The sequence below is a fragment of the Ovis canadensis genome, chromosome 17, assembly GCF_042477335.2.
Source record: "Ovis canadensis isolate MfBH-ARS-UI-01 breed Bighorn chromosome 17, ARS-UI_OviCan_v2, whole genome shotgun sequence".
In the NCBI taxonomy this organism is placed as follows: domain Eukaryota; kingdom Metazoa; phylum Chordata; class Mammalia; order Artiodactyla; family Bovidae; genus Ovis; species Ovis canadensis.
In genome coordinates this window covers 12,385,189-12,457,277 of record NC_091261.1, presented here as the reverse complement: position 1 = coordinate 12,457,277, position 72,089 = coordinate 12,385,189, and the positions used below count along the sequence as shown (strand labels likewise).

Sequence of the window (72,089 nt, the reverse complement as noted above, 5' to 3'; positions counted from 1 at the left end):
TTGGTGATCCATGTGGTGATCAAATTCAAGAGCATGCGTACAGTAACCAACTTCTTTATTGCCAATCTGGCTGTGGCGGATCTTCTAGTGAACACCCTGTGCTTGCCATTTACACTTACCTACACCTTAATGGGGGAGTGGAAAATGGGTCCTGTCCTCTGCCACTTGGTGCCATATGCCCAGGGTCTGGCCGTACAAGTGTCCACCATCACCTTGACAGTGATTGCCCTGGACCGGCATCGTTGCATTGTCTACCACCTCGAGAGCAAGATTTCCAAGCAAATCAGCTTCTTGATTATTGGCTTGGCTTGGGGTGTCAGCGCCCTGCTAGCAAGCCCCCTGGCCATCTTCCGGGAGTATTCACTGATTGAGATTATTCCTGACTTTGAGATTGTGGCCTGTACTGAGAAGTGGCCTGGAGAGGAGAAGGGCATCTATGGCACTGTCTACAGTCTTTCGTCCTTACTAATCCTGTATGTTTTGCCTCTGGGCATCATCTCTTTTTCCTACGCTCGTATCTGGAGTAAACTGAAGAACCATGTCAGTCCTGGAGCTGCTCGTGACCACTACCATCAGCGGAGGCGAAAAACCACCAAAATGCTGGTGTGTGTGGTGGTGGTGTTTGCGGTCAGCTGGTTGCCCCTTCATGCCTTCCAACTTGCTGTTGACATCGACAGCCACGTCTTGGACCTGAAGGAGTACAAACTCATCTTCACTGTGTTCCACATCATTGCCATGTGCTCCACCTTTGCCAATCCCCTTCTCTACGGCTGGATGAACAGCAACTATAGAAAGGCTTTCCTCTCAGCGTTTCGCTGTGAGCAGAGGTCGGGCGCCATTCACTCTGAGGTATCTGTGACGCTCAAGGCTAAAAAGCACCTGCAAGTCGCAAAGAATAATGGCCCCAATGATTCTTTCACAGAGGCTACCAACGTCTAAGGCCACAACATGTGAAAATCCATGGGTGAATTCTGACCAGAGCTGTAAACCTGGTTTAGGAGAGCACACAGGTGCGTCCTCATTTCCCATTTTAAGGAAGCGTTTGATTGGAAGCATATGCAGTGTAATTCATGGAAAACTGGCTGGCAGAGTCTAATAAAAACATTCAAATTCAAAGACAAGGCAACATAACAGTTTGCTTATGGTAGGTTGAATCATGAGTAAAAGCAGAGAAATGGTTTTGACTGTTTCCAAGAGTGAAGGAAACATGAGCAAGGAATTGATGTTAGCAGCATTGCCAAAAGATGTGGGTAAAAAAAAAAAGCTGACTTTCAAATCACATTAGCGAATAGGTTGGGGATGATGTATAATTCACTGTTCCCCCCTCATCTGATGGAAAGTCTACCAATACCAGTTTCCCTAGAAAGGCATAGACTCTTCTCTGTTGTATTTTGGCTTTTTGTTATTCTTTCTATGGTCTAAAACCATCAGAGAACACTGCAGGTAAATGTTACCAACTATTTGGATGACTTCAAGGAAATAAACTGAAATTTTCTGTGTGATTAGCGTTTTGATAAATGATGTGGGAAATATTTACCGTTCAGTTAGCCAGTTTTTTTTTTAAACCAAATGCACTTTTAACTAAAAGTTTCTTCAACTTAGAATTGAAGGCTGAAATTCTCAGAGAAATATAAACTTTCATTCAACTTCTCATTACAAATTATCTCTGCTTTATATAGTTACTATCTGGATAACAAATAAGGATGCAATGCAATATGTTTAATCATTGCTAATTGTTATAACTCTTTGAACAAATTATTTCTGTATTGAAGCTGAGCTTGTCTTCACTGAGAATTAAATCAGATTAGGAAATAGTTTTGTGGCATTTTGTAAAAATTTTATGCTTATTTGTAAGCAGGTTTTGCACTGCTACATAGGTGTGATGTGTTCACTGCAGTGTTATTATTTTTTAAAAAATTCATCTTCCACAGACCCATTCATGATTCAAAATGAACCTATAATTTCATCAAAATGAACCTATCTGGTAAGAACAACTGAAAACATTACATGCATTCCACTTTGGAAATGTTCAATTTGGACCAATTTCAACATAAATTATCCTTCTTTTGAAATAATTAGCTATATTTTTTGATAACTTAGGAATATATACATAATACAATTTTATCTATAAACAGTGGAACATAGATGCTATAGTTCTTTTCTTTTAATGATTTTGTGAATGCAATTTTTATTTCAATATTATCCAACCAAAGATGTTAAAACACTATTATGTTTGTAAAAAATAATTGAGATGTTAAAATAACTGAACTTTGGATGGTATTAATGAAATTTCATCATAAACATATGTTTATAAGTATGACTGAATTTACTTCCTTAAATTTTAAGTAAATTCAGCATGACTGTTGCATTTAGTTATAAACAGTAACTTAGTGAACAGGAGTGATATATTTTGTGGATACATTTAAAATTCATACTATGTCTCAATTATTTTCATGCTAGAAATAAATGACTGGTCTTGAACTGTGCTTTTGAAATACTGGAAAAACAGTGGAAGTTAAATTAAGTGTAAGACTGAATAGTTCAGTTCAGTTCAGTGGCTCAGTCGTGTCCGACTCTTTGCGACCCCATGAATCACAGCACATCAGGCCTCACTGTCCATCACCAGCTCCCAGAGTTAACTCAGACTCATGTCCATCGAGTCTGTGATGCCATCCAGCCATCTCATCCTCTGTCGTCCCCTTCTCCTCCCGCCCCCAATCCCTCCCGGCATCAGAGTCTTTTCCAGTGAGTCAACTCTTCGCATGAGGTGGCCACAGTACTGGAGCTTCAGCTTTAGCATCATTCCTTCCAAAGAAATCCCAGGGCTGATCTCCTTCAGAATGGACTGGTTGGATCTCCTTGCAGTCCAAGGGACTCTCAAGAGTCTTCTCCAACACCACAGTTCAAAAGCATCAATTCTTTGGTGCTCAGCCTTCTTCACAGTCCAACTCTCACATCCATACATGACTACTGGAAAAACCATAGCATTGACTAGACAGACCTTAGTCGGCAAAGTAATGTCTCTGCTTTTGAATATGCTATCTAGGTTGGTCATAACTTTTCTTCCAAGGAATAAGCGTCTTTTAATTTCATGGCTGCAGTCACCATCTGCAGTGATTTTGGAGCCCCCAAAAATAAAGTCTGATACTGTTTCCAGTTTCCCCATCTATTTCCCATGAAGTGATGGGACCAGATGCCATGATCTTAGTTGACAAAAAATTATATCTATAATATATAATTGAAAAATTCATTTTTTTCTTAGGCCTGACATAACTGTCCACGAAGAAGCTTTTTGTCTTTTAAAAGGACGTTACTTTGCATAAAATGCTAATAGATGATTGTGGTTAGAGGCTTTTTGTTTCCTCCTGGAGAATCTTTCGCTCTAGAAAATGTGCGTGCTACTGTATCATCTGTTGTCATAGTAAATTGTTAGAATCCAGTTAATACATGTGATCCAGCTAATTAACTCATTAATGAAATGTCCTTTATGTAGTGGTTTTATCTGTTGAAATAAAAAGCATTTGAGAAATTAGAGAAACGTGTGTGGTGTCAGAGTCCCTGCCCAGCGTGAGATAGGCAGCCTTTGACACAGCTAAGGAAAGGGGAATCCCGCTGCTCCTGTGAAGTCAGTCTGTTGTTCTGTGCAGTCTGTTCCTGAGCCTGAGTCAACAGACTCGCTCCCACGGCTGCACTTGGAGTCCGTATTCCGACGAGGCCTGAGTACGCGTCTGTTCTCAGACCAGAGCTTTTGTCTGCTTGTCAGATCTGCACCTCTGTCAGCCCACTGGACATGCCCACATGGTGTCTCACCGGGAGAGCAAACCCAGCATGTGGAAGTCACAGCCTGTTAGGTTTGATTCCCACCTCACCCAGCTCCACTTTGTTTTCCTGTATTGCCTGTTATAGTCATGATACTGCTATCCACCTAGTTCCCCAAAATGTAAGCACGTTGGAGCCACTCTTGTCTCTTCTGTCTCTTTATCACACATGTCCCATAAGTTCTCACCTTTTGTGTTAATTCCTAGACATTTCTTGAATCAATTCACTTTTCTCCATCTCTATGTTCCCCACCTTAGTTTGGGCTGTGATTATTTCCCCAGGCCCCTATATCTCTCATTTGGCTTAATGTAGCAACTTCTTAATTTTTCTTTATATATCTTTTTGTTTTCCCATCCAATCCAACTTTTACCCATAAAACAAGCGATTTTTCAAAAATTCAGATTTTATCAAATCACTTTTCCCCTCATCATTCTTGTGCCAAAATCTTTCTATGACTTGAAAACCTATATAGGATCTAGTTGTACCTAATATGTCCTACCCTTTTCAGATTCTTTTTCTAATCTTTGCTGCATATGGAGCATATGAATGCAAGGGACCAGCACTATTTTAATCCTCATGATATCACAGGTATTTGTAGTTCCTGGTACCAAGTTAGTCCTCAGTAAATATACACCAAAGAAACTGAATTGATAAGTAAATACAAAAGCAGATTTGAAGATACATGCATAAGGATATAAACGATAGGCTACACGATAGGAAAATCATGTTTATCATGCCACCTATAGAAAAGTAAGGTTTTAGCTATGTAGAAATAGCTAAAACCAATAAAGATGAATATTTGTTCAAGATTGGTTTTAGTTTTTTGGAAGGTCATTAAGGTTAGACATTTTTAGAGGTGAAAAGAGCTCTATAAATAGACTACATTTGTGGCTCACTCAGAATTATCTAAAACCTTATACAATGGAAGCATGTAGCAACCAGTGAAGTCTATTAATCATGATTCAGATAGCTAAGGTATTTCCAGAAAAAAAAATCATTTAGTATAAATCAGTTCAGTCGCTCAGCTGTGTCTGACTCTTTGCAGAAGAGAATGCCCCATGAATCGCAGCACGCCAGGCCTCCCTGTCCATCACCATCTCCCGGAGTTCACTCAGACTCACGTCCATCGAGTCCGTGATGCCATCCAGCCATCTCATCCTCTGTCGTCCCCTTCTCCTCCTGCCCCCAATCCCTCCCAGCATCAGAGTCTTTTCCAATGAGTCAACTCTTCGCATGAGGTGGTCAAAGTACTGGAGTTTCAGCTTCAGCATCATTCCTTCCAAAGAAATCCCAGGACTGATCTCTTTCAGAATGGACTGGTTGGCTCTCCTTGCAGTCCAAGGGACTCTCAAGAGTCTTCTCCAACACCATAGTTCAAACGCATCAATTCTTTGGTGCTCAGCCTTCTTCACAGTCCAACTCTCACATCCATACATGACCGCAGGAAAAACCATAGCCTTGACTAGACGGACCTTAGTCGGCAAAGTAATGTCTCTGCTTTTGAATATACTATCTAGGTTGGTCATAACTTTCCTTCCAGGGAGTAAGCGTCTGTTAATTTCATGGCTGCAATCACCATCTGCAGTGATTTTGGAGCCCAAAAAATAAAGTCTGATGCTGTTTCCACTGTTTCCACATCTATTTCCCATGAAGTGATGGGACCAGATGCCATGATCTTTGTTTTCTGAATGTTGAGCTTTAAGCCAACTTTTTCACTCTCCTCTTTCACTTTCATCAAGAGGCTTTTTAGTTCCTCTTCACTTTCTGCCATAAGGGTGGTGTTATCTGCATATCTGAGGTTTTTGATACTTCTCCCGGCAATCTTGATTCCAGCCTGTGTTTCTTCCAGCCCAGTGTTTCTCATGATGTACTCTGCATAGAAGTTAAATAAGAGGGTGACAATATACAGCCTTGACGTACTCCTTTTCCTATTTGGAACCAGTCTGTTGTTCCATGTCCAGTTCTAACTGTTGCTTCTTGACCTGCATACAGATTTCTCAAGAAGCAGATTAGGTGGTCTGGTATTCCCATCTCTTTCAGAATTTTCCGCAGTTTATTTTGATCCACACAGTCAAAGGCTTTGGCACAGTCAATAAAGCAGAAATAGATGTTTTTCTGGAACTCTCTTGCTTTATCCATGATCCAGCAGATGTTGGCAATTTGATCTCTGGTTCCTCTGCCTTTTCTAAAAGCAGCTTGAACATCAGGGAGTTCATGGTTCACGTATTGCTGAAGCCTGGCTCGGAGGATTTTGACCATTACTTTACTAGCGTGTGAGATGAGTGCAATTGTGTGGTAGTTTGAGCATTCTTTGACATTGCCTTTCATTTAGTACAGGAAATTGAGATCTTGCAAAATGATTGGAGGGATTGGAAAAATGAAGGTTAGGAAAAGCTTCCTCTGGCATTGAGGAAGCAAAGAGGTGCAAAATTGCCAGGAACTGCAGCTCACATCTGCAGCAGCAATGTGGACAATACCCAGGAAAAAGCGCAGATGTATCTGTGAAAATGTTACTGCCTCCTCCTAAAGCCACCCGCTTTCTCATCTCTCCCATAGACTCAATTATGCCATTTGTTTCTCTTCTGCTTTTTGAAATTCATATGAGTTGTCTCTTATTTGTGAAATATAACTCAAGTCTTGCTGGCAGGGATTTGGGGAAACATAGTTCTTAGGTTTCTAGCTCCTAAGATTTAGGGGAAAGTTTTGAATAGAGAATATGGTGCTTAATTGCTGTCCAACAATCTGCCAATCTTAAGAACTGCCCAAATGGTGCAGTTTCTAGTTTCAACTACATTTTCTCCTTCTCTGTACCTCTGGGTTCTTCAAAGCTGCAGTGATGAAAGGTGACTATAGCATCTTTTTCCTCTTATCCAGACCAATGTGTTATAAATACTCTTTAAAACTAGCCTATTAGTACAGGTGGACTGAGGAATAAAGTATGAGTAAAGACCACTTTTTTTTTTCTCTAGGAAATTGATTGGAAAGGAGGAAGAAAGAATTATACCAAGGCTCTGAAAGCAACAGGATGAGCAAAGGAAATGATGTTTCATGGAGAAAATACTCTTTAAAATTTTCAAGTTCATGAGATGATATATTGAATTATATCACAACGAAAGATAGAGTTTACTTTTCCTTAAGAAAACAAAGACCATGTTCTCCTCTAGGAGTTTTATAGTTTCTGATCTTACATTTAGATCTTTAATCCATTTTGAGTTTATTTTTGTGTGCGGTGTTAGAAAGTGATCTAGTTTCATTCTTTTACAAGTGGTTGACCAGTTTTCCCAGCACCACTTGTTAAAGAGATTGTCTTTACTCCATTGTATATTCTTGCCTCCTTTGTCAAAGATAAGGTGTCCATATGTGTGTGGATTTATCTCTGGGCTTTCTATTTTGTTCCATTGATCTATATGTCTGTCTTTGTGCCAGTACCATACTGTCTTGATGACTGTGGCTTTGTAGTAGAGCCTGAAGTCAGGCAAGTTGATTCCTCCAGTTCCATTCTTCTTTCTCAAGATTGCTTTGGCTATTCGAGGTTTTTTGTATTTCCATACAAATCTTGAAATTATTTGTTCTAGTTCTGTGAAAAATGTGGCTGGTAGCTTGATAGGGATTGCATTGAATTTGTAAATTGCTTTGGGTAGTATACTCATTTTCACTATATTGATTCTTCCAATCCATGAACATGGTATATTTCTCCATCTATTAGTGTCCTCTTTGATTTCTCTCAGACATAAATCACAGCAGGATCCTCTATGATCCACCTCCCAGAATTCTGGAAATAAAAGCAAAAATAAACAAATGGGATCTAATTAAAATTAAAAGCTTCTGCACAACAAAGGAAACTATAAGCAAGGTGAAAAGACAGCCTTCTGAATGGGAGAAAATAATAGCAAATGAAGCAACTGACAAACAACTAATCTCAAAAATATACAAGCAACTTATGCAGCTCAATTCCAGAAAAATAAACGACCCAATCAAAAAATGGGCCAAAGAACTAAATAGACATTTCTCCAAAGAAGACATACGGATGGCTAACAAACACATGAAAAGATGCTCAACATCACTCATTATTAGAGAAATGCAAATCAAAACCACAATGAGGTACCACTTCACACCAGTCAGAATGGCTGCGATCCAAAAATCTGCAAGCAATAAATGCTGGAGAGGGTGTGGAGAAAAGGGAACCCTCCTACACTGTTGGTGGGAATGCAAACTAGTACAGCCACTATGGAGAACGGTGTGGAGATTCCTTAAAAAATTGCAAATAGAACTACCTTATGACCCAGCAATCCCACTTCTGGGCATACACACCGAGGAAACCAGAATTGAAAGAGACACCTGTACCCCAATGTTCATTGCAGCACTGTTTATAATAGCCAGGACATGGAAACAACCTAGATGTCCATCAGCAGATGAATGGATAAGAAAGCTGTGGTACATATACACAATGGAGTATTACTCAGCCGTTAAAAAGAATTCATTTGAATCAGTTCTGATGAGATGGATGAAACTGGAGCCGATTATACAGAGTGAAGTAAGCCAGAAAGAAAAACACCAATACAGTATACTAACACATATATATGGAATTTAGGAAGATGGCAATGACGACCCTGTATGCAAGACAGGGAAAGAGACACAGATGTGTATAACGGACTTTTGGACTCAGAGGGAGAGGGAGAGGGTGGGATGATTTGGGAGAATGGCATTCTAACATGTATACTATCATGTGAATTGAATCGCCAGTCTATGTCTGACGCAGGATGCAGCATGCTTGGGGCTGGTGCATGGGGATGACCCAGAAAGTTGTTATGGGAAGGGAGGTGGGAGGGGGGTTCATGTTTGGGAATGCATGTAAGAATTAAAGATTTTAAAATTAAAAAAAATAAATAAATAAATAAAAAATAAAAATTTTCAAAAAAAAAAAAAAAAAAAGAAAACAAAGACCATAAGGAAACACAAAAATAGTAGAGAATGCAAAATCTTCATGATTATGTCTTACGACATTAAACAAAGGTAGGAATTTCATTTAACAAAGGATTACTAAGGGTTGATTTGTGAAGTTTTGTAAAGGACACATGTCTGTTAGATCATTGGCCTTTTTCTGCCTTGGTACATTGATCAGATGTCCATAGAGTTTGCAAGTTTTTCTGGGTATGGAAGGCCGTGTCTTAAAACAATTCATGTGTTATCTGTAACTCCAACTCTTTCTTGTTAATCTGTAAATGTATAAGTGAATGGAAATAAACAGAAATGACTAATCCTGAATCTAATCTTCTTTATACCAAGTTTCAACACTTTAACAAATTGCTTGCAAAACATATCTGACCATGCTACAGGCATGAATTGTCACATTAAAATTTAAAAGTGCTGCATTTTCTTCCAGATAAAAAGCAAGTGAATATTTTATATATTTGTTTTTGCCCTTTTCATAGGAAAGTAACATACATTGTAAAAATACAAGTATATGTATACGCACAGATACAAACATATTTAATTACAAACAAAATCACCTTGATGTACAATATCATTCAATATTGTACATTGCCTGCTAATAAACCACCCAACTGTCTAACAGTGGTTATTAACCTTTTTCATATGACACACCATTCCCAGTAGGGCCCTGCAGATGCGTTTACCCGTGGGCTCTAGGTGGGACAGAGTGAGGAGAGTGGGGAAGTACATTCTGGAATGTGAACAAAATAATTTGACTATAAGATACTTTGCATATATTTGCATAAAAGTTTTTTAGAGAGTGTTATCAACCAGTTGATAATTGAAGATGACATACGTGAAACTGGTGTCTATCATTTTGAAAATGTCTTCTATTAGCATAGAATAAGCTACAAACAGCCTCTAAGGACACATAGATTTATTGCACAATTGTTCCTGTTCTCTGATAGAAGCATAACAGAGTCTTGTTTTGAGAATGCAATTGAAGTGAAGAGAAAAGTGGATTCAACTAACATGTTTAGAATCAGTACTGGTGAATGCACTGTGTATATTAAGTTGGAACCAAATACCACCGGTCAAAATAGATCTGCAATAATACTTTTCATTATTGTAGTATGATCTTTTCATACTTGACCATATTGAGGGATTCAACAACAGGATCTAGGGGAACAGAGATAATGTAATTTTAGATTCACTGAAGTAATAATGTGACACTGAAGGATTTCTTCTGCCTTTCTGTTCCAGGAAAAATAATTTGCTGGAAGTAAAAGCTTCCTACTTACTACTACAAGGACAACCCTCATATAAATAGTTTTTGTCAAAGGCACAAAAAGCCTCACAAATGGACAGATACAGTATGCTTAATAGCTTATGACCTCTAAAGCTCCACAGGCGATAAACAAATCTCATTTATTTCCATGATAAGGGTTTTATATTTATTTTCTGGTTTTCAGTTTAAAAGTTTAAAATTAGATATAGGCATTCCTTATCTAGAATGACTCTTGTGGAAATTGCTTATAACAGCCATTACATTCCAAGACAACATGAAGCAGATGATTATAGTCATGAGTATTTATTTAAATACAGGTTTCAGCAGCTTTTTTTTCGTGGATATAAAGTATACTAATGGAATTTTGGAACGATTGATATCGTGATGCGGTGCTTTATGCAAAAACATACTTGAGCATATAACTTGAGCAGTTTTGTTATTAGTGCTAATCACTTGTACTGATATATTATTCAGCACCTCTTACTAATTACACTTTGCCCACCAGCACATTCTTATAGGTATGACTGTGCAACAGAGTTATGTTGTCCTTGCAGAAAACTCGGAGCATTCAACAAATTAACAGCATTCATTACAAGGCCTTCTGTTATTCCCAGATTTAAGTCTCTCTCATAAGTTTTCTCTTGTTCTCCTCTCCAGTTCTGTATTCCACTGGAAGGACAGGTGACATGAACAGGGTTCCAAGGTTCAGGTAATATACTCCAAAATGCAAGGAAGATCAGAGGGTGAATCTGCATAAGGAAAGGCTTGAAGCTGGAGAATCCAGAACAACAGCCAAGTTCAAGGGAGCCATCTTAAAGAAGTCACGGGACTATGTGTCACTATCTGGGTGGGGCCTGGACCAAAACGAGAAAGTAGAGACAGTGAGAAGAGAGGAAAACAGGCAGGAGCAAAGTAATAGCTGCCCCACTACGGATAGCAATGCTAAGTGAAGGGTCCTGGACCAAGGTGGAAAAACTTAGATAAGCATTTCCTTATGTCATGAGTTCATAGACACTCATGACAGCAACACTCACTCCTTTTAGTTAAAATTGTCTGCAAGCTCTCATAAGTCTCTAGAAGACAACATTTTAATTGAATTGTAGGTTTGTGGGTTTTTTTTGTAATATCTGGGAGTTCATTCATTTAACACATGATAAGTTTATTGAGCCTTAAAACAGTAAATTCTTGTGATAATTACTTCCTGCTTTTCACCCTATTGACAATGAGGGTATATGGAGAGTGGTCTCTGTGGAGAGGGGGGGAGACATGAAGGCAAAAGAGCAGATAAAGGCAAATGGGAAGAAGACCTCCCCAGTACTTTCCTATTTGCCTACATTGTGTAGATCAAATGGGTGCAAACTTACTGGAAGATTCAATGAATCTTGCTACAACATTGTTGAACTTCCAGACAGCTCCAGCACTCAGTCAATCCCCATTTTAAATTTTAATGAAGTAAAATTTATAGTCAAATGCACAGATTTAGGTACATAATCCCATGTGTTTTGACAAGAGTACACATGTATGTGGGCTTCCCATGTGTCAGTAGTGGTAAAATATCTGACTGCCAATGCCAGAGCCACAGGAGACACAGGTTCAATGCATGGATCAGAGAGATCCTCCAAAGGAGGGCATGGCAATCCACTCCAGTATTCTTGCCTGGAGAATCCCATGGACAGAGGAGCCCGGCGTGCTGCAGTTCATAGGGCTGCAGAGTCGGACACGACTGAGACAACTTAGCATGCACTTGGGCATACACATGTGTGACCATTTACCTCAATCAAAATAAAGATGATTCTCCAATATTGTGAAAACAACTGTAGTATCTAAAGCAATTTACAGATACAATGCAACTTATCGTAACAAAAACTTTATAATGTGTATAAAAACACAAAGATCCCAAGTAGCCAAAGCAATCTTGAGAAAGAAAAACAGAGCTGGAGGAATCAATCTCCCTGACTTCAGATTATACTGCAAAGCTACTGTAAATAAGACAGTATAGTACTGGCACAAATACAGAAATATCAATGGAACATGATAAAAGCCCAGAGATAAATCCATAAATCTATAGGCAACTAATGTATGACAAAGGAAGCAAGAATATAAAATGGCAATAAGTGGTGCCGGGGAAATTGAACAATTACATGTAAAATAATGAAGTTAGAACATTTCCTAACACCATACACAAAAGTAAACTCAAAATGGATTAAAAGACCTAAATGTAAGGCCAGACATTATAAAACTCTTAGAGAAAAACGTAAGTCATAGCAAGATCCTCTATGACCCATCTCCTAGAATACTGGAAATAAACATATAAAATGAGACCTAATTAAATTTAAAAGTTTTGGCATAGCAAAGAAATCTATAAACAAGAGAAAAAGACAACCCTCAGAATGGAAGAAAATAATTTCAAGTGAAGCAACTGACAAAGAATTAAGCTTGAAAATACACAAGCTTTTCATGAAGCTCAATATCAGAAAAGCAAACAACTCAATCAAAAAGTGGGCAGAAAACCTAAACAGAATTTCTCCAGAGCAGATATACCAATGGCCAACAAACACATGAAAAGATGTACAACACGTCTCATTATTAGAAAATGAAAATCAAAACTATAGTCTAGATATCATCTCACACAGGTCAGAATGGCCATCATCAAAAAAAATCTACAAATAGTAAATGCTGGAGAGGGTGTGGAGAAAAGGAAAGTCTCTTACACTGGTGGTGGGAATGTAAATCGATAGAGCCACTATGGAAAACAGTGTGGAGATTCCTTTAAAAACTAGAAATAAAGCTACTATATGACCCAGCAATCCCACTATTGGGCATCTACCCTGAGAAAACCATAATTCAAAAAGAAACATATACCCCAATATTCATTGCAGGTCTATTACAGTAGCTTAGACATGGAAGAAACCTAGATGTCCATCACAGATGAGTGGATAAAGAAGTTGTGGTATAATACATATATATAGTATAATAGTACTCAGGTATAAAAATGAACAAAATTAGGTCATCTGTAGTGATGTGGGTGAACCTAGAGATGCTGTACAGAATGAAGCAAGTTAGAAAAAACTAATATTGTATATTAATGTATATATGTGGAATCTAGAAAAATGGTACCGATGAGTCTAGTTGCAGGGCAGGAATAGAGAAACAGACATAGAGAACAGAGTTTTGGACACAGAGGGGAAGGAAAAGTTGAGATGAATTGAGGCAGTAGCACTATCATGTATACACTACCGTGTGTAAAGAAGATAGCTAGTGGGAAGCTTCTTTATAACACAAGTAGCTCAGCTCAGTGCTCTGTAATGACCTAGAAGAGTGGGGTGGAGTAGAGGGTGGGAGGGAGGCTCAAGATGAAGGGGATATAGCTACATTTATAGCTGATTCATGTTGTTGTACAGAAGAAATTAACACAACATTGTAAAACAATTATACACCAATTTTAAAAAAAAGATGACAGTTCTCATCACTTCTTAAAGATCCTTCCTGTTCATTTCCAGTCATTTCCACCCTATCCCAATACAAGTCATAGATCAATATTTTCTTTTCTTCAACATCATATAAATGGAAACATAAACTATGTATTGTTTATATTTGTTTTGCAAAACTTTTACTTTTGTCAAATTGGAAAGATTTGTTAAGAAAAGCTGTGGTACATATACACAATGGAGTATTACTCAGCCATAAAAAAGAATTCATTTGAATCAGTTCTGATGAGATGGATGAAACTGGAGCCGATTATACAGAGTGAAGTAAGCCAGAAAGAAAAACACCAATACAGTATACTAACACATATATATGGAATTTAGGAAGATGGCAATGATGACCCTGTATGCAAGACAGGAAAAAAGACACAGATGTGTATAACGGACTTTTGGACTCAGAGGGAGAGGGAGAGGGTGGGATGATTTGGGAGAATGGCATTCTAACATGTATACTATCATGTAAGAATTAAATCGCCAGCCTATGTCTGACGCAGGATACAGCATGCTTGGGGCTGGTGCATGGGGATGACCCAGAGAGATGTTATGGGGAGGGAGGTGGGAGGGGGGTTCATGTTTGGGAACGCATATAAGAATTAAAGATTTTAAAATTTAAAAAATAAAAAACTAAAGGAAAAAAAAAAGAAAAACCACTCTCTACACACAAATAAACAATTTTAGTTTTGAATAGAGGACTATTTAACATAGTTTCAAATACAATCAATAAAAGAACAGAGAAATAGAAACGCTAGAGAAGAGTAAGCACATACATCACCAAATTGGGCCAGCCAACATCCAGACTTAAACAGCATGCTTGGAAGTTCCTCATGAACAGCTATCTGAAGACCCCATTGGGAAAAAGTCCTGGGCGGGGTGTCCACTCCACAGGTGAGACTTCAAATTGCAATTTGGGGGGTTCGCGCTGATAATCCCCCCAAACTGCAATTTGAAGTCTCACCTGTGGAGTGGACAATCCGCCCAGGACTTTTTCCCAATGGGGCCTTCAGATAGCTGTTCATGAGGAACTTCAAAGCATGCTGTAATCCCTGGAAAAGGCAATGGCAACCCACTCCAGTACTCTTGCCTGGAAAATCCCGTGGATGGAGGAGCCTGATGGGCTGCAGTCCATGGGGTTGCTAAGAGTTGGACACGACTGAGAGACTTCATTTTCAGTTTTCACTTTCATGCATTGGAGAAGGAAATGGCAACCCACTCCAGTGTCCTTGCCTGGAGAATCCCAGGGGCGGCAGAGCCTGGTGAGCTCCCATCTCTGGGGTCGCACAGAGTCGGCCACGACTGAAGCAATTTAGCAGCAGCTGATAATCCCAGGCTGCAAACTGGTATCAATTTGCACACAAAAATGCAGCTCTGATTTTACTTTAGTCTTTTTATTTATGCTGCCTGTTTAATCTTGTGAGTCATAGGATTTTGTTAAATCCCGAGCAGTTGGCCAGACTTCCAGGAGCTCAAGCATTCCCACTCCTTTTCTCATCTAAAGTGCCACCTGACTAGCTATGCTTGTGGGCAGGCATGGATTCTGGGCAGTATCCAGGCAGGTCAGAAGTAAAGTCAGAGGCCTGCTCTCCTGCTTCTGAAGCCTGAACAAGACTCCCTCCATTTTAATTTCCCTAACAATATCTAGGGCTTCTCTGATAGTTCAGTTGATAAAGAATCCGGCTGCAATGCAGGAGTTAGTGCAGGAGACCCCAGTTCAATCCCTGGGTTGGGAAGATCCCCTGGAGAAGGGAAAGGCTACCCACTCCAGTATTCTGGCCTGGAGAATTCCATGGACAGTCCATGGGGTTGCAAAGTGCCAGACAAGACTGAACAACTTTCACTTTCAACAATATCTACTTAAGTTATGGAGTAGATATTAATTAATATATAATGAACTTTATATAAGAAATTGCCAAAGTAGATTTTTAAAGGGGGTTTACACTCTCTCTTGAAACAGAGAGATCTAGCTGTTCCATTTTTTTTGAAACATTGATGTCAGATATTTAATTTTTTCCATTGTAATGGAAATCTCATTGTTTTTTTTTATTTTGAATTGGAAGATAATTGCTTTACAATATCGTGTTAGTTTCTGCCATACATCAACATGAATCAACCATGGGTATACATATGTCCCCTGCCTCTTAAACCTCCCTCGCACCTCCCTCCCACCCCACCCTTCTAGGTTGTCACACAACATCAGCTTTGAGCTCCCTGGGTCATACAGCAATTCTCACTGGTTACCTATTAATATATTACATATGTTAATGTATATGCATCAATGGTGCTCTTTCAATTCATCCTTCCCTCTTCTTCCCCCACTGTATCCACAAATCTGTTTTCTATGTCTGTGTTTTCTTTGCTAACCTCAAATAGGTTCATCAGTACCATCTTTCTAGATTCCATTTATATACGGAAATATATTTTTCTTTCTGACTTACTTCATTCTGAATAATAGGATCCAGGTTATCCACCTTATTAGAACTGCCTCAAATGTATTCCTCTTATGGCTGAGTAATATTCCATTTTATATATGTACCACAACTTCTTAATCCATTCACCTGTTGTTGGACATCTAGATTGCTTTCACATCCTAGCTATTGTAAATACAGCTGAAATGAACTTTGGAGGACATGTGTCTATTTCAATTATGGTTTTCTCAGAGTACATGCCCAATAGTAAGATTCTTGGGTCATATGGTAGTTTTATTTCTAGTTTTTTAAGGAATCTCCACACTGTTCTCCATAGTAGCTGTATCAATTTACATTCCCACCAATAGTGTAAGAGACTTCCCTTTTCTCCACACCCTTTCCAGCATTTATTGTTTGTAGATTTTTCAAAGATCGCCATTCTGATAAGTGTGAGGTGACACTTCACTGTATATTTGATTTTCATATCTCCAATATTTAGTAATCTTTTCATGTATTTATTAGCCATTTGTATGTATTCTTTGGAGAAATGACTAAACAGGTCCTCTACCCACTGCTTGGTTGGGTTGTTTGATCTTCTGGTATCAAGCTATATGAGCTGTTGTATATTTTGGAGATCATTCTTTTGTAAATTGTTTCATTTGCAATTATTTTCTCCCATTCTGAGGATTGTCTTTTCATCTTGTTTATAGATTCCTTTGATATGCAAAAGCTTTTAAGTTTAATTAGGTCCCACTTGCTTATTTTTATTTTTATTTTCTTTATTCTAGGAAGTGGGTCATAGAGGATCTTGTAATGTGCTGCCTATGGTAATCTCTAGGAGCTTTATAATTTCTGGCCTTACATTTAATTCTTTAATCCATTTTGAGTTTACGTTTGTGGTTGCATTAGTGATAAAGAACCTGCCTGCCAATGCAGGAGACATAAGAGATATGGGTTCAACCCTTGGATTGGGAAGATCCCCTAGAGTAGGGCATGGCAAACCCACTCCAGTATTCTTGCCTGGAGAAGTCCATGGACAGAGGAGCCTGGTGGGAAACAGCTCATAAGGTGACGAAGAGTTGGACATGACTGAAGTCACTTAGCTCATGGGCACACATATGGTGTTGGGAGCTGTTCTAGTTTCTTTTACAAGTAGCTGTCCAGTTTTCCCAGCACCACTTATTAAGGAGGCTCTCTTTACTCTACTGTATAATCTTGCCTCTTTTTTCAAAGGTAAATTGCCAATAGGTGTGTTGGTTTAATCTCTGGGCTTTCTATGTTGTTCCGTTGGTCTATATTTCTGTTTCTGTGCCTGTGCCATCCTGTCTTGATGACTGTAGCTTTGTACCACTCCAGCTTTGTTTTTCTTTCTCAAGGAGGCTTTGACTATTCAGGGTCTTTTGTGTTTCCATACAAGTTGTGAAGTTTTCTTGTCTAGTTCTGTGAAAAATACCATTGGTGGTTTGATAAGGATTGTATTGATTCAGTAGATTGCTTTGAGTATTACAGTGATTTTCACAGTATTAATTCTTCTAATCCAAGAACATGGAATATCTGTTATCTGTTTTTGTCATCTTCCATTTCTGTCACCAGTGTCATGGTTTTCTGCATACAGACAAGGTCTCTTGTCTCTTTAGGAAGATTTATTGCTAAGTGTTTTATTCTTTTTATTACAATGGTGAGTGGGATTGTTTCCTTAATTTCTCTTTCTGATTTTTCATTGTTAGTGTCTGGGAATGCAAGGGATTTCTGTGTAAATTTTATATCCTGCAAGTTTGCTATATTCATTGATTATCTCTAGTAATTTTCTGGTGGCATCTTTAGGGTTTTCTCTGTATAGAGTCATATCATCTGCAAGCAGTGAGAATTTTACTTCTTTATTTCCAATCTGTATTCTTTTATTTCTTTTACTTCTCTGATGGATGTAGCAAGGACTCCCCAAACTATGTTGAATAATAGTGGCAAGTGTGGGCACTCTTGTTTCTGATCTTAGAGGAAATGCCTTCAGTTTTTCTCCATTGAGAATAATGTTTACTGTGTGTTTGTCATACATGGCCTTTATTATATTGAGGTATGATCCTTCTATGTCTGCTTTCAAGAAGAGTTCTTTTCATGATAAATGATTACTGAATTCTGTCAAAAACTTTCTCTGAATCTATTGAGATGATTATATGGTTTTTATCTTTCAACTTGTTAATATGGTATATCACATTGATTGATTGATTTATATTGAAAAATCCTTGCATCTCTATGATAAAGCTCATTTGATCATGATGTGTGATCCTTTTTGTGTGTTCCCGGATTTTGTTTGCTAGAGCTTTGTTGAGATTTTTTGCATCTATATTCATCAGTGATATTGGCCTGCAATTTTCTTTCCTTTTTTTGGAATGTTTGCCTACTTTTGGTATCAGGTGGTCTCATAGAATGAGTTGAGGAGTTTTCCTTACTCTGCAGTTTTCCTGAAGAGTTTGAGCAATGTAAGTGTTAGCTTTTTTCCAAACTTTTGGTAGAGTTCACCTGTGTAGCCATCTTGCCCTGGGCTTTTGTTGGGAATTTTTTATTACAGTTTCAATATTCATGCTTGTGATTGGTCTATTCATGTTTCCTATTTTTCCCTGGTTTGGTTTTGGAAGTTTATATATTTGTAAGAATTTGTCCATTGCTTAGAGGTAGTTCATTTTATTGACATATAGTTGCTCATGGTAGTCTCTTATGATCCTTTGCATTTCTGTGTTTCTATTGTAACTTCTCCTTTTTAGTTTCTAATTTTATTAATTTGAGTTTCCTCTTTTTTTTTTCTTGATGAGTCTGCCTAACAATTTGTCAATTTTGTTTATCTTCTCAAATAACCAGCTTTTAGTTTTATTGATCTTTGCTATTGTTTCCTTTGTTTCTTTTTCATTTATTTCCATTCTGATCTTTATGATTTCCTTCCTTCTACTAACTTTGGATTTTTGTTGTTGTTGTTGTTCTTTTCAAACACAAGTTTTAAATGATATATTGGACCAGTTGGACATAATTGATATCCACATGGCATTTTATCCAAAAACAGTAAATTTCACTTTTTTTCAAGGGCACATGGAATATGCTCCAGGATAGAACACATTTTGGGGCAAAAATCAAGCCTTTGAAAATTTTTAAAAATTGAAATCATTTCACACATGTTTTCTAACCACAACACTATAAAATTAAATATCAACTACAGAAAAAAAAAACTACACAAAATACAAACACATGAAGGCTAAATAATATGTTAGTGAATAACCAGCAGATCACTGCAGAAATCAAAAAAGAAATAAAAATATACCTAGGAACAAATGACAATGAGAACAAAACAACCATAAACCTGTGAGGTGCACTAAAAGCAGCGCTGAGGGAAGTTTATAACAATACAGGCCTACCTGAAGAAACAAGAGAAATATCGAATAAGCAACCTAACCTTACATCATCAAGATTTTGGGTTGCATATATCTGACAATTAACGGTGCTGATCATCTCTTCCTATCCTTATTCATTTTTCATGTATCTTCTTAGGTGAAGTGTCTATTCTTGTCTATTGTGTATTTTTAAAAATGGCAAATAGATGGGGAAACAGTGGAAACAGTATCAGACTTTTATTTTGGGGGGCTCCAAAGTCACTGCAGATGGTGATTGCAGCCATGAAATTAAAAGACGCTTACTCCTTGGAAGGAAAGTTATGAGCAGCCTAGACAGCGTATTGAAAAGCAGAGACATTACTTTGCCAACTAAGGTCCGTCTAGTCAAGGCTATGGTTTTTCCAGTGGTCACGTATGGATGTGAGAGTTGGATTATAAAGACAGCTGAGTGCCGAAGAATTGATGCTTTTGAACTGTGGTGTTGGAGAAGACTCTTGAGAGTCCCTTGCACTGCAAGGAGATCCAACCAGTCCATCCTAAAGGAGATCAGTCCTGGGTGTTCATTGGAAGGACTGATGTTGAAGCTGAAGCTCCAATACTTTGGCCACCTGATGCGAAGAGCTGACTCATTTGAAAAGACCCTGATGCTGGGAAAGACTGAGGGCAGGAAGAGAAGGGAATGACAGAGGATGAGATAATTGGATGGCATCACTGATACAATGGACATGGGTTGTGGATGAATTCTGGGAGTTGGTGATGGACAGGGAGGCCTGACCTGCTGCAGTTCATGAGGTCGCAAAGAGTAGGACAAAACAGAGCTACTGAACTGATACATTATTGTTTTGCCTGGGACCTCTGGTATAATGTTGATAGAAGTTAGTGTATAGCTTTAATTCATTCCAACCCTTGTGATATTTGAGATGGAAATATTTCCCATTAGGTATAATAACCATTGGGCTTTATTGTAGATACTGCTTACCAGAAAAAAGGTAGTAGTTTGATAGTTTTCTTTCTTAATCTTTGAAATATCTACTGTGGTTTCAATTTTCTCATTAAAGTTTTCTATGTCTACTTTGTGTGTCTTTTCACTTTTATAGTTTAAATTTATGAATTATATTGATTGAGTTTTTAATGTAACATCAACTTTACATTCCTGAATCTCATGGTTTTGATATACTCTTTTTTAATGTATTGTTCAAGCCATTTTGCTAATATTTTATTGAAGATTGTGCTTATAAAGAATATTAATGTATATAATTACTTTTTTGAAAACATTTCATACATCATTTTAGTTGGTATTGCCTCTTTTTCTATTTTATTAAGAAGTTTGGTTATATTAGCATTGTTTCTTTCTGAAGTATTTGATAGAATTCATCTGCTAAATCATCTAGGCTTAGAGTTTTATCTGTGGGAAGGATTTATCCTTTAACTTCCAAAGTCTGTTTTAGATATTGAATTATTCATATTTCCCCTTTCTTCTTAGCTTAGTTTTGGTATATTTCATGTTTTAAGGAATTGGCTTCTTTCATCTGAGTTGTTGACATTTTTACATTAATAGATTACAATATTTCTTCTTCTTCTTCTTTTTTAACAGAAAATCCCTCTGATTGCTGTCTCAAAAGGAAAGAGTCAACACAGGCAAATCTGTTACGAAGTTAATTTAAGAAGAGATTATCAGAGCCTTGTTCGTGTTAATTTAGTGAGTTTACCAGAGAACTGAATACATTGAAAACATTTTAGAAATGGACTGGACAAGAATTGTATTTCATTATATAACTTTCCTCCTGTCAATACTTCTTAAATTGCTGCTGCTGCTGCTAAGTCGCTTCAGTCGTGTCTGACTCTGTGCGACCCCATAGACAGCAGCTCACCAGGCTCCCCCGTCCCTGGGATTCTCCAGGCAAGAACAGTGGAATGGGTTGCCATTTCCTTCTCCAAAGCATGAAACTGAAAAGTGAAAGTGAAGTCGCTCAGTCGCGTCTGACTTTGCGACCACATGGACTGCAGCCCACCAGGCTCCTCCGTCCATGGGACTTCCCAGGCGAGAGTACTGGAGTGGGTTGCCATTGCCTTCTCCACTTCTTCTTAAATTAGGAAGCCAATATCTGAAGATTATATATATTTTTAATTTAATTAGTTCATTTAAACTAAAAAACAATTAACTCATTTCTCACCCTCTCCTCTCTCTGCCTCTTGCAACCAGAAATCTGTACTATGTTTCTATAAACTTGGATTTTTGTTGGTGGTGGTTTTTTATAGTCCAAATATAAGAGTGTTCGTAGCGCTAATCTCTGTCTGACTTATTTTACTTAGCATAAGGCCCTCTAGGCCCATCCATGTTTTGCAAATGGCAAGATTTCATTCTTTTTATGGCGGTGTAATAGTCCATTGAATGTGTTAATATATATACCATCATTTCTTCATTCACACAGCAATGTATATTTAGTTTGCTTCCATATCTTGGCTATTGTAAATAATGCAGTAATAAACATGGGGGCGCATATTTCTTTTCAAATTCGTGTTTTCATTTTGTTTTTGTAAATGGCTAGTAGTGGAATTTCTGGTGGTCAGCAGTGCTGGTCTGTGGCTATTGGCCTATGTATGTCTACTTTGGAAAAATGTCCACTCAGATCTTCTATATTTTTTTAATTAGATTGGTTGTTTATTGTAATTTGGCTATGTGTGATTTCTTTATATATTTTGGATATTTCTTATCAGATATGTGATTTGCAATTATTTTCTCTCATTCAGTAGGTTGTCTTTTCATTTTGTTGGCCATTGCATTTGCTGTATAGAAGTTTTAAGTTTTATGTAATCCCACTTGATTATTTTTGCTTTCATTGCTTTGGTTTTGGTGTCAGATTCAAAATTTTATCACTAAGACCAATGTCAGAGAGCTTACTGCTTATCTTTTCTTCTAGGTTTTTTTTTCTTTATGATTTCAGGTCTTATGTTCAAGTTTTTAATTCATTTTGAGTTAGCTTTTGTGTGTAGTGTAAGATTGGGGTTTCCCCAGTGGCTCAGTGGTAAAGAATCTGCTTGCAGTGCAAGAGACACAGATTCGATCCCTGGGTCAGGAAGATCCTGTGGAAGAGGGCATGGTAACCCACTACAGTATTTTGCCTGGAGAATCCCATGGACGGAGGAGACTGATGGGCTATAGTCCACAGGGTCACAAAGAGCTGGACATGACTGAAGTGACTGAGCATGCATGCAGAGTGTAAGGTTACTGCCTTTCAAGGCTTCCCCCCACCCCTTTTTTTTGACGTTAATCATAATATTTCCTAATTATTTTCATTTCTCTTAGGTATATATTGTTATCCAGTCTTTCATACTTGATATTGGTGATTAGGTGTTTCTCTTCGTTTAATCTTGATCATTCTTAAAAGAATTTATCAATTTTATCAGTCTTTTTAAAAAAAACCTCAAATTTTGATTAAGTTAATTTTTATATTGTTAGGTGTTTTTTAGTTCATTGATTTCTGCCATTATTTTATTATTTTCTTAATTTGCTTTGGGTTTAGTGAACAGTTTTTATTCCTTCTAAAGTTTAAATCTTTCTTATTTTGCAATGTAAGCATTCAGAATTTTAAATTTTCCTGGGGCTTCCTTGGTGATTCAGACATTAAAGAATCTGCCAGTTATTCAGGAGATCCAGGTTTAATCCTTAGGTCGGGAAGATCCCCTGGAGAAGGGAATGGCTACCCACTCCAGTATTCTTGCCTGGAGAATCCCATGGTTGGAGAAGCCTCGCAAGTGTCAGTGGCCATGACTGAGTGACTAACACTTTCAATTTCACTTTCAAACCCTTTTCAGTTATATCCATGGGAAAAGGGGATGACAGAGGATGAGATGGCTCGATGGCATCACTGACTCGATGGACATGAGTCTGAGTGAACTCCGGGAGTTGGTGATGGACAGGGAAGCCTGGCATGCTGCGATTCATGGGGTCGCAAAGAGTCGGACACGACTGAGCCACTGAACTGAACTAAACTGAATGTTCATAGGGTTCTCAAGTCAAGAATGCTGAAGAGGTTTACCATTCCCTTCTCCAGGGGATCATGTTTTGTCAGAACTCTTCACTATGACCCATCTGTCCTGGGTGGCCCTATGCAGCTCATAGTTTCATTGAGTTACAAAAACCTGTGATCCATGTTATCATTTTGGGAAGTTTTCTGTGATTGTGGTTTCCTTTCTGTCTGCCCTCTTGATAGATGAAGATAAGAGGCTTATGCAAATTTCCTGATCAGAAGGGCTAGCTATGGGGAAAACTGTGTCTTGCTCTGGTGGGCAGGGCCTGCTCAGTAAATCTTTAATCCAGTTTTCTGATGATAGATGGGGCTGTGTTCCAGGTTCATTATCATAGGGGTAATGGCAACCTCCTCCAAAAAGAATTATGTCAGCATGCTTCCCTCCTAGGACTGCTGCTGCCAGTGCCCCTGACTTGGTGGCAGGGCACTGTCAACTGACATCTCTACCAGAGACTCCCAAATACTCACAGCATGTCTGGCTCAGTCTCTTGTGGGATCACTGCTTCTTTCTCCTGGGTCCTGGTGTGTACAAGGTTTTGCTTGCATCATCCAAGAGTCTTTATTTCCCCAGTCCAAAGAAGTTCTGTTACCAAATACCGCTGACCTTCAACGTCAGATTCTCTGGGGATTCTCAATCCCTTTGCCAGATCCACAGGTTGGGAAGTCTGTCATAGGGGCTGGGATTTTTGCATTAGTGTGAGAGCTTCTTTGGTAATTGTTCTCCAGTTTATGGGTTGCCCACTCGGTGGCTCTATGGTAGGGCTATTGGCAACCTCCTCCCAGAGGACGTATGCCACATGCCATGCCTCCCAGGACTGCTGCTGCCAGTGGTCCTACCCCTGCGGCAGGCCACTGCTGAGACATGCCTCCACAGAGGACCCCCAAACACTCACAGGCAGGTCTGGCTCTGTCTCTTGTGGGAGTCTCTGTTCCTTTCCCTGAGTCCTGGGGTATGCAAGGTTTTGTTTGTGCCATCCAGGAGTCTCTGGCTGGTATGAGGTTTGATTCATACTGAGCATCCTTATATTGAGCACCCCATGAACAGTAATGAAGAGGCAGAAAGTTATGACACTAAAAGGTGAATGGTAGGTGTCCAATATGCTACTGGAGAAGAGCAGAGAAATAGCTCCAGAAGAAATGAAGAGCCTGAGCCAAAGCAGAAACGACACCCATTTGTGGATATGTCTGGTGATGAAGGTAAAGATTGATGCTGTAAAGAACGATATTGCATAGGAAACTGGAATGTTAAGTCCATGAATCAAGGAAAACTGGAAGTGGTCAAACAAGATGGGAAGTGTGAACATCGACAATTTAGGTGTCAGTGCACTAAAATGGACAAGAATTGGCAAATTTAATTCAGATGACCATTATATCCATCCTTGTGGGCAAGAATCCTTTAGAGGGAATGGAGTAGTCCTCATAGTCAACAAAAGAGTCTGAAATGCAGTACTTGTTTGCAATCTCAAAAATGACAAAATGGTCTTGGTTCATAGCAAAACAAATCATTCAATGTCACAGTAATCTAAGTCTATGACTCACATTGAATGCAGCACTCTAACAGTATCATCTTTTGGAATTTGAAATAGCTCAGCTGAAATTCCATCACCTCTACTAGTTTTGGTTGTGGTAATGCTTCCTAAGGTCCACTTGACTTCACACTCCAGGATGTCTGGCTCTAGGTGAATGATCACACCATTTTGGTTGTCTGGGTCATTAAGACCTTTATTATACAGTTCATCTGTGTATTTTTGCCACCCCTTCTTAATATCTTCTGTTTCTGCTATGTCCATACCATTTCTTTATTCTATTAGGTCCATCACTCCAGGATGGCTGGCACTAATGCTGAGGAAGCTGAAGTTGAACATTTCTATGAAGACCTACAAGACCTTCTAGAACAAACACCCCCACACACCAAAAAAAATAATTGTCCATTTCATCATCGGGAATTGGAATACAAAAGTAGGAAGTCAAGGGATACCTTGAGTAATATGAAAGTTTAGTCTTGGAACAAAATGAAGTAGGGCACAGGTTAACAGAGTTTTGCCAAAAGTACACCATGGTCATAGAAAACATCCTCTTCTAACAACACCAGAGACAACTCTACGCCTGGAGATCACCAGATGCTCAATATCAAAATCAGATTGGTTACATTCTTTGCAGCCAAATACGGAAAAGCTCTATACAGTCAGCAACAACAAGACCAGGAGCTGACTGTTGTTCAGATCATAAACATGTTATTGCAAAATTCAGACTTAAATTGAAGAAAGTAAGGAAAACCACTAGGCCATTCAGGTATGATGAAAATCAAATCCCTTGTGATTTTACAGTGAAACTGACAGATAGATTCAAAGGATTGGATCTGACAGAGTGCATGAAGAACAAAGAACAAAGGTTTGTAACATTGCACTGAAGGTGGAGACCAAAACCATCCCCCCAGACAGAAATGCAACAAGGCAAAACTGCTGTCTGAGCAGGCCTTACAAATGGTTGAGAAAAGAAGGGAAATGAAAGGCAAAAGAGAAAAGGAAAGATATACCCATCTGAATGCAAAGTTCCAGAGAGTAGCAAGGAGAGATAAGAAAGCCTTCTTAAGGGAACAATGTAAAGAAATAGGGGGAAATAATAGGATGGGAAAGACTAGAGATCTCTTCAAGAAAGTTAGAGATACCAAGGGAACATTTCTTGCAAAGATGAGCACAACAAAGGACAGAAGTACTATGTACCTAAGAGAAGCAGAAGCTATTAAGAAGAGGTGACAAAAATACACAGATAAACTGTACCAAAAAGGTCTTAATGACCCAGATAGCCAAAATGGTGTGATCACTCATCTAGAGCCAAACAACCTGAAATGTGACATCAAGTCACACTCTTACTTAGGAAACATTGCTATAAACAAAACTAGTAGAGATTGATGGCATTCCAGATGAACTATTTCAAATTCTAAAAGATGGTGCTGTTAAAGTGCTGCACTCAATATGTCAGCAAATTTAGAAAACTCAGCAGTGCCCACAGGACTGGAAAAGGTCAGTTTTAATTCCAATCCAAAAGAAGGGCAACACCAAAGAAAAGAATGTTCAAACTACTGCACAACTGCACTCATTTCACATGCCAATAAGGCAATACTAAAAATCCTTTGAGCTAGGCTTCAACAATGCATGAACTGAAAACTTCCAGATGTACAAGCTGTTCTTAGAAAAAGCAGAGGAACCAGAGATCAAATTGCCAACATCATTGGATCATGGAAAAAGTGAGGGAATTCCAGGAAAACATATTCTTGTTTCATTGGCTGCACTAAAACCGTTGACTGTGTGGATCATAACAAACTGGAAAATTCTTAAAGAGATGAGAATACCAGAGCACCTTAACTGTCTCCTGAGAAATCTGTATGCAGGTCAAGAAGAAACAGTTAGAATTGGACACAGAACAACAGACTGGTTCCAAATTGGGAAAGGAGTATGTCAAGGCTGTATATCATCACCCTTGTTTATTTAATTTGTATGCAGAATACATACTGCTGAGCTGAATGAATACCAAATGCTGAGCTGAATGAAGCTCAAGCTGGAATAAAGATTGCTGGGAGAAACATCAATCACCTCGGATATGCAGATGACAACACTCTAATGGGAAAAAGTGAAGAGGAACAAAAGAGCCTCTTGATGAAGGTGAAAGAGGAGAATGAAAAAGCTGGCTTAAAACTCAACATTCAGAAAACTAATATGACATCCAGTCCCATCACTCCATGACAAAAAGATGTTGAACAATGGAAACAATGAGACACTTAATTTTCTTGGGCTCAAAAATCACTGCAGATGGTGACTGCAGCCATGAAATTAAAAGACTCTTGCTCCTTGAAAGAAAAGCTATGACCAACCTAGACAGCATATTAAAAAGTAGAGACATCATTTTGCTGACAAAGGTCTGTATAGTCAAAGCTATGGTTTTTCCAGTAGTAGAGATGTGAGTGTTGGACCATAAAGTGAGCTGAGTGCCAAAGAATTGATGTTTTTAACTGTGGTGCTGGGGAAGACTCTTGCAAAGCCTTGGACAGCAAGATCTAACCAGTCAATCCTAAAGGAAATCAACAACGTGAACTGTCATCTACCAGGATCCTCTATCCACGGATGTCTCAGGCAAGAATACTGGAGTGGCTTGCCATTTCCTTCTCTAGGGCATATTCCTGACCCAGGGGTCAAACCTGTGCCTTCTGTGTCTCTTGTATTGTGTTCTTTACCTCTGAGTATAGTAGGATTCCTTTTTCTCCACATCCTCTCCAGCATTTTTTGTGGAGAGGATGTTGAGAAATTTCTGTGGCTCAATGCCAAGAAAACATCAATAACCAAATAAAAAATGGGCAGAAGACTTAAACTGACATTTCTTTAAAGAAGACATGCAGATGGTCAAGAGCCACATGAAAAGATGCTCAACATTATTTAATTACTAGAGAGATACAAATCAGAATTACAATGGCATATCACCTCATACAAGTCAGAATGGCCATCATCAATTAGATTGTTTTCTGTTTCATGATCTGTTTTTAACCTATGTCTTTCGGGGGCATATGTTAAATTAATGTTTAAATATTTGAAACTTTCTAAGACATACTATTGCTGTTGATGGGCTTTCCAGGTGGCTCTAGTCTTAAACAACCTACCTGCCAATGCAGGAGAGGGAAGAGACTTGGATTTGATACTTGGGTGTGTGAGATCCTTTGGAGGAGGACATGGAAAACCCCATCCAGTGTTCTTGCCTGGAGAATCCATGGAAAAAGGAGCCTGGCGGGCTACAGTCCATAGAGTCAGAGTAGGACATGACTGAAGAGTCTTAGCATGGGCACACACATTGCTTTTGATTTCTAAGATATTTTCTTGAGTAATTTTGCATCTATGTTCATCAGAGATATTTTCCTGTAATTTTTATTGTGTGTGATATCATTATCTGGTTTTGGTATCAGAATTATGGTAGCCTTGTAGAACAAGTTTGGAAGGGTTCCTTCCTCTGCAACATCTTGGAAGAGTTTGAGAAAAAAGCATTAGCTCTTCTCTAATTAAAGACCTCAGGTATGCAGATGATATCACTCTAGTATCTAGTAGCTGCATATGGATGTGAGAGTCTGTTCATAAAGAAGGCTGAGTGATGGGGCTTCTGGTTCCAGTCATTGACAGGAGGATACTGGAACCTACCAGAAAAGATACCGATGTCCAAACACAAAGAAGAAGCCACAGTGAGATGGTAGGAGGAGCACAGTCACGATAAAGTCAAATACCATTCTAACTGTACGGGTGATTCACAAACTGGAGAGAGATAATGCCGAAGGAGTTCTCCCACTGTCGTAAAGGCTCTGAACCCCATGTCAGGCTTCCTAGTCTGGGGGTCTGACGGAGGTACTGGGAATCCCAAAAGAATCTGTCCTTGAATGACAGTGGAATTTGATTACAAGAATTCCACAGGATTGGGGGAAATAGAGACTCCAAGGCTTAGAGGGCATGAACAAAACCTTGCATGCACCAAGACCCAAAGGAAAGGAGCAGTGACCCCACAGGAGACTGAACCAAAGCTAGCTACAATTGTGGAGGGTCTTCTGTGGAGGCGTGGGTCAGCAGGGGCTCACCGAAGGGACAGGGGCACTGGCAACAGCAGTCTGGGAAGGTCACCCTTAGTGTAAATCCTCTTGGAGGTCACCATTAACTCTACCAAGAGCCCATAGTGGGTCATCTCAGGCCACAAAACTACCAGGTAGGGAGCACAACCCCACCCATCAGCAGATAATTGGATTAAAGCTTTACTGAGCTGTCCACCAGAGCAAGACTCAGTTTTTCCCACTGCCAGTCCTTCTCATCAGGAAGTTTACACAAGCCTCTTAGCCTCCTCCATCAGAGGGCAGACAGATGAAGCAAGAACCACAGTCCCACAGTGACTAAAACAAAAGTCACATTATAGAAAGTTAATCAGCATGAAAAAGCAGGAAGTTATGTCCCAGACGAATGGATAAAATAAAATCCCAGAAAAACAACCAAATAGATAAGGAAAATTCCAGAAAAAAAATTCGGAATAATGATAATGAAGATGATTCAGAGTTTCAGGAAAATAATGAAGGCAAAGATTGAGAAAATTCAAGAAATGTTTACCAAAGACCTAGATTAACTAAAGAACAAATAACTAGAGATGAATAATACAATAGAAGGAATCAAGAGCAGAATAACCGAGGCAGAAGAATGGACAAATGACCTGGAGAACAGAAAGGTGGAAATCAGTGCTGCAGAACAGAATATAGAAAAAGGAATGAAAAGAAATGAAGACAGCATAAGAGACGTCTGGGACAATATTAAACACACAAACATTCTCATTATAGGGATCCCAGAAAGACAGGAGAGAGAGAAAGGACCTGAGAAAATATTTGAAGAGATAATAGCTGAAAACTTACCAAACATGGGAAAGGAAATAGTCAGCCAAGTCCAGGAAGCACAGAGAGATCCAGGCAGGATAAACCCAAGGAGGAACACACCAAGATACATAGTAGTCAAACTGACAAAAATTAAAGACAGAGATAAAATATTAAAAGCTACAAGGGAAAAACAGCTAATAACATACAAAAGAATTCCCTTCAGGCTATCAGCTGATTTCTCAACAGAAACTCTACAAGCCAGAAGGGAATGGAATGTTATTTTTTAAGTGATAAAAGGGAAAAACCTACAACCAAGAATACTCTCCAGCAAAACTCTCCTTCAGATTTGATGAAATCAAAAGCTTTCCAGACAAGCAAAAGTTAAGAGAATTCAGCACCACCAAACCAGCTTTACAACAAAGGAACTTCTCTAGGCAGGAAACAAGAAAAGACTTATCAACAAAAAATAAACCTAAAGCTATTAAGAAAACAGTAATAGGATCGTACATATCAATAACTACTTTAAATGTAAATGGATTAAATGAACCGACCAAAAGACATAGACTGGGTGGGCGGATGAAAACATTTGCATTTTACACTTTCACTTATCACGTCACTCTTCTTGACCCTCCAAATTGTATGTAATTATTTTGTATTGTTAATCACATTCCCATTATGGCTTGCAAGTGTAATTATCTTTTATTTTTTGTCTAGCTCTTAATTATGAAAACTGATAAACATCTTTTACTGTTGTGAATATGTATCACTTAATAACATTGTATCATGACTGATCAATAGAAAAATAATAGAATTCTATATCACCAAAACTACCATTTAATAGAACAACCTGTAATCACTTTTTAAAACCCCAAAGCTTATCGGAATTATCTTGGAATTTACTGAAAAATGCAAATGTCATCATTTTGCAATGTTTTCACCAGAGTTCCAGATATGTTTCTAATGAGCAGCCATGTTTAAAAACAACTGGACAATATGAGGATCTTTTATCCTGTTTGTTTCACTTTTTCGTTCATATTTAGTGTTCTTGTTTCATTTAGTTTGTTTTCCAAATTCTCCATCTCTCTTCTTTTTTAATATTCTTTATCAAGCCTTTATCAAGTGTAGTGGAAAAGCTTTTGTATATGTATATATATATAAACAATATATATATAACATATATATTTTAGACAACTTATGAATTTTTCCCTAACTAAAAAATGTATGACATTTTGATTCCACTTATGTGACTTAGTATGAATAGAATATTGCATTTCTATTAAAAATAGGTGTGCAAAAAGCAAGAAAGGTTTACTGTATAGCACAAAGAACATAGTCAATTACTTATAATCACCTAAAATGGAAAATAGCTTCAAAAATAATATGTGTATATGTATAATTGAATCACACACAAAAAATAATTCTAACTTTTGAAATTTAGTAACATTTATCATTTTTCCAGTTTTTCTAAATGTTCTATGGAAATCTGATAACAACATATGAGATACAAAAATTTAAATATATTTGTGTCAGATATATGATTAATATAAATAACATAAATATGAAGATATTTAAATTATTAATCACATCAGTCAAGATATGCCTATTCTTATTTTCTCTGCACTTGATAAAATATTCTGAGATATGTTAATGTCTCACTATGATCATATATTTTTCTCTCTTCTATTTTTCTTCTGATTTTGCTTTATGTATCTTTATTTCTTTGTTGTTAGGGGTCTAATGGTTTATGATGTCTATCTTTTTGTGAATTGTACCTTTTATCATTAAAAATATTCATTTTTGTTTTATTTAAAGATAAATAAATTTTTTTAAAGAAGAAGGATGAGTGCTAAAGAATTGATGTTTTTTGAATTGCAGTGCTGGAGAAAATTCTTGAGAGTCCCTTGGACTGTAATTAGATCAAACCAGTCAATTCTAAGAGAAATCAACCCTAAATATTCATAGGAAGGACTGATGCTGAAGCTCCAATATTTTGGCCACCTTATGCAAAGAGCTGACTCATTGGAAAAGTCCTTGATGCAGGGAAAGATTGAAGACAAAAGAAGAAGAGGGCAGCAGATGATGAGATGGTTAAATAGTATCACCAGCTCAATGGACATGAATTTGAGAAAACCCTGGAAAATAGTGACGGATAGGGGAGCCTGATGTGCTGCAGTCTGTGGGGTAACAGAGTCAAACACAACTTAGTGACTGAACAGCACAACAATAATGGATTTGCTCTGCTGTACAACTAACACAACACAATAACGGATTTGCTCTGCTGAAACTAACACAACATTGTAAATCTACTATACTGCAATAAAAAGTTTAAGAAAAGATCACAATAGCACTTTACAGAAATAGAAAAAGTAATTATAAAAGTATAGAAAATAATGTGCCCAAAGTAACCAGTACAATCTTGAAAAAAAAGAACAAAGCAAAAGACTTACCTCACTTTCTGATTTGAAAATATATTATAAAGTTATAGTAATTAAAGCATGCTATGTTGCTTCAGTCATGTCCAACTCTGTGTGCTGCTTTGGACTGCAACCTGTCAGGTTCCTCTGTCCATGGGATTCTCCAGGCAAGAATACTGGAGTGGGTTGCTATGCCCTCCTCCAGGGGATCTTCCTGACCCAGGGATAGAATCCTTTTCAAATTAAGAATAGGTTTTTTGTTGTTGTTGTTGTTGTTGTTGTTTTTTAATATATGTCATCTTGGTTCCTACTTTAGCTAACCATGGTTGGTTTCATTCCAACAATTATACTCTCTACTCCACCTTTCATACAAGCAGAGTCAATTTTTTTCTGGCACTCACTTTCTGGAGATATTTGGTCAGGGAAGGACACTCTCTGCTACTTAAAAGAATAAACTATGATTACTCAACAGACTTCTTCTGTAAAGGGTCAGATATACATGTTTTATAGGCTTTGTGAGCAAAGAGGCTCAGTTCAGTTCAGTTCAGTCGCTCAGTCATGTCCGACTCTTTATGACCCCATGAACTGCAGCACACCAGGCTTCCCTGTCCATCACCAACTCCTGAAGCTTGCTCAAACTCATTTCCATGCAGTCGGTGATGCCATCCAACCATCTCATCCTCTGTCTTCTGCTTCTCCTTCTGCCTTCAGTCTTTCCCAGTATCAGGGTCTTTTCTAAGGAGTCAGTTCTTCACATCAGGCAGCCAAACTATTGGAGCTTCAACTTCAGCATCAGTTCTTCCAATAAAATATTCAGGACTGATTTATTTTAGGATGGACAGGTTTGATCTCTTTGCAGTCCAAAGGACCCTCAAGAATCTTTTGCAACACCATAGTTCAAAAGCATCAATTCTTCAGCACTCAGCTTTCTTTATGGTCCAACTCTTAACATCCATACATGACCACTGGAAAAACCATAGCATTGACTAGGTGAACCTATGTCAGCAAAGTAATGTCTCTGCTATTTAACAAGTTGTCTAGGTTTGTCATAGCATTTTTTCCAAGGAGCAAAGGTCATTTAATTTCAAGGCTGTGGTCACCATCTTTAAACAATAGATGTGAACCTACCATAACGGTGGTGTCATCTGCATATTGAACGTTATTGATATTTCTCCCGGCAATCTTGATTCCAGCTTGTGCTTCATCCAGCTGGGCATTTCACATGATGTACTCTGCATGTAAGTTAAATAAGCAGGGTGACGATATACAGCCTTGATGTACTCCTTTCCCAATTTGGAACCAGTCCATTTTTCCATGTCCGGTTCTAACTGTTGCTTCTTGACCTGGGAACAGATTTCTCAGAGTGCAGGTAAGGTGATCTAGTATTCCCATCTCTTTCAGAATTTTCCACAGTTTGTTGTGTCAAAGATTCTAGCATAGTCAATGAAGTAGAAGTGAAAAATAAGTGAAAAAATAAGTCTTTATTAAGTTCTTTTAAATCGTAGTTTCTGTTACAGCTCAAAACTTTTTAACTGATCCAACACCTGTATTTCTGATATCTAAAATGATCTTTCCCTTGCCATTTGAATAAACTCCTGCTTTTTCCTTCATGTATGTGTTTAAACAGCACACTGATCTTTTTCAGTATTCCTCACTGACCAGCCTTAAGCATACTTGTTACTATATCATTGGTGCTCCCGTAACACTTTACATAAATACTCTTTTGGTCTTATATTTCTATATTGTAATTTGCATATACATATCTATCTGACATCTAACTTTTTTCCAGACTAAGAACAGGTCTAGTCAGGAAGTATAGTGTATTTGTTACTTAAATGCTCATATTTAGGATGAATATGTGCATGCATGCTCGCTCAGTTGCTTCAGTGGTGTCTGACCCTTTGTGTCTCTATGGACTGTAGCCCTCCAGGATCCTTTGTCCATGAGATGTTCCAGGCAAGAATACTAGAGCGCATTGCCATGCCTTCCCCCAAGGGAGCTTGCCTACCCAGGGATTGAACTGTATCCTTCATTGACAATGAATTATTTACCATTAGCACCACTTGGGAAGGAATACCATACATTTAGCATGGTATAGAGTATATAACATAGTCTTGATGAATAAGCTTATGAAATAATAGTGAATAAAGGAATGAACCATATTTAGTAGTGCCTTCAAGCAAATGCAGCATAGATGGGAAGATAGACAACTGAAATATCTGTGAATTACTTCTGGAAATGAAAAATAATGTGTCCCATTCCTTAATTGTTTTTGTAAGGTTTATATTTAAGAGACTGTGCCTAGATCTCTGGCCACTCTTTATATAAGATCCAAGAAGCTGCTGTTATGCCAATGTACTTGCAGTTTCAAAGGTCTGGATTTTCCCACTTCTTCTTTGTCATAAGATTCTGCTCTTTTTACTTTCCTTTCTTAAAACGATTGTATTGAGAAAGTACTAAGTCAAGACTGTCCTTATTCAGATATTATTCAGTAGGACAACCATCTGCATGTTACATGTCTTGCTGTGCTTCTCATCTCAACAAATTATTGCAAGATGTATGAAGTCCTTAGCAAGGTTACAAAGCTTTAACAATATGCACTAACTTCTGTCCAAAAACAGTAATTGTTTTCCAGATGATATTGACCTTAGAGGAATATATCATTCTCCACTTCTTAGTGATATAAAAAGTATTTACAAAATAAAGTGGTTAGAGAAATTAAGTTTCAATTTATATGATTTTTTAAAAATATTGAGATATTCAACTTTTTAATGTTTTATTATTGGAGAATGACAGATGGAAGGATTATTTCTGAACAGAACTTACTCTTTTAGTAGCAGAATCCATTCTGCTCAGAAACTTCCAATGTTGTCTATTGCTTCAAAGCCTCAGTTTGGGATTCAAATGTCTCTAGGAACTGGCTATTACCTTATTTGAGTTCATTGCTCTTTAACCTCTATGTCCAACTATCTACTGTTAATCTTCAGTGGAATGTCTCACAATCCCTTCAAACTCAACATGTACCAAATTTGACTTTCACCCTGCAAAATTCCTTCCTTTCCCTATTGTTATGTCTCAGTGAATTAAACAGATTAACCACCCTGTTATCCAAAGGCCATAAAATAATAATAGCTTAATTGAGAACCTTAATTGAGGGGTATTCTATATATCATTTCATTTAATTTTTGATATGTCTGAATTTTTGTTATCATAAAATATATATATGAAGATTGAGACTTAGATTAAGAAATTTGCCTCACAGCTAGAATATAGAGTAGCTGGGATTTGAATAAGTTTGACCCTTAAGCCTCTGCTGATAATGGTTATGCTGAGCTAGAATCTGTGAATCAATTTCTCCTTCCTCCTCACCAGGAATCAATCCTGTCTCTTCACTATCTTTTCATACTGACTCCCACAAAGGAAGCAGACAATGTCATAGCTAACACACTAGTCTATTGACCTGAATTGTGTTTAGATGAGGGTCTTTTTTTTGCACCAGGCAGAGGGACAGGGTGAGTTACTTTTTAAATACTTTGAGGCCTGTGAGGTAGAACTATGTTTCTTAAAGTCCAGTGTTTCTGATTATTAGAGTTACAATCTGATCTAAGTCTGGATCCCAGCTCAACTGCTTATTAGCAACTATAAGCCACTGATAAAGAACTTAGTCCCAAACCTCAATTTCTTCATCTGTAAAGTAGATCAAATGAAATAATGCATATATATTACCAAGTGCTATGAAATCTTCAGGAAGTGCAGGTAGTAAATGCTCAATAAATATTTATTTAATGAAAAATGCTTGGGACATCTTAGCATATTTCTCATAAATTCACTTTTATTGGGGCTAACTTGGGTAAGATTTATTTTGTTTCTTGTAATTTAACAATTCCCAATGGCTTGCAGTATGTATCAATATATAATAAACTACCCCTAAACATAGTGGATTAAACAACAATTAGTTACTATTCTATCTTACAGATTTCTTTAGTCAGAAAATTTGAACAGAGCAAGCAAAGTGTGGCCTGCCTCTGTTCCATAATATCTGGGCCCTCAGTCTGGTTGACACAAAGGCTGGTGGCTGGGGCAGCTCAGTGCCACCTCAACAGTGTCCTCCCTGTTTGTTCCCTTTGTCTTTATTACAATAAGTGACAGTGAGTGAAAGTCGATCAGTTGTGTCCAACTCTTTGCAAACCCATGGACTGACTATACAGTTCATGGAATTCTCTAGGCCAGAATACTGGAGTGAGTAGCCTTTCCCTCCTCCAGGGAAATCTTCCCAACCCAGAAAGCAAACCCAGGTCTCCCCCATTGCAGGCAGATTCTTTACCAGTTGAGCCACAAGGGAAGCCTAAAAATATTGAAGTGGGTAGACTACCTCTTCTCCAGCAGATCTTCCCTACCCAGGAATCGAACCAGGGTCTTCTGCATTGCAGGCAGATTCTTTACCAAGGGGGATTCAATAGTTTGAATATGATATGCCAATAGAATTCAAACCACAGGTATGTTATACTGCTTGATTATTCCCCAGGTGCTATGGATGTTCTGTTCCATTTTTGCTCACTCTTTCTTCTCTTTGTGCTTAGTTTGGATAATTTCTGTTAACTTATTTTCAAATTCAGGATTTTCCTGCTGGCTCAGTCTGCAATCCGACTGCAATGCAGGAGATCACCTGCAGTGCAGGAGACCTGGGTTCGATCCCTGCTTTGGGAAAATCCCCCCAGAGAAAGAAATGACAACTCAGTCCAGTATTCTTGCTTGGGAAATCACATGGACAGGGGAGCCTTGTGGGAATCACAAAAGTCGGATGCAACTTAGTGACAAAACCATACACATTTTCAAGTTCATCTATGTCTTCTCTGGCTCTGTTATGTGTACTCATGAACAGGATGGAAGCATTCATCTTTGTCACTGTTTTTCTCATTTATGCCATGGACATTTGATCATTTCTTATTGTCCCCATCTCTCTGCTGAAGTTACCCATTTGATTTTGCATGTTGTCTATTATTTCCATTAAGCCATAAATGTATTGATTATAGTGATTTAAATTTCCTGTTATATAGTTTCAACATCTGTGCCATATTTGAGTTTGGTTTTGATGATTGTTTTGTTTCTTGGCAATATGTTTTCTCATTAAATATGTATGTATATATATGGAAATGGGCACACTTTTCCATCTGCTAGACCTTCAGTAGCAGTTTGAATAGAAGTTGTGCTAGATTTGAGGCTTGCTGTTATTATGATTAAACCCAACACACCTTTTGACTCCTATAGTGATAATTTTTGTTTAGAGTCAGGATTAATTTACCACATTATATCTATGCAGCCCTCTACTGCAGCTATACCCCAGAAAGGGGCTCTTTGCACACTGTTGTTCCCTGAAGCTTGGACTGGTGGCTTTTGTTCTGAAGCCTCAGCCATAGGAGGAACCAAGTCCCTAGGTGTCAGAAGCATGATCCTCTTCCTTACTCTGCCCCTGTCCTTGCTGTGCAGACCCATCATGTATTCCTGTCCCTTCCAGGAGGGAGCATGCTCTTGCTCTTCCCCCCAAGCAATGCTCTAGGGTAAAGTATTTGCTGCCCTCCCTCCAAAAGGCATTGGTCATTGTAAAGAAATGGGGAGTCAGGTGGCTTTTCTTGGCCTTCCTGCAGAAGTGCTATTCCCCTCTCCCAGGGCTGCATCAAAATCAACATATTCTTCAGGCTCTCTGATCATTTCTGTGATTACATGTTGGGGTTCACAGAGAAAACTGAGAAGAGGGAATGGACTCCTCCCATTTCCAGAGCCGGTGCATCCCACCCCAGGCCTTCACCCAGTTGTCAACTATTATAGCTGAATTCTACCTATTAGCATCCAGCAGCATCTGGTACCTGAATGCTCATGTTTCCTCTCTCCCCGAAGATGCTGTTTTCTCCTTAGTGATGAGGCAGTTAGTTGTTTCACAACATCTCTCAGTTCTCTAATAGACGATGAGAGAGTCAGGCACTTGAAATTATTCCAGCTTTTTTTTTTTTTAAAAAAAGGATATCTTTATTTGCCAGACAAAGGGAGACACACAGAGCTTCTGCCTCAAAAAACAGCCATTTTTATAAAGATGGACGTATTGTTCTTCCCTGCTCTCTACATTCTAGGGAGGATTCTAGAAGTCTCTAATTAGATATTTTACTCTTTTTTTTTTTTTTTCAAATAACAAGTCTTCAAAATTGGTGAATATTTTTCACTTACAGCACATCTCCGTTTGGAAGATCCAAATTTTGAGGGCACGACAGCCACATGCAGTTAAGACTTCCATTTAGGACAGTGCAGCCCTAAACTTACAGCAACTGAATATTGCGCACATCATAGTCATGATGCGTCTATTTTAAAACAAATGTTGCTGGACTTGGTCCTATGAGCAACAAAAAGTTTATATATCGGATTTTTGCTTGATTTTTAAAAACTATTCTTAGTATTTTCTAAGTGGTCACTTGATCTGAGCATAGAAGAAAGCCAAATGTAGTATTATCTTAAATATTTGCGTGCATGTATGCTCAGTCATGTCTGACTCTGCAACCTCATGGTCTGTAGCCTGCCAGGCTCCTCTGTCTATGGGATTTTCCAGGCAAGAATATTGGAGTGGGTTGCCATTTCCTCGTCCAGGGGATCTTCCTGACCCAGGGATAGAACCCGTGTCTTTTGCACATTTCTCTTGCATTGCAATCTGATTCTTTACCCACTGAGCCATCAGGGAAGCTCATCTTAAATATATACCTTACTGACATCACTTTTTTGTAAATTGGAAACTATTGGCAGTGTTAATGGCAATAGTTGAAATGAAATTTGTTAACTTTTGTCAGCAGAACGTTTTCCAGCACATATTTTGGTGCCTATCTTTAAGCCTAGGTGAGTTGCTATATTAAAGTATTTTTTTAATGATATGTAAACATCTTCAGCTTCTTCATACTGAGATCATTATTTACACTAAACACCCTGGGTTGGAAAGATCCCCTGGAGAAGGGAATGACAGCCACTCCAGTACTCTTGCCTGGAGAATTCCATAGAAAGGAGTCTGGCAGGCTCTAGTCCATGGGGTCAAAAAGAGTCATACACAACTGAGTGATTAAATTTTAAACCACCAGAAGCAAGGTGTAAGACATTATGAGTAAATGCATATGTTTCAATAGCAACACCAAATTCTTTGAACAAATTCATGCATTTTAATGTATGCCAGATGTATAAATGATAATTTGAATACCTAATGTAATGTCTAGTCAAGGCTATGGTTTTTCCAGTGGTCATGTATGGATGTGAGAGTTGGACTGTGAAGAAGGCTGAGTGCCGAAGAATTGATGCTTTTGAACTGTAATGTTGGAGGACTCTTGAGAGTCCCTTGGACTGCAAGGAGATCCAACCAGTCCATTCTAAAGGAGATCAGCCCTGGGTGTTCTTTGGAAGGACTGATGCTGAAGCTGAAACTCCAATACTTTGGCCACCTCATGCGAAGAGTTGACTCATTGGAAAAGACTCTGATGCTGGGAGGGTTTGGGGGCAGGAGGAAAAGGGGACGACAGAGGATGAGCTGGCTGGATGGCATCACTGACTCGATGGACGTGAGTTTGAGTGAACTCTGGGAGATGGTGATGGACAGGGAGGCCTGGCATGCTGCGATTCATGGGGTCGCAAAAAGTTGGATATGACTGAGAGACTGAACTGAACTGAATTGAATGTATAATTTAAATGGGAATGCTGAGGAAGTCTATAATGGCAGAAATTTAAGATGTCTTACAGTTTATTTATTTATTAAATTCATTATTTTCCCGGATAAAGTATATTCTTTCAGAACATTTATTAACGTGACATTTGTAACTATCTAAAAACCTATCTAATTATAATAAATCTTTGTTCACCTCATGTATGTACTGTTTTCTGCCTTCATTTGTTTCACTGTGAGACCCTTTCTGATTGAAACTAACTGTTTCAGGAAATCAGTTCTAAAATTTCTCCCACTTTCTTTCTCTCTCTTTACCTGGATAGGCTCTAAATCCTGCTCTTGTGACCAATAATGTGACCAAACTCTTTTTACTTTTCATACTTACAGTGATCCTATAAAGCAAGAATATGTATGATTACTTCACAACTATAAATGTAATATAGTTGTGAAATTAATACTCACATTTTTGAGATAGCTGAAGTCAGAGGCTGAAGTAAGTCAACCGAAAGTGATAGAGCAGGCTGTAAATGTTCATGCTAATGCTTGTTCATAATACCCTCCACCTCCACCAGTATCCAGCTAGAAGGTCAATCAATGTGAATTTGCACACAAGGTTTAAGTTGCTAGTTTGGAATGAAATTAGTTAACATGATGATATGGTGTGACTAAGGGTTTCCATTTCTTCTAAGGCTGTTTTTGTGTTTGCTAGGCCCATCCAACATAGTTTTGGTGAAATGGCACAGGTTTGTTGGAGTGTGCATAAAGAAAAACTAGCAGAGAATTGGAGAAAGGAGTACAAATAAGTCTTTTGAGGAACTTTGTTTCAAAAACCTGAGCATTAGCTATGCAGGGAAGTAGAGCCGAGAGTCCTTCTGAAAATACGAGATAAAGGGGCATCTTTGTACACTAATAATAAGACAGTGGAATACAGGAAGAAGAGAATTACTGAAGAAGTTGACAGTAGATGGGATAAGGTGAAAATATGGACAAACTAGCTCAAAGCAGAGCTTGAATAATATAACCAGGCTAAAAGCAGGGAAACAGAAGATGTCAGTGCAGATGCTAGTTAAGTGAGTGGGTGGATACAGCTTAGGGAGTCCAAGATTTGTCTTCTGATTGCTTCCATTTCTTTAGTGACTCAGAAACAAGGTTATCAGCTAAGAATGAGGATCAGGGAGATAAGGATACAGGGTTGAAAATAAAAGAGAGGGTTTCAGCTTCCCTGGTGGCTCAGGCAGTAAAGAATCTGCCAGCAATGCTGGAGAACTGGGTTGGACCCCTGGATCAGAAAGATGCTCTGGAGAAGGAAATGGTTACCCACTCCAGTATTCTTGCCTAGAGAACTCCATGGATAGAGGAGCCTGGTGGGCTGCAGATCATGGGGTGAAAAAGAGTCAGGTATGACTGAGTGACTAGCACACTATGAAGAAGTCATCTAGAAAAGGAGAGTGAAGGGGAATGTTATAGTATTATATGTCTTTAGGAATACAGTCAGTATCCAATTCAAATGCAAGTCATATAAATTTTAATTCAAAAATCTTTCTCAAATTTACCTACTTCTCTTCATTTTCGCTGCTCAGTTCAGTTCAGTCACTCAGTCGTGTCCGACTCTTTGCGACCCCATGAATCGCAGCACGCCAGGCTTCCCTGTCCATCACCAATTCCTGGAGTTCACTCAGACTCACATCCATCGAGTCAGTGATGCCATCCAGCCATCTCATCCTCCGTTGTCCCCTTCTCCTCCTGCCACCTATCCTCCCAGCATCAGAATCTTTTCCAATGAGTCAACTCTTCGCATGAGGTGGCCAAAGTACTGGAGATTCAGCTTTAGCATCATTCCTTCCAAAGAAACCCCAGGGCTGATCTCCTTCAGAATGGACTGGTTGGATCTCCTTGCAGTCCAAGGGACCCTCAAGAGTATTTTCCAACACCACAGTTGAAAAGCATTAATTCTTCGGCACTCAGCCTTCTTCACAGTCCAACTCTCACAGCCATACATGACCACAGGAAAAACCATAGCCTTGACTAGATGGACCTTAGTTGGCAAAGTAATGTCTCTGCTTTTGAATATACTATCTAGGTTGGTCATAACTTTTCTTCCAAGGAGTAAGAGCCTTTTCATTTCATGGCTGCAGTCACCATCTGCAGTGATTTTGGAGCCCAAAAAATAAAGTCTGATACTGTTTCTACCGTTTCCCCATCTATTTCCCATGAAGTGATGGGACCGGATGCCATGATCTTCCTTTTCTGAATGTTGAGCTTTAAGCCAACTTTTTCGTTCTCCTCTTTCACTTCCATCAAGAGGCTTTTTAGTTCCTCTTCACTTTCTGCCATAAGGGTGGTGTCATCTGCATATCTGAGGTTATTGATCTTTCTCCTGGCAATCTTGATTCCAGCTTGTGTTTCTTCCAGCCCAGCGTTTCTCATGATGTACTCTGCATGTAAGTTAAATAAGCAGGGTGACAATATACAGCCTTGACGTACTCCTTTTCCTCTTTGGAACCAGTCTGTTGTTCCTTGTCCAGTTCTAACTGTTGCTTCCTGACCTGCATACAGATTTCTCAAGAGGCAGGTTGGGTGGTCTGGTATTCCCATCTCTTTCAGAATTTTCCACAGTTTATTGTGATCCACACAGTCAAAGACTTTGGCATAGTCAATAAAGCAGAAATAGATGTTTTTCTGGAACTCTCTTGCTTTTTGCATGATCCAGCAGATGTTGGAAATTTGATCTCTGGTTCCTCTGCCTTTTCTAAAACCAGCTTGAACATCTGGAAGTTCACAGTTCACATATTGCTGAAGTCTGGCTTGGAGAATTTTGAGAATTACTTTACTAGCATATGAGATGAGTGCAATTGTGTGGTAGTTTGAGCATTCTTTGGCATTGCCTTTCTTTGGAATTGGAATGAAAACTGACCTTTTCCAGTCCTGTGGCCACTGCTGAGTTTTCCAAATTTGCTGGCGTATTGAGTGTAGCACTTTCACAGCATCATCTTTCAGGATTTGAAATAGCTCAACTGGAATTCCATCACCTCCACTAGCTTTGCTCGTTGTGATGCTTTCTAAGGCCCACTTGACTTCACATTCCAGGATGTCTGGCTCTAGATGAGTGATCACTCCATCGTGATTATCTTGGTCATGAAGATCTTTTTTGTACAGTTCGTCTGTGTATTCTTGCCACCTCTTCTTAATATCATCTGCTTCTGTTAGGTCCATACCATTTCTGTCCTTTGTTGAGCCCATCTTTGCATGAAATGTTCCCTTGGTATCTCTTATTTTCTTGAAGAGATCTCTAGTCTTTCCCATTCTGTTCTTTTCCTCTATTTCTTTGCATTGATCGCTGAAGAAGGCTTTCTTATCTCTTTTTACTATTCTTTGGAGCTCTGCATTCAGATGCTTATATCTTTCCTTTTCTCCTTTGCTTTTTGCCTCTTCTTTTCAAAGCTATTTGTAAGGCCTCCCCAGACAGCCATTTTGCTTTTTTGCATTTCTTTTCCATGGGGATGGTCTTGATCCCTGTCTCCTGTACAATGTCATGAACCTCATTCCATAGTTCATCAGGTACTCTATCTATCAGATCTAGGCCCTTAAATCTATTTCTCACTTCCACTATATAATCATAAGGGATTTTATTTAGGTCATACCTTAGTCTAAACTACCACTGCCTCTTGCCTAAACAGCTAAGTTGGCTTCCTAATTGGCTTATATGTTCAGTCTTGTTCATTCCTAATTCATTCTTATTACTACAGTCAGGGCCATCTTTCTGAGTGTGAGTTCATTCATGTTGTCCTCTGTTTAAAGCTCTCCAAGGCCTCTGGGGATGGAAAAAATGCTTCCTGGGGCAGCCTCACTTCAGCTCCTTTCTCCCTCACTTGTGGTTGTGTAACAACAGCTTCTTTTCAGTTTCTCTAAAGAGCAGTGCTTCATAAATACTACTGTGAGCATCCTCTCTTCACTTATCTTCTTCTTTAGTCTCCATATTTCAGTTGAATCATTATTTTCTCAGGGAAATCACCCTTGTTCTTTAACTAATTCATCTGTCTTACTTATCATATGCTTTGACAGTGTCATGTGCTTTTCACAGCCATTAATTATTTTAAATTGATTTGTGAAATTATTTGACTGACTGCATTCCCCGTTAGATTGGAAAGCTCCAAGTGGGTTAGTGCTGTGCTTGCTTTCTGTTTTTAACACAAAAAACATTTGCTTTTGCTCACTAGTTTATCCTTAAATACTTAACACACAGTAGGACTCAAAAAAATGTTTTTAAAATTAATTTTAACTGAGTAAATCTAAGGGACACCAATTATTTAAAAATATACTGCATGCAAAGTTCTTGCTACATTTTTTACAAGATTCATTTAATCTTTACAAAAATTAGTAAAGTAAGAATTAATATTTAACTTTTAAAGTGAAGACATTGAGACTTGGAGATGTTAAGTTGTCCAAAGATGCACAGCTGATGTGTAAACCAGACAAATTTGAATCCAAAACAAATTAACCACTTTGAATTGTGATTTTACTAACTTGCTCATTTGCCTTATTTTGTTTCCCCCTTCAGTCTAAACAGATTTATTTCTTTATTAAAAAAAAAAAAGGTTTCAAAATATACCTGATTAACTCAAAATAATTTGTTTCATGGGTTCATGTTTAGGAACATACTATTTTCAGAGAAGTGCACATCTTTTAGCAAAAATAAATGGTGTTCTGTGTTTATTAGATTATATCTTTATATTTGGACACCTGTTTCTATGATAGAATATATAATTGCCAGAAGGTCATCAGTATTAACACATTTTGTTTATTATCCTAATATAAAGCAAAAAGTAGAAAAGGGTTAGATAAATCAACAGCAGTATTAAATTTTAAAGTCATATAATCCTATAGAAAAATCTGTACTTCCTTTCTACTGTAATTTTGCAGCACTGGTTCCTTGCCAGTAAGTGAGATATTCAGCTTCCAATCTGCCTGTTAACTGTTTAAAAGAATAGAACAAAACTATAGGCTTAATAATTTATATTCTTAGAACTGACCAAAGCAATAAAATGGTTCCCGGCCACTTTATTTGGAAAATACCAATTTTTATGCAGTTTTAAAGACTGAGAAGTAAATCTCAAGTCATTCAGAGAACTTGCTCTCCACAAGGATGCTATTCTGAGCAAATCTCCTTTTCTTGCACATAGAAACATAAAAAGGCCACTCATTGTAAAAGCTGGAACCACCACTAATTATCCCAGGTAGCAACAATCAGAACATGTAAGACTGCTTTTACCGCCAGGCGTTACGGAATTTTAATTTCAACAATGTGAGTAGTGATTAAACTGCGTGAATTCCCATTAGAGCAAGCTATCAGAACTCAAAGGTACTTGGGCTGCAAGTCATTTTAAACTCATTTGTGAGGGAAGCAGCAATAAGTACACACCTGACCACACTGGGCTGTGTTAGATATATGTTAGGGTGAATGAAGCCGTGGGGGTATGGCATTAGCTCTAACAATAGGTCTTAGCTAAGTAACCGCAATCTGTACTTCCCAAATGATTACTTTTACAAAGTTATTTTATAAAAGTTCATTGACTTATTTTCCACTCACAAAAGGAACATCAAGTCCTCCTTCTTTTGTTTTTACATACATACTCATAAATTTATGAAATTTTGTTAACAAACCATTGCTTCATATTTTGAAGGGAGATACCATGGTTTATAGAAAATAACTTTGATAAGGATATTAAAAATATTCCTAATAGATTTCTCACACCCTGTGCCAGGCTAACCTCATTACCACCCTGAGTTTTTGGAAACATTTGAGTTAAGTATTAATACTGTCAGCTCACACAGATGGTTCTCTGCTCATGTGTAGACTTTGTGAAACATATAATCTAATTAAGAAGACCTAAAGCAACCAAAATCAGTCCTTTATATTCAGAATGGTGTGTGTGTGTGTGTGTGTGTGTGTGTGTGTGTGTGTGTTTAAACTTCTTGTGTTGAACCCAAAGCCCTTCAACCCTCCTAATCTACTTTCAGAACAGAAGCACAGTCTCTGGCTGATGGTGTGTCTCTGTCTGACATTCTAGCACAGTCAGCAGTGGCCATTCAGCCATCAGTCATAAAGCTAGGAAGGCTGGTGGCAGAGAACTAAAGTGAGATGTGATTTCCCCATTGCCTTGTTCTCCCCATAGCTCTTCCATTTATCTAGTAAGGAACTACCTGTGAGCTGTTCAAGTCGAGGACAGGGTGAGTTATTTCTGATTCACTGTAAAGAGCAAAGAAAACCATTTATTCTTGAACAAACATTCCATCTTCCAATGCTTTTGTAGATAATAACCCATTCAAGATTTTGTTTAGAAAATATAAAACAGTCATTTAGAAATATGTGGTCAGAGAAGAGAAGTCCTGTTTGACTTATTCTTTTCTCCCCAAACCTTTCTATCTTCACTCAACTCTTCTCCAATAAATGAGCATTCTGTTCAGTCAGTTTTATTTTGTTTTGATTTCTGCCCCTGCCACAATAACCCTAGAGTGTTGTTCCATATATCTCTCCATAATTTATTTCTTAAATTGAGTTTGAGAATTTCCGAAAACTGTCTAGTGGGTCTAAGAGTAGTCTATAAGAATTTTCATGTTTTCTTTTTTTATTATAAAATTTAAAAAAATGAGGGTCACTTTATAACTTAGCAATCCCCCAAATTTATTTGCATTACTTATAAAAATATGGTTGTTGCATATTAAGACTGATATGACAATGTTCTATACAAATGATATCTTCAAAGCAGTTCAAATAGAGGTCAGTAGCAAGAGAATTTCAGAGAAGGCAATGGTAACTCACTCCAGTACTCTTTTTTTTTTTTTTTATATCATTACCAATACATAATAGATTTATTTTCATGTTAACATTTTGCTTTAAAAAGTTCATTCGTCTGTTTAAAAGATAGTACAAAGATTCTCATAGATGCATTAATCAACACATTTACTTGCTCATTTTTCTTTTAATTTTAGTTTTCAAAAACACCCAAAGTCTGCATCCATTACAAGGTAATGGACCGCAAAATCTTACTTATTGCAATGAACATATTTACTGAAGTTACAGAAGAGGAAAAATACATAATTTTGTGAACTTCTGTCAATTTAAAGGAATTAAAACAACCCCAGGTGAGGGTGAGAACAGTTCCTTGTGTTGTTACTCTCCCTCTCACTCCCTTCTCTCCTCATTCACTTTATTATTTATTTTATTATTGGTATATAATTGTTTTACAATGTTGTAAAGCACTCCAGTACTCTTGCCTGGAGAATCCCAGGGACGGGGGAGCCTGGTGGGCTGCCGTCTATGGGGTCGCACAGAGCCGGACATGACTGAAGCGACTTAGCAGCAGCAGCAGCAGCAAAAGAATTTGTCCTCTTGGTAGCAAAGACATGTCAAATTAAAAATAAAACAAAAGCAAAATTTACATTGTGGCGGTCAGGACTACATTATGTTATGAGAGAGTTGTTTGGCGGATCCCATATTACTAGGTAGAAGGAAAGCTAAAGGACTTCATTAACAATGCATATTAGAGAATGAAGACTTATTTTGCTCTAGATTTCAGTAGTGTTGTTTTAAACACTATTGTTGATGATCTTGGTTTCCCACCAGATGTCTATCACTACTTTCCTTCCTCTTACAGAGCTTGATTATGCAGCCGTTTGTCCCCCTGCATGGCTGTGCACAGCTTCTGTTTCTTGTCTTTTTTTTAATCTTTGTAATGCCAGCACATATACATGCATACATGCATGCTAAGTCACTGCAGTCATGTCTGACTCTTTGAGACCCTATGGAACATAACCTTCCAGGCTCGAGGCTGGATTTTTTTGTTATTAAAAATCGGTAAATAAACTTCAAGTTTATTTTTCTATATCAATTACTGTATTGAAATGGCACTTAATCTCATGCTTTGTCCTATATTTGAAAAGAACAGTAATTGATATAGAAAATAAACACTTGAAGTTTATTTACCAGTTTTAATGACATTTTCATGCACATAATTAACCTCTGTATTTGTAGTATTAAAGGTCAATTCAGGAACTGATTTAATATAAAAGTGGACTTGGGCTACATAATTCTACTAGTAAAGCCAACTTCAATTTTAGGTTTAGCAAAATAATACCATCAGTTAGATTATATTAATATTGTTAACTTGAATTTCTTTGGCATCATTGTTTTGTATGTATTTAATTTGTACATTTAGTTTTGGCTTTAAAATTGAGCAAAACCCATACAAAAGATGGGTTTAAACCTACTTAACAGATTATCAAGCTTAACTGACCGTCTAGTCTAAATCATTCGGATCATTCTTTCAGTTAGGATATTAACATGAATTGTAGTGTGACACAAATATTCATTCCATAGCATTAACCAAGTTTCAAGTAAGTGCATAAAGCCACACACGTAGACCATGATAACTTAACCTTCTTGTAAATATTTTTCCTAAATTAATTTCTGGTGCTTTGCCTTTGGCTTTTACCAAGGGTTGACATTGTAAATGGCCACATTTCTTTGCAACAAATGCTCAGATTATTCCCTCCCATTCACCAGAGATTGCCCAGAAGGCACCATTTAAACTTATTTTTTGGAAAAATTAGAAACTTGTGGTTGAATTCATGAATAGTTCTTCCAGCTTAGCTATAAGGAACTTATGCTGTGGTCACCTAAGGACGACATTTCTTGCAGCGTTGTTCTACTTAGTGATTTATACCAACTCAGGCCCCGTTCCTCTGCATGTTCTCTGGAAACTGAAAGCGAAACTTAAAACTTAAAAATCTTTTATCTTTATTCTTACTTAATTATCACAACTTTTATAATCCATACCTGAAGATTTCAGATATTTTTTATATTTACTGACTGGCTAAATTGCTGAGAAAAGTTGACATCTACGGTTCTGTTTCTTTTCAAAATATTTGATAAATCATGATACACTCTGAAAATTTTGACATATAGTTGATTTACAACGTGTGAATTTCTTCCGTACAGCAAAATGACTTGGATGCATGTGTATTCCTGTCATATTCTTTTCCTTCATGGTTTGTCATGAGAGCTTGAATATAGTTCCCTGTCTTATCCAGCAGGACCCTGCCATCTATCCATTCTGTATATAATGGTTTGCCTCTGCTAAACCTAAACTCGCAATCCTTCTCTCCTCTACCCTATCTTGGCAACTACATGTCTGCTCTCTATATCTGTGAGTCTGCTTTTGTTTCATAGATATGTTGATTTGTATCATATTTTATATTCTACATATGAATGATATCCTGTGGTATTTATCTTTCTCTTTCTGACTTAGTTAGTATGTAATCGGTTGTTGCTGTTTAGTCACTAAGCAGTGTCTGACTAATTTGTGAATCCCATGGCTCCTCCATCCGTGGGATTTCCCAGGCAAGAATACTGGAGTGGGTTGCCATTTCCTCCTCCAGGCTATCTTCCCAACCCAGGTATCAAACCCCTGTCTCCCCTGGTAGGTGAATTCTTTGCCACTAAGCCACCAGGGAAGTCCATTTCACCCCATTAGGATTCCTCCAACTTCTACCTTCTTGTATTTTGAGGAGCATTGTAGCTTTCTGAGTTAATCACAACTTTCTGAACACTTTTGGCTTTGATTAGCCTTAGCAGCAAAATAGGTCCATCCATGTTGCTGTAAATGGCACTATTTCATTATTTTTGATGATTGATATTTTGTTATATAGATATAAACATAAATATAGATATAGATATGGAGGAGACACATGTATACCTATGGCTGATTCATGTTGAGTTTTGATAGAAAACAACAAAATTCTGTAAAGCAATTATCCTTCAATTATAAAATAAATAATTTTTAAAAATAGATATAAATTATAGCTTATGTGAACTCTGTTGGATTTGTGATCTCTGAAGAAGAAGATTTAGCTTCAGGACCCGGACCAGGCTTCAGACACTCAGAACTTCATGTGGCAGAAGTTTTATTACAGTGTAAAAGGGCAGATAAAGCTTCTGACATAGATATAAGAGTGCCCCTCACTGGTCTTAGCAGGGAGCTACATACTTTTTCAATTAGTTATTAACAATAAATCAAAAGAATGTCTCAAGGCTGTAAAGGTCTTACCAGATCAACTCCCACAGTATATACATTTTAAGATAACAGGATTAGTCAGAAGCTTCTTGAGGAGAAACATGTCCTTGAGCAGGATACATTGTTGTTATATAACCATTGGTACAGAGTTTAAGGAAAAACAAACCCTTGAGCAAGATGAATTGTTTTGTTGTGTAATCTTAGCTCTGGGCTTAAAGGAAAAAAGCGTTTTATGTGACTAAGATGAATGAATGTCATCTTTTCTCCTCCTTGAGGGCCCCAGACCCCTTCCTCCTCCTCAGGGGCCCCAGACTCCTTATCAACCTACCTAAGATTTAACTCTCTCATATATATATATCACCACATCTTCTTTAGACCATATATACTCTTAGTTCTTAAGATCTCAGAGTTCATTTTGCCTATGGAATTGCATTTGAGATTTCTTTTTAAAAGCTAGTTCAGCTATTGAAAACAAATATTATTATCCATAAGAAGAACTTACCTTTATTCTCCAAGAGATATGCTAGACAATTTTGCCTTTACACTAAAACTTCATCTACGAAAAATTTAAACTGACTTATAGAAATGTGTGAGTTTTACAAGGACAGATCAAATAATTGAAGGAGTTAAGGGTGAAGGAAGTGTCTATTGAAAGAAATAAAAGTGAGGGGCAAAGTTTCAACTCAAATATTTATGATATAAGGTCTAATCAAATTGCTAAAGTAGGTCTAGGACTGCTTTTTAAATAGTTAGAGAGGTTAAATAGTTTGTATTATAAGCAAAATCCATTCATAATATTGTTTCAACAAAAAGTTAGGAAGATAAAACTCTAAATTAGTTTTTTAAATTATTAATATTCAAATAAAGAGCATCAGGTTACATAAGAATAATGAGACTCACACTATTTCTCTGCTAATCTATAAAACTAAGTATGGAAATAGCAATGTGAGAACCTAGAGAAAGAAAATGGCCTACTAGATTCTGTTTGGGGCTTCCCAGGAGCTTTCTTGCTGGATCAGATGGTAAAGAGTCTGCCTGCAGCGTGGGAGACCTGGGTTTGATCTCTGCGTTGGGCCGATGCCCAGGAGGAGGGCATGGCAACACACTCCAGTATTCTTGCCTGGATAATCCTCATGGACAGAGGAACCTGGTGGGCTACAGTTCATGGGGTCTCAAAGAGTTGAACATGAATGAACCACTAAGCACATGTGGCCCCAGTGGTAAAGAATCTGCCTGCTAATGCAGGAGATGCAGGAGAAGAGGGTTTGATTCCTGGGTCGGGAAGATCCCCTGGAGAAGGGAATGGCAACCCACTCCAGCATTCTTTCCAAGAAAATTTCCAGGGACAGAGAAGACTACAGTCCATGGGATCACAAGAGCAAGACACGACCGAGCAACTAACACACAAGGACACACACACACGCACCGATTCTATCCAGCTTTGCAATTTCACTGCTTGACATTGTTTAGCATCTATTGGTAACTCAATACATATTAATGAATGAATCAGTTCAGTTCAGTTCAATCACTCAGTCGTGTCCAACTCTTTGCGACCCCATGAATTGCAGCACGCCAGGCCTCCCTGTCCATCACCATCTCCCGGAGTTCACTCAGACTGACGTCCATCAAGTCAGTGATGCCATCCAGCCATCTCATCCTGGGTCGTCCCCTTCTCCTGCCCCCAATCCCTCCCAGCATCAAAGTCTCTTCCAGTGAGTCAGCTCTTCGCATGAGGTGGCCAAAGTACAGGAGTTTCAGCTTCAGCATCATTCCTTCCAAAGAAATTCCAGGGCTGATCTCCTTCAGAATGGACTGGTTGGATCTCCTTGCAGTCAAAGGGACTCTCAAGAGTCTTCTCCAACACCACAATTCAAAAGCATCAATTCTTCGGTGCTCAGCTTTCTTCAGAGTTCAACTCTCACATCCATACATGACCACTGGAAAAACCATAGCCTTGACTAGACAGACCTTTATTGGCAAAGTAATGTCTCTGCTTTTCAATATGCTATCTAGGTTGGTCATAACTTTTCTTCCAAGGAGTAAGCGTCTGTTAATTTCATGGCTGTGGTCACCATCTGCAGTGATTTTGGATTCACATGTCTAGGAGTTTTAAATTTGATAATTCATTGGGATCACAGTCTTATCAGGATTTCTCTTGTTCTCATAGTGGCAAGATGTCTCTTCCCCATTCTTCTGGGGTGACATCTGTTTCCCAGAAGTAAAAAAGTAAGTATAGGCTAAGCCTATACATGTTTTATAGTCTTTCTAAATGCCCCAGAATGTATTTTTAACTAAAACTATGTCAAAAGCTACCTCTATCTACAAAGAAAATGGAAAATGTGATTAGGTATTCAGATTACCATCTCAAGAAAACCAATAACTGCTGTTAGTAAAAGGGAAATTAGATACTGGGTAGTGAACTGAAAACAGCGCTCTGTTGAAAATATACTGCTCTGTCTTGCATGGGCAATATAGTATAAAATATGCTTGTTACTTGACCAAATACTTATAATTCTCCTACAAAGCACATTGTCAAAATGGTGCTTCTCCACCTTCTTAAAAATAAGTAGGGCCATTTCTTTTGGTTTAGCCAATAGAATTCAGAGAAGTGATCTGTTTTCCTAGGGAAAATAAAGAACTGATGTGTGTTTACATCTGGTACCGAATTGGTAAAGTTCTAAATGGTAGCTGCTTCACCAGCCTGGACCCATGTGTGATTATACTGAGCAGAGTTCTTTGCCTGATCATAATAGGCAAGGAGCGTGCAGCTTGTGTACAGTGTCAAATCAAAGCAATTCAAGAGGTACTTTTTACTGTCTCATGATCTAGCCTGCCACAGAAGTTGTTTTCAAGCATTAGATTTTAGAGAGTATCTGGTCATTTTTATTTCTTTATCAATCTTCACATCATTTTCTCCCTCTATGTCATTTTCCCCTTTCTCATCTTTCCTTTCACTGATACCCCCACCACAGCCCCATCATCTCTTCCTTAGTAACACTTATGAATATCATCCAACTTGATTATTGTCACTGAGCTTGAAACAGTTACTTTCTCTGAGCTATGAAATAAGATTGTGTAACTTACAATGCTTCTATCTTCTCCTTAGGACATCTTAAAACAGTAAGTCTTGACAAGCCAAGTGTTCAGTCCAGCATCTCAATTTTTTTTTTCTCTACTTTTTCTTCCAAGTTGTGGGTATGACTTAAGATTAGTACCAAAAGAAGTCTCTTCTAGGTAATCTTTTGCATGATTAAACTTGATCATAGCTCAGCAAATAAATGATGGTTTTAATTTAAATTTCTCTGGTACCAGCCAAGAATGCAAAGGATAGATAGAAAAGTGGATGCCAGATCACAAGACATAAGTTTTAAAATGTAATTGAAATGACATAATGAGCATATTTTTTGAAGCTTCACACATTCTACTTATAGAGTAAGCTTAATTGGCTGCATATTGCTATATTTAGTCATGAATATGGTATGTTTTTAAAGTATAGACAAGTAATATCTTCCATTGGTTTTTATGATGACTACAACCTCCAGAGATGATAGAAATTATCTAAATATGTCTTGCTTTAGAAGTGAGATTTTATATCATAATTAGGTCAGATTTATAATGAGTATATTAAGTGCACATTAATAATAGAGAAGGAGCAGAATGAGCAGGACTGTTAGAGCTTAAAACTCATTTTTGAAAATTTAACTGCGCTAACTAGGGAGTGTTATGAAATGAAGATTATAAATTAAAGATCTTATTCCTACCACTCTCTAACAGTATAGGCGTCTTTTTAATGAAACATATTCTTCCATGCTAGCTCAGCTGGTAAAGAATCTATCTGCAATGCAGGAGATCCCAGTTTGATTCCTGGGTCAAGGAAGATCCCCTGGAAAAGGAATAAGCTACCCACTCCAGTATTCTTGGGCTTCCCTGGTAGCTCAACTGGTAAAGAATCCACATGCAATGCAAGAGACCTGGGTTTGATCCTGGGTTGGGAAGATACCCTGGAAAAGGGAAAGGCTACTCACTCCAGTATTCTGGCCTGGATAATTCCATGGGCTGTATAATCCATGGGGTTGCAAAGAATCGGACATAAATAATAATAATAATATTCTTCCCTCTGTCTTAGGCACTTCTTCACTGATATTCAGAAAGGTACATTCATTTACTCAAGATAAAATAACATCCCTAAATTCTGAGCTAATTACCACTAGCAAAAATATGCATAATTATAATAGAAATAATCAGAAATTGCGCCCATTGTAGTAGTTATTTTTGTTTGTCTGTTGTTGCAAATATCCATCTGTACTCTGAAGCTGCTTCTCTCATATCCCATGTAGTTCTGTTATGGTAAATCCCTATACTCAGGGGACAATTTATCATGCGTTAGAGGTTTGCTAACCTTTAAAGTACTTTTTTCATCTATTTGCATGAGGCATAGTGGTCTATAATATTCTTTTTTTTAATGTCTGTCAGATTTTAGTATTACTGTTATATTGGACTCGTAAAATAAGATCTACCTTCTCTAAATTATTTGTGCCAGGTTAGTGCTATTTCCTCCTTAAATATTTTTCATGCAATTCACCAGTGAAATCATCTGGGCCTGAAGTTTCCTTTTCAGAGGATTTTGTTAAAAAAAAATTCTGTAATAGATATAGATCTGGTTCTTCCTAAGCTGATTTGATAAGTTGTGTTTTCAAAAAATCTGTCTGCTTTTAAGTTGTCAGATGTGCTTACATAAACTATTTCATAGTATTGCTTTCTTATCCTTTTAATGTCTTTGTTGATATGCATAACATCATAAAACTTCTAGTAAAGACTCATTACTTTCTAAATTTTTAGCCTTTTAAATATAGTATCCTCCAGAGTATGATCAACTTCTTTTCTCATTTTATAAGCTACCTAAAAGAGATCTGATCTAATTCCATAGTTTCAATAACCCTTCATAGAATCTAATCCTGAACACACATGAGAAATGCCTATCTACTTTTTAAAAAATAGTACATTCTGTACTTCTCTCCAAACTGACTAATGTCTGGGAAATTCCCAAAGATTAGTGTACCCAGCATTTCCTCTAATGGCTTAATGGGCAGCTCTGGTTGGGAATCACTGATTTAAATACTCAAGATCCTAAACTCAAACCTCTGCTAAATATGTTTCTGAGAACCTGAAGTCAATTTTTTCAACTGCCTGCTGAGTTGTTTGAGAAACATTAGTTCATTGCCTTCCTTCTGTATTTCTCTTTTTTCTTTATAAACCAACACAACTGAGGCAAATTTTAGTGCAGAAACTAAAGAATTTTAAAAAATACACACTGTATATATAACTACCATCCTAATCAAAATAGGCTTCTTATCATGTCAAAGAAATCTCTCCTGCTTCTTTGCTTTCATTTGTTTCAACCCCAGCCACAGAGACAACTGATCTGGTTTCTGTCAAATGTAGATTAGCTTTGCCAATTCTAGAATTTCATATTGATGACATCATATATAATGTCTAATTTTGTCTCTGGATTCTTTCCTCTCAATATAACGTCTTTGAGATGTAAGATTCATCCATATTATTGTGTATACCAATAATCTGTTCATTTTCACTGATGAAGATAACCTATTTGGCTTACTTATTCACTAGACAAAAAAAATATTTTGAGTTGTTTAGAGTTGTGGGCTACTGTATCTCAAGCTGCTTATCTTGCAGCAATAGTCAATCTTTTTAAACTGATCTTGCATTTCTGAAGACTTCCATATATCCAAACAAATACAAATTCTCAACTTTTTTTACAAGGTCAAATTAGTGAAAACAAAGGGAAGGACTTGGAAAACAAGTAAAGATTGGGCCTTAAAAAGAGTCAACAAAAGAGGATTGTAAGAACTCTAGCCCTTCTCCCCTACTTCCTAATGTGGCTACTCTTCCTCCTACCATAATCAACTAGAGTGGCCCCAGGATCAGAGAGCATTTGATCCGTCTTGTTACCCAAGTCATGACAGAGACATGATGGCTCATCTGGCTTTAAGTGGCCAACTCTGCTAAGTCACTTTAGTCACGGCAGACTCCATGTGACCCCATGGACTGTAGCCTGCCAGGCTCCTCTGTCTGTGGGATTTTCCAGGCAAGAATACAAGAACCTGAGTTGTCATGCCCTTCTCCAGGGGATCTTCCCGACCCAGGGATCGAACCCATGTCTCTTACGTCTCCTGCATTGGCAGGTGGGTTCTTTAACACTGGTGCCACCTGGGGAGCCCTTACGTGGCCAGCTGAGTGTCAGATCTGTCAAGAGTACAGATCATCATTGAGCCTTCCTGTTAGCTTGGCCCCATTCATCAGAAAACCAACCAGCCCTTTGGTGGTGCATTGATTATAGAGGCAGAAGTGAGGATTTGTATCTCCAACATGCAGTGCTTTTTCAGTTACTACCATCTATGGAGTGATGAATAACATTATGGTATCTGACACAACACTCAGCAAAGAATTAATTTTACAATAAAATAGATGAAAAAGGCTCATGAGTCACAGGTATCATCATATACTCCATCAGCTGGCATGATAAATGGAGGAATAGCCTAATAATTGTTTAGTCATAGCCCTACCTGGATGACAAACCCTATAAGGATGCTGAGCTGTAAATAAAGTTCTGATGTATGTTCTAAGACAATGGCAGTACATAAAGTTTCAGGAAACAAGAAGTGTAAAAGAAGTGGTTTTTATCATTCTATGCAGTGTTCTTACTTGGGCAAGATTTTGTCTCCTCCCTAACTCCTCACACTTGCCAGAACTATCTGGCAATCTCTGGAGACACTGTTTTTTCCATGACTCTAAGAATGCTAAAGAAGGCAATGCAAAAGAATGCTCAAACTACTGCACAATTGCACTCATCTCACATGCTAGTCAAGTAATGCTCAAAATTCTCCAAGCCAGGCAATACGTGAACCGTGAACTCCCTGATGTTCAAGCTGGTTTTAGAACAGGCAGAGGAACCAGAGATCAAATTGCCAATATCCACTGGATCATGGAAAAAGCAAGAGAGTTCCAGGAAAACATCTCTTTCTGCTTTATTGACTATGCCAAAGCCTTAGACTGTGTGGATCACAATAAACTGTGGAAAATTCTGAAAGAGATGGGAATACCAGATCACCTAACCTGCCTCTTGAGAAATCTGTATGCAGGTCAGGAAGCAACAGTTCAAACTGGACATGGAACAACAGACTGGTTCCAAATAGGAAAAGGAGTACGTCAAGGCTGTATATTGTCACCCTGCTTATTTAACTTATATGCAGAGTACATCATGAGAAACACTGGGCTGGAAGAAACACAAGCTGGAATCAAGATTGCCAGGAGAAAGATCAATAACCTCAACATCACCCTTATGGCAGAAAGTGAAGAGGAACTAAAAAGCCTCTTGATGAAAGTCAAAGAGGAGAGTGAAAAAGTTGGTTTAAAGCTCAACATTCAGAAAATGAAGATCATGGCATCCGGTCCCATCACTTCATGGGAAATAGATGGGGAAACAGTAGAAACAGTGTCAGACTTTATTTTTTTGGGCTCCAAAATCAGTGCAGATGGTGACTGCAGCCATGAAATTAAAAGACGCTTACTCCTTGGAAGAAAAGTTATGACCAACCTAGATAGTATATTCAAAAGCAGAGACATTACTTTGCCGACTAAGGGCCGTCTAGTCAAGGCTATGGTTTTTCCTGTGGTCAAGTATGGCTGTGAGAGTTGGACTGTGAAGAAGGCTGAGCGCCGAAGAATTGATGGGTTTGAACTGTGGTGTTGGAGAAGACTCTTGAGGGTCCCTTGGACTGCAAGGAGATCCAACCAGTCCATTCTGAAGGAGATCAACCCTGGAATTTCTTTGGAAGGAATGATGCTAAAGCTGAAGCTCCAGTACTTTGGACACTTCATGTGTTGCATCATTGGAAAAGACTCTGATGCTGGGAGGGATTGGTGGCAGGAGGAGAAGGGGACGACCGAGGACGAGATGCCTGGATGGCATCATGGACTCAATGGACGTGAGTCTGAGTGAACTCCTGGAGATGGTGATGGACAGGGAGGCCTGGCATGCTGCAATTCATGGGGTCGCAAAGAGTCGGACACGACTGAGCGACTGAACTGAGCTGAACTGAAAAATGCTAAAGTGGCATCTCGAGATAGAGGGTAGGGGTGCTGCACAGGACAGCTGCCTATAACTGATAATCCATTCCAAAGTGTTAAGGGTGATACTGTCCAGCACCTAATGACACATTAACAAAATATATGCTTACCATCAACGCAATGTTGCTTTCAACTAATTAAGAGCTCTGAAGACCCAGGGGTAGTATTAATATCATCTATGGTCTCATGACCATACAGACCATACCAATGAGGACTATAACAACTATACGTGGTTTCTTCCTTTCTTTGTTATATATGTATTTATTCTATGTATTTTTCCTCTTTATTTAACTAAGTATCTTACATAGGGAGTCTTGGTATTAGTTAAATTAATAATTCAGTCTCTAGATTATAAAATATTCAGGATTGTGACTAGTTAAAAGAGGAAATAATGTAATGTAGATATGAATACTAGTATCTTTTGGGACTTCATATTTTTATTATGGGGACTGTGTGTGTGTGTGTGTGTGTGTGTGTATGTGTGTGTGTGTGTTAGTCACATCTGACTCTTTGTGACCCCGTGAACTGTAGCCCAATAGGCTTCTCTGTCCATGGAATTCCCCAGAGAAGAATACTGGAGTGGATTGCCATTCCTTTCTCCCGAGGATCTTCCCAAAACTTGGGGAGAGTACTTAAGCTTATCTTGGTTTTTAGAGGAAGAATTGTGTCATTTTGAATGAAATATGATGTTATTTATATTTTTTGTTGTTTGGAAGATTAACATGGATATAAAAACAGAAATAGTTACTGAATGAAAGTCAAAATGGAGTAGATTGTGAAACTTCCCTCTTGGCAACTTAATATAATTCCCACTCCCTTCTATTCTTTCCTCTTACATAGCCAAAGTCACAACTTGTCCTAACAGACATGTTAGTTGACTTTCACACCTATATCCCCTTCACTCTGAACTCTGGCTTGTAACTGTCTCTGGCTTCTTCCATGTTTATACATCTTTTTACATGGCCTTCTCTAGGATCCTCCACTCCCGTATTTCAAACTCATTTACATTAGCCTGAATGCCAGCACTCCAGGCTATGAATTCTTTAATCATAATTCATTACTTATTCTTCTCTGTTCTCATGTTTCATAAGTATCTATAGCATAGCATTAAATACAGTGTAGGTTTTTTGGTTTATATTAATCTCTTTACATTTATATTATGAGATCTTTCCTAGTGTTTAAGCAGTATCTTAAGCCTAAAAAGGATACAATAAACGCATTTTAAATATAGTGAGAGTCCAATAAATGCTTGATGAATTTATATTGAAAAATTGCAAAGTATGATTATTAAAGCATCTCTGTATTTTCTTAGAAAAAAAAACAAAGTTGACTAAATAGAGATGCATGCATTAATTTAATGATTGAAATTATTAATGATTCAACAAAACAACTGTTTAAAATATGTGTAAAGAAAAAATTAATAAACAATTAGAGAAACTTTATATCATGGAACAGACACCACTGCCATGGAAAGTGCTTCGAATAAAAAATATGAGATATAGTACCTGACTTTGAGCAATTTAGCTTAATTGGGGAACAAACAAATAATTACAAAATAGTTAAATTAAGTCTTTATTTTTAAGTTGCAATGAGAATAAATCCTCTTTGTATGTCCTAGGAAAGGTGGGTAAGGCACCTTGTATGAATGAAGCAGTAGGCTTTCCAGTCTGGTCTTGATAGATGCACAGGAGATCAACATCAATAGTATTAGGAGACCTGAAAACTGGTTTCATGAACATCATATATAAATTCTATTTATGTAAATGGAGAGAATCTAGCAAAAACATGTGCACTTGGAGGTGACTGAGCATAGTTCTGTGTGATGAGACAGGCAGTAGCAAAGGCTGACTTGGAAAGGCAGTTTGAGACCAGAAGCAGACTCTGTTTTTCTTAGTAATCTGGGCTTTCCCTTGAAGGCAGTAAGGAGCCACTGACAGTTTTTAATTATAAAAATTACATTCATGCTTATACAAAATATAGACTACAGAGTGGAAAAATTGGATAAAGAGAGACAGACAGTAACAGTGGCCTGGTTGAGATCACTAGATGGAGGGGAAGAGACATATCAGAACAGAATTTAACTGGTATAAATGTACATCAGTTCAGTTCAGTTGCTCAGTTGTGTCCAACTCTTTGCGGCCCCATGGACTGCAGCACACAGGCCTCCCTGTCCATCACCAACTGCCGGAGTTTACTCAAATTCATGTCCACTGTGTCAGTGATACCATCCAACCATCTCATCCTCTGTCTTCCCCTTCTCCTCCTGCCTTCAATCTTTCCCAGCATCATGGTCTTTTCAAATGAGTCAGCTCTTCCCATCAAGTGGCCAAAGTATTGGAGTTTCAGTTTCACCATCAGTCCTTCCAGTGAATACTCAGGACTGATTTCCTTTAGGGTGGACTTGTTGGATCTCTTTGCAGTCCAAGGGACTCTCTAGAGTCTTCTCCAACACCACAGTTCAAAAGCATCAATTCTTTGGTGCTAAGCTTTCTTTATAGTCCAACTCTTACATCCATACATGACTACTGAAAATACCATAGCTTTGACTAGATGGACCTATGTTGACAAAGTAATGTCTCTGATTTTTAATATGCTGTCTAGGTTGGTCTTAACTTTTCTTCAAAGGAGCAAGCATCTTTTAATTTCCTGGCTGCAGTCACCATCTGCAGTGATTTTGGAGCCGAGAAAAATAATTGCACATTCCAACCCACAGGTATGCAAAGAGAAGCTAATTAGTGCAAAATAACCTAAGACAATCTTGATTAAATCTTTACATCTTCCTTTAAAATAAAATTTCATTTTCTGAAACCACTCTCTGTGATTTGTGTGTTGTAGGTACAGGTGATCAGTATGTGCTGGTGTATACCATTTGCCAGCTATTCATCTGCCTACAATGTGGGAAACCCAGAGTCAGTTCCTGGGTTGGAAAGATTCCCTGGAGAAAGAAATAGCAGCCCACTCAAATATTCTTATCTGGAAAATTCCATGGACAGAGGAGCCTGGCGAGATGTACCCTAAGGGGTCACAAGGAGTCGGACATGACTGAGAGATTAACACATGCACGATTTTGAAATGCTTTATACATATTCTTTGAAAACATTAATGTGTAGATTATATTCTTGTGTGCTAGTACATATACGTGTGAAAAGAAATAAGTTTAAAACCTAATGTTCTTAGTGAAAAAATGATATATATTTCTACAGAGAAAGTAAATTATTTATCTGAAATTTAGTACATATTTTCTAATTGGTTGAGTAAAACAAAAAAATGAGTAGAATTATGAGCACAGCTTACAAAAATTATTCTGCAAACATCTGGAGTTTAATTCTATAGTAGACGTGGTATATCTTTCCTGCACTTGACATCCTAGTCTCTGGACTCAGGTTTGATGGGAAAGTGCTGTGGATAAAACACTAGTGTTGAATGTTTCTGTGCATAAAACCTTTGTGGGCAATATGTAAGTGCAGCAAGGAGGCCATTGTACACTCTTATGTGTGCTACTTTAAAAGGAATCACAATTTGTAATAAAGGACTAGCCCTGAGCACATCTATTATGACTATAAAACATGAAATATATCAACATGCTAGGTTACATTTAGGCTTACTGTTAACCTGTAGTCATTCTAGAGATCAATTTCAAACAAGGCAATCAATTTCAAGTAAGTTATAAGTAATTATGTAAGATATATATATATATATAATTCTTTAGTGTTCCCAGTCTCTACTGTGGTAGGCTGAAATAAGATGGCTCCCTATGATGGCCACCTCCTAATGTTTGTGACTCTGTGTAACCTCTTCCTCTTGAGGGTGGTTGGATTTGCTTACAGCCAATAAAATATGGAAACAGTGATGAAATGTCACTCCTGTGGTTGCTTATATTATAGCTTATGACGCTTTCTTGCTAGCAGACTTGTACTAGGAATTCTCTTTGTTGTTCAAGTAAGCAGCCATTGGTTAATTAAGTGGCCTTGTAGGGAAGACCATATAGCAAGGAACGGTGGGCAGCTCTAGGAATCATATCTGATCTCTGGAGGCAAAGGCAGTCTCTCACATCACCAGTTCATACTGAGCAAGCATCTGAGTCCCTCAGTCCTGTAACAGAAAGGGAATGAATTTTGCCAATAACCTGAGTGAGCTTTGAAGGAGATCCTTCCCCCATAAAGCCTCCTGATGAAAATACGTCCTGGGCAACACCTTGATTGTGAGACCCTAAGTAAAGGACTTAAACTCTTACCAAGTCTCCTAACTGAGAAACTAAGATAATTGATGTGTGCTGATTTCAGCTACAAAATTTGTGGTAATTTGTTATGCAGCAATAGAAAACTAATACATCTTCTAAACTCAATAACAGAATGCTTTGGGAACTTCCTGGCTCTCCAGTGGTTAGGATCCATGCTTCCACTGTAGGAGCACGATTTAGTCCCTGATCAGGAGACCAAAATCCTGAGACTGTCACAAGGAATGGACCAAAAAAAAAAAAAAGCAGAATGCTTTACAGATGACCAAAGTCTGAGATGCTTGCTTCTTTATTTGATATAATTAAATTAAATGAACACTCTAAATAATTACCTGGGTGGAGAAAGGAGTGTACATCAAAGAAAGGGTGGGAAGACAAGAAGGAGAGGGAAAAAAAAGTCACAGGATGAAAGTAACTAAGTGGATAACTTGGGAGCAACTATTCAAATTTCAAAAATTTAGTTTAACTTAGAACCCATTTTTACTATCTTGAATCCTTCTTTATTCCATGCTGAGCTCTAAAACTTACATGCCAAATGTAGGCCAAAGGAGTTAGGGAGTTTCTTCTTCCCCTACTTTAATTATCAGAATTAGGTTGGTTCCTAGGGACACATGGACAACATGAGCACCCTTCCCATTTAGAAATTCTGGAAGGGAAAGAGAATAGGAGACCGTGGTTGAAGAAAGAGTACTCACTAGTGCTATTCAGTACAGTTCAGTCGCTCAGTTGTGTCCAACTCTTTGTGACCCCATGAACTGCAGCACGCCAGGCCTCCCTGTCCATCACCAACTCCTGGAGTCCACCCAAACCCATGTCCATCGAGTCAGTGATGCCATCCAACCATCTCATCCTCTGTCATCCCCTTCTCCTCCTGCCTTCAATCTTTCCCAGCATCAGGGTCTTTTCAAATGAGTCAGCTCTTCGTATCAGGTGGCCAAAGTATTGGAGTTTCAGCTTCAGCATCAGTCCTTCCAATGAACACCCAGGACTGATTTCCTTTAGGATGGACTGGTTGGATCTCCTTTCAGTCCAAGAGACTCTCAAGACTCTTCTCCAACAGCACAGTTCAAAGGCATCAAAACTTCGGCAATCAGCTTTCCTTATAGTCCAACTCTCACATCCATACATGACTACTGGAAAAACCGTAGCTTTGACTAGACAGACATGAGTTGGCAAAGTAATGTCTCTGCTTTTTAATAAGCTATCTAGGTTGGTCATAGCTTGTCTTCCAAGGAGCATGTGTCTTTTAATTTCATGGCTGCAGTCACCATCTGCAGTGATTTTGGAGCCCAAAAAAATAGAGTCTTTCACTGTTTGCATTGTTTCCCCATCTCTTTGCCATAAAGTAATGGGACCAGATGTCATGATCTTAGTTTTCTGAACGTTGAGTTTTAAGCCAACTTTTTCACTCTCCTCTTTCTTACCATCAAGATGTTCTTTAGCTCTTCTTCGCTCTCTGCTGTAAGGGTGGTGTCATCTGCAAATCTGAGGTTATTGATATTTCTCCTGGCAACCTTGATTCGAGCTTGTGTTTCATCCAGTCTGCCATTTCACATGATGTACTCTGCATATAAGTTAAATAAGCAGGGTGACAATATACAGCCTTAATGTACTCCTTTCCCAATTTGGAACCAGTTTGTTGTTCCATGTCCAGTCAGGAGACACATCAGGTGGTCTGGTCATCTCTTGAAGAATTTTCCAGTTTGTTGTGATCCATACAGTCAAAGGCTTTGGCATAGTCAGTAAAGCGAAAGTAGATGTTTTTCTGGGACTCTTGCTTTTTCAATGATCCAGCGGTTGTTGGCAATTTGATCTCTGGTTCCTCTGCCTTTTCTGAATCCAGCTTGAACATCTGGAAGTTCTCGGTTCATGTACTATTGAAGCCTGGCTTGGAGAATTTTGAGCAGTGCTTTGCTAGTGAGTGAGATGAGTGCAATTGTGTGGTAGTTTGAAAATTCTTTGGCATTGCCTTTCTTTGGAATTGGAATGAGAACTGACCTTTTCCAGCCCCTTGGCCACTGCTGAGTTTTCCAGATTTGCTGGCGTATTGAATGCAGCACTTTCACAGCATCATCTTTCAGGATTTGAAATAGCTCAACTGGAATTCCATCACTTTCACTAACTTTGTTCATAGTGATGCTTCCTAAGGCCTACTTGACTTCACATTCCAGGATGTCTGGCTCTATGTTGGTGATCACACCCTCGTGATTAACTGGGTCATGAAGATCTTTTTTTGCACAGTTCTTCTGTGTATTCTTACTACCTTTTTTTAATATCTTCTGCTTCTGTTAGGTCCATAACATTTCTGTCCTTTATTGTGCTCATCTTTGCATGAAATGTTCCTTTGGTATCTCTAATTTACAACTAAGTTCAGTTCAGTTCAATCACTCAGTCGTGTCCAACTCTTTGGGGCCCCATGGACTGCAGCATGCCAGGCCTCCCTGTCCATCAGTACTTCCTAAATTCATACCTAAATTTTCCTCAGTCTCCCATTTATTTCCCTATGTAACTCCTGGTTGTGCGCTTAAAGAAATTTTAGTTAAAACACCATCTTCTTCCTTATTCTTTTTAACTGAAAGGCCTTTCCTGGTCTTGAGGACAAGGAATTTTTATTTTTGGACAAGGAAGATGAAAAATAAGAGAAACATGGAACACAGCAAGTTTTACCTTACTTCCCAAGTGGGAAGATCTCCTTAATTGTTATGATTTTATTTTTACATGAAAAAGATTATTAATATAATTTTTCTAATACAATTTTTAGGGGGAAAAGAAGATACTGAAAAGTGTGAAGAATAAAATTTAGTTCTGAGTAACTATTTATAATTTAACCCAGTCTTAATATTGCTGTAATTTGACAAATGAGGAAGAAGTGAGCCTTTGGAAAATAGATTTTTGAAAATGAATTTTCATTTCAGACACTGTTGAGTCATGTTCTGAGATTTGTGGAGGACTAGAGAGCTTAAGAGTGAGCAGGGTGCAAAAGTACTAAAGTTTCAGTTGAACACTTAGTTTTTCTTTTGATTGTCAGAAATTTCAGGTTTCAGTGATGAAATATACACTTTAGGGACTGATACAGGTACACGTGGAATTCCTGGCAACATAGTTTGAGATAACAAGGAATTTTTTTTTTTTTTTTTTTTTTTTAACAACAACGACAACAAAAAAGCCTAAGCTGTCAAGGCAGAAACTTTCTTACTGTGACTCAGCTTCCTTTCACCTAAACAGTAAAGTTATTCCTCATTGTCAATGGTTAACTCTGGATTTTTTTTAATATTTATAAAGTTAAGAGAAGTACAATCTTAATGGAAATATACAAAATATTCTATTTTAGAATAACAATTAGTAAACAATACACAGATGCATAGTGTACACTTGGGGATTGGTGGTTTGCCTATTTAAAACGTAGAAGGTAAACTCTTCTGCCAATAGGCTGTTCCTTCCATCTGTGGACACTGATATTTTCCAAATGTCAGGGAGGATATTCTTTCTGCTTTAGTATAACAGTTTTTAAGTAGAGGAAAATTGATGTATTTACCTATCTTTTAGAAGACACCATCAGTATTTGTCAAACTTTTGAATACTGTGAGGTTCTGGGCTTTATGCCTTGCTTAGATTTCTCCTAGTGACTTGCGATCAATGACCACACACCAAAGATAAAGTCTCTTAAGTTCTGCAAGTTTGAGGGGAAAGAGGTGAGGACACAGGACACTGCTTATCACAGTTAAATTTTCGCTTTGTCAAAGACACATGACCCAATTTGTGGACCACCCAAATTCCTTTCCCTTGTCCTGCTACCTTTTTTTTTGTGATTTTAGGAAGCTATACCAAAGATTAAGAGAACGAATTTTGAAAAAGAAAAAGAAATACTACTTATAGTTAGTTGTTAGCTATGGTGCTTTTGAAAAATATGATTTTTAACTTTTATGTATAAAACAGATACAACAGATTTACACATGTAGCAATTAAGTATTATAACAATTCTTAAACTTGCAGTAACTGAAAATTGACTTTAACTCAGACATGGATTTGTGATGGTTGAGACAGAGAAGCAGGAGGGATGGCAAGGCAGAGGAAGTATGGAGGAGGGATCTATTTCATTTTTTGAATAAATTTCTGATGGAGTACTGCTGAAGTGTTCCAATAGCAAAAAGCATGGATTCTGTACTGTGACTCAGTCAGCATGAATTAGTATTCAGGTCTTTAGACTGTTCTTCTTACCACCATTGCATGAATCACACAGTCTGTTCAAGGAGATGGCCCAGATTCCAAAGAAATTAATGAGCTCTACCCCACAGAACATGTCCAATGCCTTAGGCTGGTGTGAACAGCAGAATTTTAGGCATGGAAGAAAATGCAGCCTTTAGATGGGTGAATAAGAACACAGAGAAGGCAAGCTAATGGGTCACAGTCATCCAGCTGCTTCTATTAGAACTGAGAACACAGCCCACCCCTCCTGGTTGCTTCTCCAGAGCTGTTGGTGCATTCCCTTATGTTAAGTTTTCAGGTATCAAAATCATAAAATATCCTTGATGTGCTGTGATTAGAATGTCACTTTACCTCTGGCCTTCTTCCTACAAACTCATAACTCCAGTCTCTGAAAAATTAGACAAATATCACTTAGGGGTCATTCTACAAAATATCTGATCAGTATTCATGATAACTGAATGTAATGTGGTGTCCAAGATGGGATGGTGAAAGAGAAAAGGGGCACTGGCAAAAAAAAAAAAAAATCTGAATAAAGTATTTGTTTTTGTTCAGTCAAGAAGTCATGTCTGAGTCTTTGTGACTTCACGGACTGTAGCACGCCAGGCTCCCTTGTCTTTCACTATCTCCCAGAGTTTGCGCAAATTCATGTCCATTGAGTCAGTGATGCAATCTAACCATCTTATCCTCTGCCATCCCCTTCTCTCTATTACTTTCAATCTTTCCCAGCATCAGGGTATTTTCCAATGATTTGGCTCTTTGCATCAGGTGGCCAAAGTATTGGAGTTTCTGCTTCAGCATCTGTACTTCCAATGAGTATTCAGGGTTTATTTTCTTTATAATTGATTGGTTTGTTCTCCTTGCAGTCCAAGGGACTCTGAAAAGTCTTCTCCAGTTCCACAGTTCGAAATCATCAGTTCTTCAGTGTCAGCCCTTTATATGGTCCAATCCTCACATCCATTTCTGACTACTGGAAAAACCATAGCTTTGACTATATGATCCTTTGAGGGCAAAGTGATGTCTCTACTTTTTAAATGCTGTCTAGGTTTGTCATAGCTTTTATTCCAAGGAGCAAGTGTCTTCTAAGTTCATAGCTCAGTCACCATCTCCAGTGATATTGGAACCCAAGAAAATAAAGTCACTGCTTGCACTTTCCCCGTTCGTACTTGCCATGAAGTGATAGTACCGCATGCCATGATCTTAGTTTTCTAACACTGAGTTTCAAGCCAGCTTTTTCACTCTCCTTTTTTCACCCTCATCAAGTTCCTTTAGTTCCTCTTCACTTTCTGCCATTAAAGTGGTATTACCTGCATATCTGAGGTTGTTGCTATTCCTCCTGGCAATCTTGATTCCAGGTTATGATTGATCCAGCTCAATATTTCACATAGACTTTAGTTCAGTCGCTCAGTTGTGTCCGACTCTTTGCGACCCCATGAATCGCAGCACGCCAGGCCTCCCTGTCCATCACCATCTCGCGGAGTTCACTCAGACTCACGTCCATCAGTCCGTGATGCCATCCAGGCATCTCATCCTCAGTCGTCCCCTTCTCCTCCTGCCCCAATCCCTCCCAGCATCAGAGGCTTTTCCAATGAGTCAACTCTTCGCATGAAGTGGCCAAAGTACTAGAGTTTCAGCTTTAGCATCATTCCTTCCAAAGAAATCCCAGGGCTGATCTCCTTCAGAATGGACTGGTTGGATCTCCTTGCAGTCCAAAGGACTCTCAAGAGTCTTCTTCAACACCACAGTTCAAACGCATCAATTCTTCAGTGCTCAGCCTTCTTCACAGTCCAACTCTCACATCCATACATGACCACAGGAAAAACCATAGCCTTGGCTAGACGGACCTTAGTCGGCAAAGTAATGTCTCTGCTTTTGAATATGCTATCTAGCTTGAGTATAACTTTCCTTCCAAGGAGTAAGCGTCTTTTAATTTCATGGCTGCAGTCACCATCTGCAGTGATTTTGGAGCCCCCCCAAAATAAAGTCTGATACTGCTTCTACTGTTTCCCCATCTATTTCCCATGAAGTGATGGGACCAGATGCCATGATCTTCGTTTTCTGACATGTTACTCTTTCCAAATTTCCTTAAGTTCACCAACTCTGAAGCTGTCTGAACTTGTCCTTTTGAGTTTTTATGGAGACTTCATTACATAAGCATGATTGATTACAATATTAGCTGTAGATATAGATAGCCATCCATATTAACTCTACCTCCTCACCCCTCCCCCAATATCAGAGGTGGGACTGAAATTTCCAACCCTCCAATCACATGGTTGGGTCTCCTGTACCAGCCCATCCTTAAGTTACCTGACGGCTTTCCAAAAGTGACCTCATTAACACAGCACAAGACATGTATATTGCTGTCACCACTTTGTAGGAAATTCCAAAGAGTTTTAGGAGCTCTGTGCCAGAAATAGGGATAAAGACCAAAATTACACACACATATGTGTGTATGTTTATGTGTGTGTATGCTCAGTTTTGTTTGACTCTTTGCAACCCCATGGATTGTAGCCCACCAAGCTCCTCTGTCTATGGAGTTTTCCAGGTAAGAATATTTGAGGGGGTTGCCATTTGCTCCTCCAAGAGATCTTCCCAACCCAGGGATCAAACGTGCATCTCTTCCATCTCTTGTGTCTCCTGCTTTGGCAGGTGGCTTCTTTACCACTGTGCCACCTGGGAAGGTAACCTCCCCACATATACATATGCATGTATATATTTCTCTTACTATAAATCACAATAAATACTTGTGAATTCAGTGTTTTGTGAATCTGTCAGCTATTAGCTATGGAATAGAATATTAAGTTTGCATTTCCGTTTTGCTTGATATTGATCTTCATATATATATATATATATATATATATATATATATATATATATATATATATTTACTTTTTAAATTTTGGCCTGTGCTGGATCTTTGTTTAAGTGTAAAAGCAGCTAGCTTTCTCTGAAGCAGCATGTGGGTTCAGTAGTTGTAGTGCATGGGCTTAGTTGCCACCAGGGAAGTATGCCTCCCACAGATATTTATTAATATACAAAATTGGAAAGTTACTGGAAAAAGAGTGAAAAAAAAAAAACATGTCACATGGGCCAAGCAACTACCGTTACCCCTAGTCTTGATATACTGAAGTGAAAGTGTTAGTCCCTCCGTAGCATCAGAACTCTTTGTGACGCCATGGAATGTATCCTGCCAGGCTCCTCTGTCCATGGAATTCTTCAGGCAAAAATACTGGTTGCTGTTCCTTGTTCAGTCACTCAGTTGTGTCCGACTCTTTGCGATCCCATGCACTGCAGCACACAGGCCTCCCTGCCCTTCAGTATCTCCTGGAGTTTGCTCAACTCATGTCATTGTGTTGGTAATGCCATCCAACCATCTCATGCTCTGCTGCCCCCCTCCCCCCACCCTTCTCCTCCTGCCCTCAATCTTTCCCAGAAACAGAGTCTTTTCAAATGAGTTGGCTCTTTGCATCAGGTGGCCAAAGTATGGGAGCGATAGCTTCATCATGAGTCCTTCCAATGAATATTCAGGGCTGATTTCCTTTAGGAATGCCTGGTTTGATCTTGCTGTGCAAAGGACTCTCAAGAGTCTTCTCCAGCACCAGAATTCAAAAGCATCCATTCTTCAGCACTCCACCTTCTTTATCACCCAATTTTCATATCTGTACATGGCTACTGGAAAAACCATAGCTTTAACTATATGGACGATGATCAGAAGCAAAGTGTTGTCTCTGCTTTTTCATGTTTGGGTTTCTTATAGCTTTTCTTCCAAGGAGCAAGCAAACGTCTTTTAATTTCACGGTTGCAGTCACAATCCACAGCGATCTTGTAGCCCAGGACAACAAAGTCAGCCACTGTTTGCATTTTTTACCCCATCTGTTTGCCTCGAGGTGATGGGACAGGATCCCCTGATCTCAGTTTTAACAAAATGGAGTGGGTAGCCATTCCATTCTGCAGGGAATCTTCCCCACCCAGGGGTCCCTTCCGAGAACAGGGAGAGTTCTCTCCCATTGCAGGTAGATTCTTTACCATCTGACCCTAACCCTAACCCAATTTTTTATCTCAAGTCTCAAGTATTCTACTTAGTAGAGGAGAGCCATGTACTGATTTGCGCTATTTGTCAGTCGCTTGCTTTTTTTTAAAATGTAATCGCTACTCTGATGCAATGTTCAGATTTCTTTCGAAAAGAATGAAGTGAAGTAAAAGTCACTCAGTTGTGTTCGACACTTTGTGACCCCATGGACTATACAGTCCATGGAATTCTCCAGGCCAGAATACTGGGATGGGTAGTCATTCCCTTCTCCAGGAGATCTTCCCAACCCAGGAATTGAACCTAACTCTTCCGCATTGCAGGAGGATTCTTTATCAACTGGGCTATCAGGGAAGCCCATCGAAAGGAACAAACAGCGGTAAACACTACTTTATTAAGCACGAGTGTGTAATTCCCTGAAATATTTCTTTGTGGGAAAGAGATTCTGCCCCGCACAGCCCAATTCAAAGCTTCCGCTAGTGCTAAGCTCGATATTTCCGAATTTCCCGCTGACCGAGACTCCAGGTCCACAGATCGCCGCTCGCAGCCGATCCCCGACCCTGGCCCCGGCGTAGGTGGGAGACGGATGCGGACCTGCAGCCCCGGGAGAGGGAGGACCGGAGCGCGTGCCTCTGAAAGGCGGGGACTTGGTGGAAGCGGTCCAGTTCTCGCGAGGTTTCGTCCTAACGGGAACCGGCGATAGCTCCGGGGAGAGGGTGGGTTTCGCTCACAGGAGGGCCTGGGGTGGTCGTTGCTACCCGGGGTCCGAGCCGGGGGAGAAGCCGTCACCGTAAAAAGCCAGTTCTCCCTAGACTCACCCCTGGGGAAGTCCAAGGCAGCGCTGGACTCACAGCAGCGCAGGCAGACCTTGCCAGCTAAAGAGAACCGCCCTAAGCAAAGTGAGAGCGGGGCCGGGGGTCGGGGGAGCCTGCAAACCTCGCGATAAGAGGTCTGTCCGGAGCAGTAGGGGGCGGCGGGGGGAGGGGCCGGAGCTTCAGCACCGAGGACAGCGGCCGGGGGGCGGTGTCTGGGGGGCGAGGACGCTCTTGGACGTGATCTTTTCTGGCTTCGGAGAAAGAAAAATCATTTGAGCCAGTGGATGTTTCCCCTGGAGGCTAGGACACTGGGCCCTCGAGCGCCGCATAGTGGTCTTGCATACTGCTGAGGGCCGCGGATCCGCCCTGCGGGTGCCCGACCTCACAATAAGGAGCGTGGGGGCTCCACCGCCAACGACTGTCTGGTTTTAATTAAAAGATTTCTTGAAAAACGGCAGTGTGCACAGCGTTTTCTGACCTCACAGATCCCTTTTAGATTGTTCAGCCTCGTCACCCTTTTGACAGCCGTGTTCTCCGCGCATATTATCCTTAATCTTCCCTAAAATGCGTGTTTGTGCTGGATACGCCAAGAACATAAACACAGGTGTCCGGGCTCCCGGGGAGCTGGAGCTTAAAGCGGATCTAGTGAAACAAACCAGCGGCGTCTCTCCCAGGTGGCCATCCGGCGGCTGCCCCCAGCATCACCAAGGAGCAGCCGGAACAGCAGCTGCACCTGCTGCCCGCACACCTTTACCACTGAGCTCGGGTGAGA

General features: G+C 38.7%; 1 protein-coding gene across 1 annotated transcript in view; it reads left to right on the top strand.

Moving 5' to 3' along the window:
• NPY2R (neuropeptide Y receptor Y2) overlaps nt 1-939 on the top strand; it is a 1,155-nt gene extending 216 nt beyond the window's left edge. The window contains exon 1 of the mRNA XM_069558014.1: nt 1-939. This exon is cut by the window's left edge and continues 216 nt beyond it. Coding sequence (XP_069414115.1) covers nt 1-939 — 939 coding nt within the window.
• Nucleotides 940-72,089: the final 71,150 nt, after the last annotated feature.